This window comes from Osmia lignaria, chromosome 4 (assembly GCF_051020975.1).
Source record: "Osmia lignaria lignaria isolate PbOS001 chromosome 4, iyOsmLign1, whole genome shotgun sequence".
Lineage (NCBI taxonomy): Eukaryota > Metazoa > Arthropoda > Insecta > Hymenoptera > Megachilidae > Osmia > Osmia lignaria.
The window spans coordinates 1,111,924-1,184,012 of NC_135035.1; the positions used below are offsets into that span (position 1 = coordinate 1,111,924).

General features: G+C 30.7%; 1 protein-coding gene across 1 annotated transcript; it reads right to left on the bottom strand.

Moving 5' to 3' along the window:
• Window positions 1-33,753: 33,753 nt before the first annotated feature.
• On the bottom strand, window positions 33,754-37,725 carry LOC143305272 (uncharacterized). The gene has a single exon (XM_076688141.1). It carries the CDS (start codon window positions 37,723-37,725, stop codon window positions 33,754-33,756), a length of 3,972 nt encoding a protein of 1,323 aa, XP_076544256.1.
• Between the last annotated feature and the right edge of the window lie 34,364 nt (window positions 37,726-72,089).

Genomic DNA, 72,089 nt, shown 5'->3' on the forward strand with positions numbered 1-72,089 from the left:
TACATTTAATAACAATATCATTAGTACTATATCTACATTAGATATAATGTAATATACTGATCCCTGCCCACAGTTCAATGTAACTATATTTAATAACAATATCATTAGTACTATATCCACATCATATATAATGTAATATACTGATTCCTCCCCACAGATCAATGTACATTTTATAATAACATCATTCATACCATGTCTACATTGGATGTAATGTAATAATCTGATCCCTTCCCACAGATCAATGTACATATAATAACAATATCATTATTACTATAACTACACTAGATATAATGTAATATACTGATTCCTTCCCTCAGATCAATGTACATTTAATATCGATATCATTATTACTATTTCTACATTAGATATAATGTAATATACTGATCCCTTCCCACAGATCAAGGTATCTACATTTAACAACAATATCATTATTACTATATCTACACTAGATATAATGCAATATACGGATTCCTTCCCACAGATCAATGTACATTTAACAACAACATCATTCATACTATATCTACATTGGATATAATGTAATATACTGATCCCTGCCCACAGTTCAATGTACCTATATTTAATAATAATATCATTAGTACTATATCCACATTACACATAATGTAATATACTGATTCCCTCCCACAGAACAATGTACATTTAATAACACCATCATTCATACTATATCTACACGAGGTATAATGTAATATAGCGATTACGTCCCACAGATCAATGTACCTACATTTAATAACAATATCCTTAGTACTATATCCACATTACACATAATGTAATATACTGATTCATTCCCACAGATCGATATACCTTTTATAACAATATCATTAGCACTATATCTACATTCGATATAACGTAATATGCAGATTCATTCCCACAGATATGTATATATAATAACCATATCATTAGTACCATACCTACATTCGATATAATGTAATATACCGATGGATTCCCACAGATCAATGTACATTTAATAACCATATCATTAGTACCATATCTACATTAGATATGTAATGTACATTTAATAACAATATCATTATTACTATATCTACATTAGGTATAATGTCATATACTGATCCCTGCCCACAGATCAATGTGCCTACATTTAATAACAATATCATTATTACTATATCTACATTAGATATAATGTAATATCCTGATCCCTGCCCACCGGTCAATGTACATGTAATAGCAACATCGTTCATACTATATCCACATTAGGTATAATGTAATATAGTGATTACGTCCCACAGATCAATGTACCTACATTTAATAACAATATCCTTAGTACTATATCCACATTACACATAATGTAATATACTGATTCCTTCCCACAGATCAATGTACATTTAACAACAACATCATTCATACTATACCTACAATGGATATAATGTAATATACTGATCCCTTCCCACAGATCAAGGTATCTACATTTAACAACAATATCATTATTACTATATCTACACTAGATATAATGCAATATACGGATTCCTTCCCACAGATCAATGTACATTTAACAACAACATCATTCATACTATATCTACATTGGATATAATGTAATATACTGATCCCTGCCCACAGTTCAATGTACCTATATTTAATAATAATATCATTAGTACTATATCCACATTACACATAATGTAATATACTGATTCCCTCCCACAGAACAATGTACATTTAATAACACCATCATTCATACTATATCTACACGAGGTATAATGTAATATAGCGATTACGTCCCACAGATCAATGTACCTACATTTAATAACAATATCCTTAGTACTATATCCACATTACACATAATGTAATATACTGATTCATTCCCACAGATCGATATACCTTTAATAACAATATCATTAGCACTATATCTACATTCGATATAACGTAATATGCAGATTCATTCCCACAGATATGTATATATAATAACCATATCATTAGTACCATACCTACATTCGATATAATGTAATATACCGATGGATTCCCACAGATCAATGTACATTTAATAACCATATCATTAGTACCATATCTACATTAGATATGTAATGTACATTTAATAACAATATCATTATTACTATATCTACATTAGGTATAATGTCATATACTGATCCCTGCCCACAGATCAATGTACCTACATTTAATAACAATATCATTAGTACTACGTCCACATTACATATAATGTAGTATACTGATTCCTTCTCACAGATCAGTGTAGATTTAATAACAACATCCTTCATACTATATCAACACTAGGTATAATGTAATATACTGATCCCTTCCCACAGACCAAGGTGCCTACATTTAGTAACAATATCATTATTACTATATCTACATTAGATATAATGTAATATCCTGATCCCTGCCCACCGGTCAATGTACATGTAATAACAACATCGTTCATACTATATCCACATTAGGTATAATGTAATATAGTGATTACGTCCCACAGATCAATGTACCTACATTTAATAACAATATCCTTAGTACTATATCCACATTACACATAATGTAATATACTGATTCCTTCCCACAGATCAATGTACATTTAACAACAACATCATTCATACTATACCTACAATGGATATAATGTAATATACTGATCCCTTCCCACAGATCAATGTACCTACATTTGATAACAATATCCTTAGTACTATATCCACATTACACATAATGTAATATACTGATTCCTTCCCACAGAACAATGTACATTTAATAACACCATCATTCATACTATATCTACACGAGGTACAATGTAATATAGTGATTACGTCCCACAGATCAATGTACCTACATTTAATAACAATATCCTTAGTACTATATCCACATTACACATAATGCAATATACTGATTCATTCCCACAGATCAATATACCTTTAATAACCATATCATTAGTACTATATCTACATTCGATATATTGTAATATAGTGATTCATTCCCACAGATCAATGTGCCTTTAATAACAATATCATTAGCACTACATCTACATCCGATATAATGTAATATAGTGATCCATTCCCACAGACCAATGCACCTTTAATAACAATATCATTAGCACTATATCTACATTCGATATAACGTAATATACAGATTCATTCCCACAGATATGTATATATAATAACCATATCATTAGTACCATACCTACATTCGATATAATGTAATATACTGATGGATTCCCACAAATCAATGCACCTTTCATAACAATATCATTAGCACTATATCTACATTCGACATAATGTAATATACTGATTCATTCCCACTGATCAATGTACATTTAATAACAACATCATTAGTAGTATATCTACATTACATACGTAATGTACAGTTAATAACAATATTATTATCACCATATCTACATTAGATATAATGTAATATACTGATTGATCCCCAAAGATCAATGTACATTTCATAACAATATCATTAGTACTAAATCTACATTCGATATAATGTAATATACTGATTCATTCCCACAGATCAATATATTTAATAACCATATCAGTAGTACTATATCTACATTCGATATAATGAAATATACTGATTCATTCCCACAGATCAATGTATGTTTAATAACAATATCATTAGCACTATATCTACATTCGATATAATGTAATATACTGATTCATTCCCACAGATCAATGTACATTTAATAACCATATCATTAGTACCATATCTACATTAGATATGTAATGTACATTTAATAACAATATCATTATTACTATATCTACATTAGGTATAATGTCATATACAGATTCATTCCCACAGATCAATATACCTTTAATAACCATATCATTAGTACTATATCTACATTAGATATAATGCAATATACTGATTCATTCCCGCAGATCAATGTGCCTTTAATAACAATATCATTAGCACTATATCTACATTCGATATAATGTAATATACTGATTCATTCCCACAGACCAATGCACCATTAATAACAATATCATTAGCACTATATCTACATTCGATATAACGTAATATACTGATTCATTCCCACAGATATGTACACATAATAACCATATCATAAGTACCATACCTACATTCGATATAATGTAATATACTGATGGATTGCCACAGATCAATGCACCTTTCATAACAATATCATTAGCACTATATCTACATTCGATATAATTTCATATACAGATTCATTCCCACTGATCAATGTACATTTAATAACAATATCATTAGTAGTATATCTACGTTACATACGTAATGTACAATTAATAACAATATCGTTATTACCATATCTACATTAGATATAATGTAATATACTGATTCATTCCCACAGATCAATATACCTTTAATAACCATATCATTAGTACTATATCTACATTCGATATATTGTAATATAGTGATTCATTCCCACAGATCAATGTGCCTTTAATAACAATATCATTAGCACTACATCTACATTCGATATAATGTAATATAGTGATCCATTCCCACAGACCAATGCACCTTTAATAACAATATCATTAGCACTATATCTACATTCGATATAACGTAATATGCAGATTCATTCCCACAGATATGTATATATAATAACCATATCATTAGTACCATACCTACATTCGATATAATGTAATATACCGATGGATTCCCACAGATCAATGTACATTTAATAACCATATCATTAGTACCATATCTACATTAGATATGTAATGTACATTTAATAACAATATCATTATTACTATATCTACATAAGGTATAATGTCATATACTGATCCCTGCCAACAGATCAATGTACCTACATTTAATAACAATATCATTAGTACTACGTCCACATTACATATAATGTAGTATACTGATTCCGTCCCACAGATCAGTGTAGATTTAATAACAACATCCTTCATACTATATCAACACTAGGTATAATGTAATATACTGATCCCTTCCCACAGATCAATGTACCTACATTTAATAACAATATCCTTAGTACTATATCCACATTACACATAATGTAATATACTGATTCCTTCCCACAGAACAATGTACATTTAATAACACCATCATTCATACTATATCTACACGAGGTATAATGTAATATAGTGATTACGTCCCACAGATCAATGTACCTACATTTAATAACAATATCCTTAGTACTATATCCACATTACACATAATGTAATATACTGATTCATTCCCACAGATCAATATACCTTTAATAACCATATCATTAGTACTATATCTACATTCGATATATTGTAATATAGTGATTCATTCCCACAGATCAATGTGCCTTTAATAACAATATCATTAGCACTACATCTGCATTCGATATAACGTAATATAGTGATCCATTCCCACAGACCAATGCACCTTTAATAACAATATCATTAGCACTATATCTACATTCGATATAACGTAATATGCAGATTCATTCCCACAGATATGTATATATAATAACCATATCATTAGTACCATACCTACATTCGATATAATGTAATATACCGATGGATTCCCACAGATCAATGTACATTTAATAACCATATCATTAGTACCATATCTACATTAGATATGTAATGTACATTTAATAACAATATCATTATTACTATATCTACATTAGGTATAATGTCATATACTGATCCCTGCCCACAGATCAATGTACCTACATTTAATAACAATATCATTAGTACTACGTCCACATTACATATAATGTAGTATACTGATTCCTTCTCACAGATCAGTGTAGATTTAATAACAACATCCTTCATACTATATCAACACTAGGTATAATGTAATATACTGATCCCTTCCCACAGACCAAGGTGCCTACATTTAATAACAATATCATTAGTACTATATCCACATCATATATAATGTAATATACTGATTCCTTCCCACAGATCAACGTAGATTTAATAACAACATCATTCATACAATATCAACACTAGGTATAATGTAATATAGTGATTCCTCCCCACAGATCAATGTACATTTTATAACAACATCATTCATACTATATCTACATTGGATATAATGTAATATACTGATCCCTTCCCATACGTCAATGTACATATAATAGTAAAATCGTTATTACTATATCTACATTAGGTATAATGTAATATACTGATCCCTGCTCACAGATCAATGTACCTATATTTAATAACAATATCCTTAGTACTATATCCACATTACACATAATGTAATATACTGATTCCTTCCCACAGATCAACGTACATTTAATATCGATATCATTATTACTATATCTACATTAGATAAAATGTAATATACTGATCCCTTCCCACAGACCAAGGTGCCTACATTTAGTAACAATATCATTATTACTATATCTACATTAGATATAATGTAATATACTGATCCCTGCCCACCGGTCATTGTACATTTAATAACAACATCGTTCATACTATATCCACATTAGGTATAATGTAATATAGTGATTACGTCCCACAGATCAATGTGTACTACATTTAATAACAATATCCTTAGTACTATATCCACATTACACATAATGTAATATACTGATTCCTTCCCACAGATCAATGTACATTTAACAACAACATCATTCATACTATATCTACAATGGATATAATGTAATATACTGATCCCTCCCCACAGATCAATGTACCTACATTTAATAACAATATCCTTAGTACTATATCCACATTACACATAATGTAATATACTGATTCCTTCCCACAGAACGATGTACATTTAATAACACCATCATTCATACCATATCTACACGAGGTATAATGTAATATAGTGATTACATCCCACAGATCAATGTACATATAACAACAACATCATTCATACTATATCTACATTGGATATAATGTAATATACTGATCCCTTCCCACAGGTCAATGTACATATAATAGCATAATCGTTATTACTATATCTACATTAGGTATAATGTAATGTATTAACTACATCCTGCAGATCATTGTACATTTAATAACATCATTCATGCTATAGCTAAATTGGATATAATGTAATATACTCACCCCTTCCCACAGATCAAGGTACCTACATTTAATAACAATATCATTATTACTACATCTACATTAGATATAAAGTAATATACTGATCCCTGCCCACAGTTCAATGTACCTATATTTAATAATAATATCATTAGTACTATATCCACAACATATATAATGTAATATACTGATTCCTTCCCACAGATCAATGTACATTAACAACAACATCATTCATGCTATAGCTAAATTGGATATAATGTAATATACTGATCCCTGCTCACAGATCAATGTACCTACATTTAATAACAATATCATTAGTACCATATCCACATTAGATATAATGTAATATACTGATCCCTGCCCACAGTTCAATGTAACTATATTCAATAACAATATCATTAGTACTATATCCACATCATATATAATGTAATATACTGATTCCTTCCCACAGATCAATGTACATATAATAGCAATATCGTTATTACTATATCAACATCAGATATGTAATATACATTTAAAAACAAATCATTATTACTATATCAACGTCGGTTATAACGAAATGTACTGATTCCTTCCCAAGGATCAATGTACATATAATCGCAATATCATTATTAGTTACTATATCTACATCGGTTGTAACGCAATATACTGATCCCTTCGCACAGATCAAGGTACCTACATTTAATAACAATATCATTATTACTACATCTACAGTAGATATAATGTAATATACTGATCCCTGCCCACAGATCAATGTACCTACATTTAATAACAATATCATTAGTACTACGTCCACATTACATATAATGTAGTATACTGATTCCTTCTCACAGATCAGTGTAGATTGGATAACAACATCCTTGATACTATATCAACACTAGGTATAATGTAATATACTGATCCCTTCCCACAGACCAAGGTGCCTACATTTAGTAACAATATCATTATTACTATATCTACATTAGATATAATGTAATATACTGATCCCTGCCCACCGGTCAATGTACATTTAATAACAACATCGTTCATACTATATCCACATTAGGTATAATGTAATATAGTGATTACGTCCCACAGATCAATGTAACTACATTTAATAACAATATCCTTAGTACTATATCCACATTACACATAATGTAATATACTGATTCCTTCCAACAGATCAATGTACATTTAACAACAACATCATTCATACTATATCTACAATGGATATAATGTAATATACTGATCCCTTCCCACAGATCAATGTACCTACATTTAATAACAATATCCTTAGTACTATATCCACATTACACATAATGTAATATACTGATTCCTTCCCACAGAACAATGTACATTTAATAACACCATCATTCATACTATATCTACGTTGGATATAATGTAATATACTGATCCCTGCCCATAGTTCAATGTACCTATATTTAATAACAATATCATTAGTACTATATCCACATCACATATAATGTAATATACTGATTCCTTCTCACAGATCAATGTACATTTAATAACAACATTATTCATGCTATATCTACACTAGGTATAATGTAACATAGTGATTACATCCCACAGATCAATGTACATTCAATAACAACATCATTCATACTATAACTACATTGGATATAATGTAATATACTGATCCCTTCCCACAGATCAAGGTATCTACATTTAATAACAATATCATTATTACTATATCTACACTAGATATAATGCAATATACGGATTCCTTCCCACAGATCAATGTAACTATATTTAATAACAATATCATTAGTACTATATCCACATCATATATAATGTAATATACTGATTCCTCCCCACAGATCAATGTACATTTAACAACAGCATCATTCATACTATGTCTACATTGGATATAATGTAATATACTGACCCCTTCCCACAGATCAATGTACATTTAACAACAACATCATTCATACTATATCTACATTGGATATAATGTAATATACTTATCCCTTCAAACAGATCAATGTTCATATAATAACAATATCATTATTTCTATAACTACATTAGATATAATGTAATATACTGATCCCTTTCCACAGATCAAGGTATGTACATTTAACAACAATATCATTATTACTATACCTACACTAGATATAATGCAATATACGGATTCCTTCCCACAGATCAATGTAGATTTAATAACAACATCATTCATACTACATCTGCATTGGATATAATGTAATATACTGATCCCTTCCCACAGGTCAATGTACATACAATAGCAAAATCGTTATTACTATATCTACATTAGGTATAATGTAATGTATTTACTACATCCAACAGATCATTGTACATTTAATAACATCATTCATGCTATAGCTAAATTGGATATAATGTAATATACTCACCCCTTCCCACAGATCAAGGTACCCACATTTAATAACAATATCATTATTACTACATCTACATTAGATATAAAGTAATATACTAATCCCTGCCCACAGTTCAATGTACCTATATTTAATAATAATATCATTAGTACTACATCCACATCATATATAATGTAATATACTGATTCCTTCCCACAGATCAACGTAGATTTAATAACAACATCATTCATACTATATCAACACTAGGTATAATGTAATATAGTGATTACATCCCACAGATCAAGGTACATTTAATAACAACATCATTCATACTATATCTACATTGGATATAATGTATTATACTGATCCCTTCCCGCAGACTAATGTACATATAATAGCAAAATCGTTATTTCTATATCTACATTAGGTATAATGTAATGTAGTGACTACATCCCAGAGCTCATTTTACATTTAATAAAAACATCATTCATGGTATAGCTAAATTGGATATAATGTAATATACTGATCCATTCTCACAGATCAAGGTACCTACATTTAATAACAATGTCATTATTACTACATCTACATTAGATATAAACTAATATACTGATCCCTGCCCACAGTTCAATGTACCTATACTTAATAACAATATCATTAGTACTATATCCACATCATATATAATGTAATATACTGATTCCTTCCCACAGATCAATGTACATTAACAACAACATCATTCATGCTATAGCTAAATTGGATATAATGTAATATACTGATCCCTGCCCACCGGTCAATGTACATTTAATAACAACATCGTTCATACTATATCCACATTAGGTATAATGTAATATAGTGATTACGTCCCACAGATCAATGTACCTACATTTAATAACAATATCCTTAGTACTATACCCACATTACACATAATGTAACATACTGATTCCTTCCCACAGATCAATGTACATTTAACAACAACACCATTCATACTATAACTACATTGGATATAATGTAATATACTGATCCCTTCCCACAGATCAAGGTATCTACATTTAATAACAACATCATTATTACTATATCTACACTAGATATAATGCAATATACGGATTCCTTCCCACAGATCAATGTACATTTAATAACAGCATCATTCATACTATATCTGCATTGGATATAATGTAATATACTGATCCCTGCCCACCGGTCAATGTACATTTAATAACAACATCGTTCATACTATATCCACATTAGGTATAATGTAACATAGTGATTACGTCCCACAGATCAATGTACCTACATTTAATAACAATATCCGTAGTACTATATCCACATTACACATAATGTAATATACTGATTCCTTCCCACAGATCAATGTACATTGAACAACAACATCATTCATACTATATCTACAATGGATATAATGTAATATACTGATCCCTTCCCACAGATCAATGTACCTACATTTAATAACAATATCCTTAGTACTGTATCCACATTACACATAATGTAATATACTGATTCCTTCCCACAGATCAATGTACATTTAATAACAACATTATTCATACTATATCTACACTAGGGATAATGTAACATAGTGATTACATCCCGCAGATCAATGTACACTTAATAACAACATCATTCATACTATAACTACATTGGATATGATGTAATATACTGATCCCTTCCCACAGATTAAGGTATCTACATTTAATAACAATATCATTATTACTATATCTACACTAGATATGATGCAATATACGGATTCCTTCCCACAGATCAATGTACATTTAATAACAACATCATTCATACTATATCTGCATTGGATATAATGTAATATACTGATCCCTTCCCACAGGTCAATGTACATACAATAGCAAAATCGTTATTACTATATCTACATTAGGTATAATGTAATGTATTTACTACATCCTACAGATCATTGTACATTTAATAACATCATTCATGCTATAGCTAAATTGGATATAATGTAATATACTCACCCCTTCCCACAGATCAAGGTACCTACATTTAATAACAATATCATTATTACTACATCTACATTAGATATAAAGTAATATACTGATCCCTGCCCACAGTTCAATGTACCTATATTTAATAATAATATCATTAGTACTATATCCACATCATATATAATGTAATATACTGATTTCTTCCCACAGATCAATGTACATTAACAACAACATCATTCATGCTATAGCTAAATTGGATATAATGTAATATACTGATCCCTGCCCACAGTTCAATGTAACTATATTTAATAACAATATCATTAGTACTATATCCACACCATATATAATGTAATATACTGATTCCTTCCCACAGATCAATGTACATATAATAACAATATCATTATTACTATAACTACACTAGATATAATGTAATATACTGATTCCTTCCCTCAGATCAATGTACATTTAATATCGATATCATTATTACTATTTCTACATTAGATATAATGTAATATACTGATCCCTTCCCACAGATCAATGTACCTACATTTAATAACAATACCATTAGTACTACGTCCACATTACATATAATGTAGTATACTGATTCCTTCTCTCAGATCAGTGTAGATTTAATAACAACATCCTTCATACTATATCAACACTAGGTATAATGTAATATACTGATCCCTTCCCACAGACCAAGGTGCCTACATTTAGTAACAATATCATTATTACTACATCTACATTAGATATAAAGTAATATACTGATCCCTGCCCACAGTTCAATGTACCTATATTTAATAATAATATCATTAGTACTATATCCACATCATATATAATGTAATATACTGATTCCTTCCCACAGATCAATGTACATTAACAACAACATCATTCATGCTATAGCTAAATTGGATATAATGTAATATACTGATCCCTGCCCACCGGTCAATGTACATTTAATAACAACATCGTTCATACTATATCCACATTAGGTATAATGTAACATAGTGATTACGTCCCACAGATCAATGTACCTACATTTAATAATAATATCATTAGTACTATATCCACATTACACATAATGTAATATACTGATTCCCTCCCACAGAACAATGTACATTTAATAACACCATCATTCATACTATATCTACACGAGGTATAATGTAATATAGCGATTACGTCCCACAGATCAATGTACCTACATTTAATAACAATATCCTTAGTACTATATCCACATTACACATAATGTAATATACTGATTCATTCCCACAGATCGATATACCTTTTATAACAATATCATTAGCACTATATCTACATTCGATATAACGTAATATGCAGATTCATTCCCACAGATATGTATATATAATAACCATATCATTAGTACCATACCTACATTCGATATAATGTAATATACCGATGGATTCCCACAGATCAATGTACATTTAATAACCATATCATTAGTACCATATCTACATTAGATATGTAATGTACATTTAATAACAATATCATTATTACTATATCTACATTAGGTATAATGTCATATACTGATCCCTGCCCACAGATCAATGTGCCTACATTTAATAACAATATCATTATTACTATATCTACATTAGATATAATGTAATATCCTGATCCCTGCCCACCGGTCAATGTACATGTAATAGCAACATCGTTCATACTATATCCACATTAGGTATAATGTAATATAGTGATTACGTCCCACAGATCAATGTACCTACATTTAATAACAATATCCTTAGTACTATATCCACATTACACATAATGTAATATACTGATTCCTTCCCACAGATCAATGTACATTTAACAACAACATCATTCATACTATACCTACAATGGATATAATGTAATATACTGATCCCTTCCCACAGATCAAGGTATCTACATTTAACAACAATATCATTATTACTATATCTACACTAGATATAATGCAATATACGGATTCCTTCCCACAGATCAATGTACATTTAACAACAACATCATTCATACTATATCTACATTGGATATAATGTAATATACTGATCCCTGCCCACAGTTCAATGTACCTATATTTAATAATAATATCATTAGTACTATATCCACATTACACATAATGTAATATACTGATTCCCTCCCACAGAACAATGTACATTTAATAACACCATCATTCATACTATATCTACACGAGGTATAATGTAATATAGCGATTACGTCCCACAGATCAATGTACCTACATTTAATAACAATATCCTTAGTACTATATCCACATTACACATAATGTAATATACTGATTCATTCCCACAGATCGATATACCTTTAATAACAATATCATTAGCACTATATCTACATTCGATATAACGTAATATGCAGATTCATTCCCACAGATATGTATATATAATAACCATATCATTAGTACCATACCTACATTCGATATAATGTAATATACCGATGGATTCCCACAGATCAATGTACATTTAATAACCATATCATTAGTACCATATCTACATTAGATATGTAATGTACATTTAATAACAATATCATTATTACTATATCTACATTAGGTATAATGTCATATACTGATCCCTGCCCACAGATCAATGTACCTACATTTAATAACAATATCATTAGTACTACGTCCACATTACATATAATGTAGTATACTGATTCCTTCTCACAGATCAGTGTAGATTTAATAACAACATCCTTCATACTATATCAACACTAGGTATAATGTAATATACTGATCCCTTCCCACAGACCAAGGTGCCTACATTTAGTAACAATATCATTATTACTATATCTACATTAGATATAATGTAATATCCTGATCCCTGCCCACCGGTCAATGTACATGTAATAACAACATCGTTCATACTATATCCACATTAGGTATAATGTAATATAGTGATTACGTCCCACAGATCAATGTACCTACATTTAATAACAATATCCTTAGTACTATATCCACATTACACATAATGTAATATACTGATTCCTTCCCACAGATCAATGTACATTTAACAACAACATCATTCATACTATACCTACAATGGATATAATGTAATATACTGATCCCTTCCCACAGATCAATGTACCTACATTTGATAACAATATCCTTAGTACTATATCCACATTACACATAATGTAATATACTGATTCCTTCCCACAGAACAATGTACATTTAATAACACCATCATTCATACTATATCTACACGAGGTACAATGTAATATAGTGATTACGTCCCACAGATCAATGTACCTACATTTAATAACAATATCCTTAGTACTATATCCACATTACACATAATGCAATATACTGATTCATTCCCACAGATCAATATACCTTTAATAACCATATCATTAGTACTATATCTACATTCGATATATTGTAATATAGTGATTCATTCCCACAGATCAATGTGCCTTTAATAACAATATCATTAGCACTACATCTACATCCGATATAATGTAATATAGTGATCCATTCCCACAGACCAATGCACCTTTAATAACAATATCATTAGCACTATATCTACATTCGATATAACGTAATATACAGATTCATTCCCACAGATATGTATATATAATAACCATATCATTAGTACCATACCTACATTCGATATAATGTAATATACTGATGGATTCCCACAAATCAATGCACCTTTCATAACAATATCATTAGCACTATATCTACATTCGACATAATGTAATATACTGATTCATTCCCACTGATCAATGTACATTTAATAACAACATCATTAGTAGTATATCTACATTACATACGTAATGTACAGTTAATAACAATATTATTATCACCATATCTACATTAGATATAATGTAATATACTGATTGATCCCCAAAGATCAATGTACATTTCATAACAATATCATTAGTACTAAATCTACATTCGATATAATGTAATATACTGATTCATTCCCACAGATCAATATATTTAATAACCATATCAGTAGTACTATATCTACATTCGATATAATGAAATATACTGATTCATTCCCACAGATCAATGTATGTTTAATAACAATATCATTAGCACTATATCTACATTCGATATAATGTAATATACTGATTCATTCCCACAGATCAATGTACATTTAATAACCATATCATTAGTACCATATCTACATTAGATATGTAATGTACATTTAATAACAATATCATTATTACTATATCTACATTAGGTATAATGTCATATACAGATTCATTCCCACAGATCAATATACCTTTAATAACCATATCATTAGTACTATATCTACATTAGATATAATGCAATATACTGATTCATTCCCGCAGATCAATGTGCCTTTAATAACAATATCATTAGCACTATATCTACATTCGATATAATGTAATATACTGATTCATTCCCACAGACCAATGCACCATTAATAACAATATCATTAGCACTATATCTACATTCGATATAACGTAATATACTGATTCATTCCCACAGATATGTACACATAATAACCATATCATAAGTACCATACCTACATTCGATATAATGTAATATACTGATGGATTGCCACAGATCAATGCACCTTTCATAACAATATCATTAGCACTATATCTACATTCGATATAATTTCATATACAGATTCATTCCCACTGATCAATGTACATTTAATAACAATATCATTAGTAGTATATCTACGTTACATACGTAATGTACAATTAATAACAATATCGTTATTACCATATCTACATTAGATATAATGTAATATACTGATTCATTCCCACAGATCAATATACCTTTAATAACCATATCATTAGTACTATATCTACATTCGATATATTGTAATATAGTGATTCATTCCCACAGATCAATGTGCCTTTAATAACAATATCATTAGCACTACATCTACATTCGATATAATGTAATATAGTGATCCATTCCCACAGACCAATGCACCTTTAATAACAATATCATTAGCACTATATCTACATTCGATATAACGTAATATGCAGATTCATTCCCACAGATATGTATATATAATAACCATATCATTAGTACCATACCTACATTCGATATAATGTAATATACCGATGGATTCCCACAGATCAATGTACATTTAATAACCATATCATTAGTACCATATCTACATTAGATATGTAATGTACATTTAATAACAATATCATTATTACTATATCTACATAAGGTATAATGTCATATACTGATCCCTGCCAACAGATCAATGTACCTACATTTAATAACAATATCATTAGTACTACGTCCACATTACATATAATGTAGTATACTGATTCCGTCCCACAGATCAGTGTAGATTTAATAACAACATCCTTCATACTATATCAACACTAGGTATAATGTAATATACTGATCCCTTCCCACAGATCAATGTACCTACATTTAATAACAATATCCTTAGTACTATATCCACATTACACATAATGTAATATACTGATTCCTTCCCACAGAACAATGTACATTTAATAACACCATCATTCATACTATATCTACACGAGGTATAATGTAATATAGTGATTACGTCCCACAGATCAATGTACCTACATTTAATAACAATATCCTTAGTACTATATCCACATTACACATAATGTAATATACTGATTCATTCCCACAGATCAATATACCTTTAATAACCATATCATTAGTACTATATCTACATTCGATATATTGTAATATAGTGATTCATTCCCACAGATCAATGTGCCTTTAATAACAATATCATTAGCACTACATCTGCATTCGATATAACGTAATATAGTGATCCATTCCCACAGACCAATGCACCTTTAATAACAATATCATTAGCACTATATCTACATTCGATATAACGTAATATGCAGATTCATTCCCACAGATATGTATATATAATAACCATATCATTAGTACCATACCTACATTCGATATAATGTAATATACCGATGGATTCCCACAGATCAATGTACATTTAATAACCATATCATTAGTACCATATCTACATTAGATATGTAATGTACATTTAATAACAATATCATTATTACTATATCTACATTAGGTATAATGTCATATACTGATCCCTGCCCACAGATCAATGTACCTACATTTAATAACAATATCATTAGTACTACGTCCACATTACATATAATGTAGTATACTGATTCCTTCTCACAGATCAGTGTAGATTTAATAACAACATCCTTCATACTATATCAACACTAGGTATAATGTAATATACTGATCCCTTCCCACAGACCAAGGTGCCTACATTTAATAACAATATCATTAGTACTATATCCACATCATATATAATGTAATATACTGATTCCTTCCCACAGATCAACGTAGATTTAATAACAACATCATTCATACAATATCAACACTAGGTATAATGTAATATAGTGATTCCTCCCCACAGATCAATGTACATTTTATAACAACATCATTCATACTATATCTACATTGGATATAATGTAATATACTGATCCCTTCCCATACGTCAATGTACATATAATAGTAAAATCGTTATTACTATATCTACATTAGGTATAATGTAATATACTGATCCCTGCTCACAGATCAATGTACCTATATTTAATAACAATATCCTTAGTACTATATCCACATTACACATAATGTAATATACTGATTCCTTCCCACAGATCAACGTACATTTAATATCGATATCATTATTACTATATCTACATTAGATAAAATGTAATATACTGATCCCTTCCCACAGACCAAGGTGCCTACATTTAGTAACAATATCATTATTACTATATCTACATTAGATATAATGTAATATACTGATCCCTGCCCACCGGTCATTGTACATTTAATAACAACATCGTTCATACTATATCCACATTAGGTATAATGTAATATAGTGATTACGTCCCACAGATCAATGTGTACTACATTTAATAACAATATCCTTAGTACTATATCCACATTACACATAATGTAATATACTGATTCCTTCCCACAGATCAATGTACATTTAACAACAACATCATTCATACTATATCTACAATGGATATAATGTAATATACTGATCCCTCCCCACAGATCAATGTACCTACATTTAATAACAATATCCTTAGTACTATATCCACATTACACATAATGTAATATACTGATTCCTTCCCACAGAACGATGTACATTTAATAACACCATCATTCATACCATATCTACACGAGGTATAATGTAATATAGTGATTACATCCCACAGATCAATGTACATATAACAACAACATCATTCATACTATATCTACATTGGATATAATGTAATATACTGATCCCTTCCCACAGGTCAATGTACATATAATAGCATAATCGTTATTACTATATCTACATTAGGTATAATGTAATGTATTAACTACATCCTGCAGATCATTGTACATTTAATAACATCATTCATGCTATAGCTAAATTGGATATAATGTAATATACTCACCCCTTCCCACAGATCAAGGTACCTACATTTAATAACAATATCATTATTACTACATCTACATTAGATATAAAGTAATATACTGATCCCTGCCCACAGTTCAATGTACCTATATTTAATAATAATATCATTAGTACTATATCCACAACATATATAATGTAATATACTGATTCCTTCCCACAGATCAATGTACATTAACAACAACATCATTCATGCTATAGCTAAATTGGATATAATGTAATATACTGATCCCTGCTCACAGATCAATGTACCTACATTTAATAACAATATCATTAGTACCATATCCACATTAGATATAATGTAATATACTGATCCCTGCCCACAGTTCAATGTAACTATATTCAATAACAATATCATTAGTACTATATCCACATCATATATAATGTAATATACTGATTCCTTCCCACAGATCAATGTACATATAATAGCAATATCGTTATTACTATATCAACATCAGATATGTAATATACATTTAAAAACAAATCATTATTACTATATCAACGTCGGTTATAACGAAATGTACTGATTCCTTCCCAAGGATCAATGTACATATAATCGCAATATCATTATTAGTTACTATATCTACATCGGTTGTAACGCAATATACTGATCCCTTCGCACAGATCAAGGTACCTACATTTAATAACAATATCATTATTACTACATCTACAGTAGATATAATGTAATATACTGATCCCTGCCCACAGATCAATGTACCTACATTTAATAACAATATCATTAGTACTACGTCCACATTACATATAATGTAGTATACTGATTCCTTCTCACAGATCAGTGTAGATTGGATAACAACATCCTTGATACTATATCAACACTAGGTATAATGTAATATACTGATCCCTTCCCACAGACCAAGGTGCCTACATTTAGTAACAATATCATTATTACTATATCTACATTAGATATAATGTAATATACTGATCCCTGCCCACCGGTCAATGTACATTTAATAACAACATCGTTCATACTATATCCACATTAGGTATAATGTAATATAGTGATTACGTCCCACAGATCAATGTAACTACATTTAATAACAATATCCTTAGTACTATATCCACATTACACATAATGTAATATACTGATTCCTTCCAACAGATCAATGTACATTTAACAACAACATCATTCATACTATATCTACAATGGATATAATGTAATATACTGATCCCTTCCCACAGATCAATGTACCTACATTTAATAACAATATCCTTAGTACTATATCCACATTACACATAATGTAATATACTGATTCCTTCCCACAGAACAATGTACATTTAATAACACCATCATTCATACTATATCTACGTTGGATATAATGTAATATACTGATCCCTGCCCATAGTTCAATGTACCTATATTTAATAACAATATCATTAGTACTATATCCACATCACATATAATGTAATATACTGATTCCTTCTCACAGATCAATGTACATTTAATAACAACATTATTCATGCTATATCTACACTAGGTATAATGTAACATAGTGATTACATCCCACAGATCAATGTACATTCAATAACAACATCATTCATACTATAACTACATTGGATATAATGTAATATACTGATCCCTTCCCACAGATCAAGGTATCTACATTTAATAACAATATCATTATTACTATATCTACACTAGATATAATGCAATATACGGATTCCTTCCCACAGATCAATGTAACTATATTTAATAACAATATCATTAGTACTATATCCACATCATATATAATGTAATATACTGATTCCTCCCCACAGATCAATGTACATTTAACAACAGCATCATTCATACTATGTCTACATTGGATATAATGTAATATACTGACCCCTTCCCACAGATCAATGTACATTTAACAACAACATCATTCATACTATATCTACATTGGATATAATGTAATATACTTATCCCTTCAAACAGATCAATGTTCATATAATAACAATATCATTATTTCTATAACTACATTAGATATAATGTAATATACTGATCCCTTTCCACAGATCAAGGTATGTACATTTAACAACAATATCATTATTACTATACCTACACTAGATATAATGCAATATACGGATTCCTTCCCACAGATCAATGTAGATTTAATAACAACATCATTCATACTACATCTGCATTGGATATAATGTAATATACTGATCCCTTCCCACAGGTCAATGTACATACAATAGCAAAATCGTTATTACTATATCTACATTAGGTATAATGTAATGTATTTACTACATCCAACAGATCATTGTACATTTAATAACATCATTCATGCTATAGCTAAATTGGATATAATGTAATATACTCACCCCTTCCCACAGATCAAGGTACCCACATTTAATAACAATATCATTATTACTACATCTACATTAGATATAAAGTAATATACTAATCCCTGCCCACAGTTCAATGTACCTATATTTAATAATAATATCATTAGTACTACATCCACATCATATATAATGTAATATACTGATTCCTTCCCACAGATCAACGTAGATTTAATAACAACATCATTCATACTATATCAACACTAGGTATAATGTAATATAGTGATTACATCCCACAGATCAAGGTACATTTAATAACAACATCATTCATACTATATCTACATTGGATATAATGTATTATACTGATCCCTTCCCGCAGACTAATGTACATATAATAGCAAAATCGTTATTTCTATATCTACATTAGGTATAATGTAATGTAGTGACTACATCCCAGAGCTCATTTTACATTTAATAAAAACATCATTCATGGTATAGCTAAATTGGATATAATGTAATATACTGATCCATTCTCACAGATCAAGGTACCTACATTTAATAACAATGTCATTATTACTACATCTACATTAGATATAAACTAATATACTGATCCCTGCCCACAGTTCAATGTACCTATACTTAATAACAATATCATTAGTACTATATCCACATCATATATAATGTAATATACTGATTCCTTCCCACAGATCAATGTACATTAACAACAACATCATTCATGCTATAGCTAAATTGGATATAATGTAATATACTGATCCCTGCCCACCGGTCAATGTACATTTAATAACAACATCGTTCATACTATATCCACATTAGGTATAATGTAATATAGTGATTACGTCCCACAGATCAATGTACCTACATTTAATAACAATATCCTTAGTACTATACCCACATTACACATAATGTAACATACTGATTCCTTCCCACAGATCAATGTACATTTAACAACAACACCATTCATACTATAACTACATTGGATATAATGTAATATACTGATCCCTTCCCACAGATCAAGGTATCTACATTTAATAACAACATCATTATTACTATATCTACACTAGATATAATGCAATATACGGATTCCTTCCCACAGATCAATGTACATTTAATAACAGCATCATTCATACTATATCTGCATTGGATATAATGTAATATACTGATCCCTGCCCACCGGTCAATGTACATTTAATAACAACATCGTTCATACTATATCCACATTAGGTATAATGTAACATAGTGATTACGTCCCACAGATCAATGTACCTACATTTAATAACAATATCCGTAGTACTATATCCACATTACACATAATGTAATATACTGATTCCTTCCCACAGATCAATGTACATTGAACAACAACATCATTCATACTATATCTACAATGGATATAATGTAATATACTGATCCCTTCCCACAGATCAATGTACCTACATTTAATAACAATATCCTTAGTACTGTATCCACATTACACATAATGTAATATACTGATTCCTTCCCACAGATCAATGTACATTTAATAACAACATTATTCATACTATATCTACACTAGGGATAATGTAACATAGTGATTACATCCCGCAGATCAATGTACACTTAATAACAACATCATTCATACTATAACTACATTGGATATGATGTAATATACTGATCCCTTCCCACAGATTAAGGTATCTACATTTAATAACAATATCATTATTACTATATCTACACTAGATATGATGCAATATACGGATTCCTTCCCACAGATCAATGTACATTTAATAACAACATCATTCATACTATATCTGCATTGGATATAATGTAATATACTGATCCCTTCCCACAGGTCAATGTACATACAATAGCAAAATCGTTATTACTATATCTACATTAGGTATAATGTAATGTATTTACTACATCCTACAGATCATTGTACATTTAATAACATCATTCATGCTATAGCTAAATTGGATATAATGTAATATACTCACCCCTTCCCACAGATCAAGGTACCTACATTTAATAACAATATCATTATTACTACATCTACATTAGATATAAAGTAATATACTGATCCCTGCCCACAGTTCAATGTACCTATATTTAATAATAATATCATTAGTACTATATCCACATCATATATAATGTAATATACTGATTTCTTCCCACAGATCAATGTACATTAACAACAACATCATTCATGCTATAGCTAAATTGGATATAATGTAATATACTGATCCCTGCCCACAGTTCAATGTAACTATATTTAATAACAATATCATTAGTACTATATCCACACCATATATAATGTAATATACTGATTCCTTCCCACAGATCAATGTACATATAATAACAATATCATTATTACTATAACTACACTAGATATAATGTAATATACTGATTCCTTCCCTCAGATCAATGTACATTTAATATCGATATCATTATTACTATTTCTACATTAGATATAATGTAATATACTGATCCCTTCCCACAGATCAATGTACCTACATTTAATAACAATACCATTAGTACTACGTCCACATTACATATAATGTAGTATACTGATTCCTTCTCTCAGATCAGTGTAGATTTAATAACAACATCCTTCATACTATATCAACACTAGGTATAATGTAATATACTGATCCCTTCCCACAGACCAAGGTGCCTACATTTAGTAACAATATCATTATTACTACATCTACATTAGATATAAAGTAATATACTGATCCCTGCCCACAGTTCAATGTACCTATATTTAATAATAATATCATTAGTACTATATCCACATCATATATAATGTAATATACTGATTCCTTCCCACAGATCAATGTACATTAACAACAACATCATTCATGCTATAGCTAAATTGGATATAATGTAATATACTGATCCCTGCCCACCGGTCAATGTACATTTAATAACAACATCGTTCATACTATATCCACATTAGGTATAATGTAACATAGTGATTACGTCCCACAGATCAATGTACCTACATTTAATAACAATATCCGTAGTACTATATCCACATTACACATAATGTAATATACTGATTCCTTCCCACAGATCAATGTACATTGAACAACAACATCATTCATACTATATCTACAATGGATATAATGTAATATACTGATCCCTTCCCACAGATCAATGTACCTACATTTAATAACAATATCCTTAGTACTGTATCCACATTACACATAATGTAATATACTGATTCCTTCCCACAGATCAATGTACATTTAATAACAACATTATTCATACTATATCTACACCAGGGATAATGTAACATAGTGATTACATCCCGCAGATCAATGTACACTTAATAACAACATCATTCATACTATAACTACATTGGATATAATGTAATATACTGATCCCTTCCCACAGATTAAGGTATCTACATTTAATAACAATATCATTATTACTATATTTACACTAGATATGATGCAATATACGGATTCCTTCCCACAGATCAATGTACATTTAATAACAACATCATTCATACTATATCTGCATTGGATATAATGTAATATACTGATCCCTTCCCACAGGTCAATGTACATACAATAGCAAAATCGTTATTACTATATCTACATTAGGTATAATGTAATGTATTTACTACATCCTACAGATCATTGTACATTTAATAACATCATTCATGCTATAGCTAAATTGGATATAATGTAATATACTCACCCCTTCCCACAGATCAAGGTACCTACATTTAATAACAATATCATTATTACTACATCTACATTAGATATAAAGTAATATACTTATCCCTGCCCACAGTTCAATGTACCTATATTTAATAATAATATCATTAGTACTATATCCACATCATATATAATGTAATATACTGATTCCTTCCCACAGATCAATGTACATTAACAACAACATCATTCATGCTATAGCTAAATTGGATATAATGTAATATACTGATCCCTGCCCACAGATCAATGTACCTACATTTAATAACAATATCATTAGTACTATATCTACATTAGATATAATGTAATATACTGATCCCTGCCCACAGTTCAATGTAACTATATTTAATAACAATATCATTAGTACTATATCCACATCATATATAATGTAATATACTGATTCCTTCCCACAGATCAATGTACATTTAACAACCGCATCATTCATACTATGTCTACATTGGATATAATGTAATATACTGTTCCCTTCCCACAGATCAATGTACATATAATAACAATATCATTATTACTATAACTACACTAGATATAATGTAATATACTGATTCCTTCCCTCAGATCAATGTACATTTAATATCGATATCATTATTACTATTTCTACATTAGATATAATGTAATATACTGATCCCTTCCCACAGATCAATGTACCTACATTTAATAACAATACCATTAGTACTACGTCCACATTACATATAATGTAGTATACTGATTCCTTCTCTCAGATCAGTGTAGATTTAATAACAACATCCTTCATACTATATCAACACTAGGTATAATGTAATATACTGATCCCTTCCCACAGACCAAGGTGCCTACATTTAGTAACAATATCATTATTACTATATCTACATTAGATATAATGTAATATCCTGATCCCTGCCCACCGGTCAATGTACATTTAATAACAACATCGTTCATACTATATCCACATTAGGTATAATGTAATATAGTGATTACGTCCCACAGATCAATGTACCTACATTTAATAACATTATCATTAATACTATATCTACATGAGACATAATGATATATACTAATCCCTGCCCACAGATCAATGTATATTTAATAGCGATATCATTATTACTATATCTACATTAGATATAATGTTATATACTGATCCCTGCCCACAGTTCAATGTTCCTATACTTAATAACAATATCATTAGTACTATATCCACATCATATATAATGTAATATACTGATTCCTTCCCACAGATCAACGTAGATTTAATAACAACATCATTCATACAATATCAACACTAGGTATAATGTAATATAGTGATTACATCCCACAGATCAAGGTACATTTTATAACAACATCGTTCATACTATATCTACGGTGGATATAATGTAATATACTGATCCCTTCCCACAGACCAAGGTGCCTACATTTAGTAACAATATCATTCATACTATATCAACACTAGGTATAATGTAATATAGTGATTACATCCCACAGATCAAGGTACATTTTATAACAACATCGTTCATACTATATCTACATTGGATATAATGTAATATAATGATCCCTTCCCACAGACCAAGGTGCCTACATTTAGTAACAATATCATTATTACTATAACTACATTAGATATAATGTTATATACTGATCCCTGCCCACCGGTCAATGTACATTTAATAACAACATCGTTCATACTATATCCACATTAGGTATAATGTAATATAGTGATTACGTCCCACAGATCAATGTACCTACATTTAATAACAATATCCTTAGTACTATATCCACATTACACATAATGTAATATACTGATTCCTTCCCACAGATCAATGTACATTTAACAACGACATCATTCGTACTATATCTACATTGGATATAATGTAATATACTGATCCCTTCCCACAGATCAATGTACCTAAATTTGATAACAATATCCTTAGTACTATATCCACATCACACATAATGTAATATACTGATTCCTTCCCACAGAACAATGTACATTTAATGACCCCATCATTCATACTATATCTACACGAGGTATAATGTAATATAGTGATTACATCCCCCAGATCAATGTACATATAACAACAACATCATTCATACTATATCTACATTGGATATAATGTAATATACTGATCCCTTCCCACAGGTCAATGTACATATAATAGTATAATTGTTATTACTATATCTACATTAGGTATAATGTAATGTATTTACTACATCCTACAGATCATTGTACATTTAATAACATCATTCATGCTATAGCTAAATTGGCTATAATGTAATATACTCACCCCTTCCCACAGATCAAGGTACCTACATTTAATAACAATATCATTATTACTACATCTACATTAGATATAAAGTAATATACTGATCCCTGCCCACAGTTCAATGTACCTATATTTAATAATAATATCATTAGTACTATATCCACATCATATATAATGTAATATACTGATTCCTTCCCACAGATCAATGTACATTAACAACAACATCATTCATGCTATAGCTAAATTGGATATAATGTAATATACTGATCCCTGCCCACCGGTCAATGTACATTTAATAACAACATCGTTCATACTATATCCACATTAGGTATAATGTAATATAGTGATTACGTCCCACAGATCAATGTACCTACATTTAATAACAATATCCTTAGTACTATACCCACATTACACATAATGTAATATACTGATTCCTTCCCACAGATCAATGTACATTTAACAACAACATCATTCATACTATATCTACAATGGATATAATGTAATATACTGATCCCTGCCCATAGTTCAATGTACCTATATTTAATAACAATATCATTAGTACTATATCCACATCACATATAATGTAATATACTGATTCCTTCCCACAGATCAATGTACATTTAATAACAACATTATTCATACTATATCTACACTAGGTATAATGTAACATAGTGATTACATCCCACAGATCAATGTACACTTAAAAACAACATCATTCATACTATAACTACATTGGATATAATGTAATATACTGATCCCTTCCCACAGATCAAGGTATCTACATTTAATAACAACATCATTATTACTATATCTACACTAGATATAATGCAATATACGGATTCCTTCCCACAGATCAATGTACATTTAATAACAACATCATTCATACTATATCTGCATTGGATATAATGTAATATACTGATCCCTTCCCACAGGTCAATGTACATACAATAGCAAAATCGTTATTACTATATCTACATTAGGTATAATGTAATGTATTTACTACATCCTACAGATCATTGTACATTTAATAAGATCATTCATGCTATAGCTAAATTGGATATAATGTAATATACTCACCCCTTCCCACAGATCAAGGTACCTACATTTAATAACAATATCATTATTACTACATCTACATTAGATATAATGCAATATACGGATTCCTTCCCACAGATCAATGTACATTTAATAACAACATCATTCATACTATAACTACATTGGATATAATGTAATATACTGATCCCTCCCCACAGATCAACGTACATTTTATAACAACATCATTCATACTATATCTACATTGGATATAATGTAATATACTGATCCCTTCCCATACGTCAATGTACATATAATAGCAAAATCGTTATTACTATATCTACATTAGGTATAATGTAATATACTGATCCCTGCCCACAGATCAATGTACCTACATTTAATAACAATATCCTTAGTACTGTATCCACATTACACATAATGTAATATACTGATTCCTTCCCACAGATCAATGTACATTTAATAACAACATTATTCATACTATATCTACACCAGGGATAATGTAACATAGTGATTACATCCCGCAGATCAATGTACACTTAATAACAACATCATTCATACTATAACTACATTGGATATAATGTAATATACTGATCCCTTCCCACAGATTAAGGTATCTACATTTAATAACAATATCATTATTACTATATTTACACTAGATATGATGCAATATACGGATTCCTTCCCACAGATCAATGTACATTTAATAACAACATCATTCATACTATATCTGCATTGGATATAATGTAATATACTGATCCCTTCCCACAGGTCAATGTACATACAATAGCAAAATCGTTATTACTATATCTACATTAGGTATAATGTAATGTATTTACTACATCCTACAGATCATTGTACATTTAATAACATCATTCATGCTATAGCTAAATTGGATATAATGTAATATACTCACCCCTTCCCACAGATCAAGGTACCTACATTTAATAACAATATCATTATTACTACATCTACATTAGATATAAAGTAATATACTTATCCCTGCCCACAGTTCAATTTACCTATATTTAATAATAATATCATTAGTACTATATCCACATCATATATAATGTAATATACTGATTCCTTCCCACAGATCAATGTACATTAACAACAACATCATTCATGCTATAGCTAAATTGGATATAATGTAATATACTGATCCCTGCCCACAGATCAATGTACCCACATTTAATAACAATATCATTAGTACTATGTCTACATTAGATATAATGTAATATACTGATCCCTGCCCACAGTTCAATGTAACTATATTTAATAACAATATCATTAGTACTATATCCACATCATATATAATGTAATATACTGATTCCTTCCCACAGATCAATGTACATTTAACAACCGCATCATTCATACTATGTCTACATTGGATATAATGTAATATACTGTTCCCTTCCCACAGATCAATGTACATATAATAACAATATCATTATTACTATAACTACACTAGATATAATGTAATATACTGATTCCTTCCCTCAGATCAATGTACATTTAATATCGATATCATTATTACTATTTCTACATTAGATATAATGTAATATACTGATCCCTTCCCACAGATCAATGTACCTACATTTAATAACAATACCATTAGTACTACGTCCACATTACATATAATGTAGTATACTGATTCCTTCTCTCAGATCAGTGTAGATTTAATAACAACATCCTTCATACTATATCAACACTAGGTATAATGTAATATACTGATCCCTTCCCACAGACCAAGGTGCCTACATTTAGTAACAATATCATTATTACTATATCTACATTAGATATAATGTAATATACTGATCCCTGCCCACCGGTCAATGTACATTTAATAACAACATCGTTCATACTATATCCACATTAGGTATAATGTAATATAGTGATTACGTCCCACAGATCAATGTACCTACATTTAATAACAATATCCTTAGTACTATATCCACATTACACATAATGTAATATACTGATTCCTTCCCACAGATCAATGTACATTTAACGACGACATCATTCGTACTATATCTACATTGGATATAATGTAATACACTGATCCCTTCCCACAGGTCAATGTACCTATATTTAATAACAATATCATTAGTACTATATCCACATCACATATAATGTAATATACTGATCCCTTCCCACAGATCAATGTACCTACATTTAATAACAATATCCTTAGTACTATATCCACATCACACATAATGTAATATACTGATTCCTTCCCACAGAACAATGTACATTTAATAACCCCATCATTCATACTATATCTACACGAGGTATAATGTAATATAGTGATTACATCCCCCAGATCAATGTACATATAACAACAACATCATTCATACTATATCTACATTGGATATAATGTAATACACTGATCCCTTCCCACAGGTCAATGTACATATAATAGTATAATTGTTATTACTATATCTACATTAGGTATAATGTAATGTATTTACTACATCCTACAGATCATTGTACATTTAATAACATCATTCATGCTATAGCTAAATTGGCTATAATGTAATATACTCACCCCTTCCCACAGATCAAGGTACCTACATTTAATAACAATATCATTATTACTACATCTACATTAGATATAAAGTAATATACTGATCCCTGCCCACAGTTCAATGTACCTATATTTAATAATAATATCATTAGTACTATATCCACATCATATATAATGTAATATACTGATTCCTTCCCACAGATCAATGTACATTAACAACAACATCATTCATGCTATAGCTAAATTGGATATAATGTAATATACTGATCCCTGCCCACCGGTCAATGTACATTTAATAACAACATCGTTCATACTATATCCACATTAGGTATAATGTAATATAGTGATTACGTCCCACAGATCAATGTACCTACATTTAATAACAATATCCTTAGTACTATACCCACATTACACATAATGTAATATACTGATTCCTTCCCACAGATCAATGTACATTTAACAACAACATCATTCATACTATATCTACAATGGATATAATGTAATATACTGATCCCTGCCCATAGTTCAATGTACCTATATTTAATAACAATATCATTAGTACTATATCCACATCACATATAATGTAATATACTGATTCCTTCCCACAGATCAATGTACATTTAATAACAACATTATTCATACTATATCTACACTAGGTATAATGTAACATAGTGATTACATCCCACAGATCAATGTACACTTAAAAACAACATCATTCATACTATAACTACATTGGATATAATGTAATATACTGATCCCTTCCCACAGATCAAGGTATCTACATTTAATAACAACATCATTATTACTATATCTACACTAGATATAATGCAATATACGGATTCCTTCCCACAGATCAATGTACATTTAATAACAACATCATTCATACTATATCTGCATTGGATATAATGTAATGTACTGATCCCTTCCCACAGGTCAATGTACATACAATAGCAAAATCGTTATTACTATATCTACATTAGGTATAATGTAATGTATTTACTACATCCTACAGATCATTGTACATTTAATAACATCATTCATGCTATAGCTAAATTGGATATAATGTAATATACTCACCCCTTCCCACAGATCAAGGTAGCTACATTTAATAACATTATCATTAATACTATATCTACATGAGATATAATGTTATATACTAATCCCTGCCCACAGATCAATGTATATTTAATAGCGATATCATTATTACTATATCTACATTAGATATAATGTTATATACTGATCCCTGCCCACAGTTCAATGTACCTATACTTAATAACAATATCATTAGTACTATATCCACATCATATATAATGTAATATACCGATTCCTTCCCACAGATCAACGTAGATTTAATAACATCATTCATACTATATCAACACTAGGTATAATGTAATATAGTGATTACATCCCACAGATCAAGGTACATTTAATAACAACATCATTCATACTATATCTACATTGGATATAATGTATTATACTGGTCCCTTCCCACAGATCAAGGTGCCTACATTTAATAACAACATCATTCATACTATATCTTCATTGGATATAATGTAATATACTGATCCCTTCCCACAGGTCAATGTACATACAATAGCAAAATCGTTATTACTATATCTACATTAGGTATAATGTAATGTATTTACTACATCCTACAGATCATTGTACATTTAATAAGATCATTCATGCTATAGCTAAATTGGATATAATGTAATATACTCACCCCTTCCCACAGATCAAGGTACCTACATTTAATAACAATATCATTATTACTACATCTACTTTAGATATAATGCAATATACGGATTCCTTCCCACAGATCAATGTACATTTAATAACAACATCATTCATACTATAACTACATTGGATATAATGTAATGTACTGATCCCTCCCCACAGATCAAGTACATTTTATAACAACATCATTCATACTATATCTACATTGGATATAATGTAATATACTGATCCCTTCCCATACGTCAATGTACATATAATAGCAAAATCGTTATTACTATTTCTACATTAGATATAATGTAATATACTGATCCCTTCCCACAGATCAATGTACCTACATTTAATAACAATACCATTAGTACTACGTCCACATTACATATAATGTAGTATACTGATTCCTTCTCTCAGATCAGTGTAGATTTAGTAACAACATCCTTCATACTATATCAACACTAGGTATAATGTAATATACTGATCCCTTCCCACAGACCAAGGTGCCTACATTTAGTAACAATATCATTATTACTATATCTACATTAGATATAATGTAATATACTGATCCCTGCCCACCGGTCAATGTACATTTAATAACAACATCGTTCATACTATATCCACATTAGGTATAATGTAATATAGTGATTACGTCCCACAGATCAATGTACCTACATTTAATAACAATATCCTTAGTACTATATCCACATTACACATAATGTAATATACTGATTCCTTCCCACAGATCAATGTACATTTAACAACGACATCATTCGTACTATATCTACATTGGATATAATGTAATATACTTATCCCTTCCCACAGGTCAATGTACATATAATAGTATAATTGTTATTACTATATCTACATTAGGTATAATGTAATGTTGTTCAAAAGTCGGCGTTCGAGTTTGAGATTGTACGAGACCGGTTCGGTTGTAGGATCGGCAGTGAGACGGGAAAATTATGTACTTGAGTTTGCACAAAAAACAATGTATTTACAGACACTCAGTATGTACACTATTTACAGAAAATTGTGCGTTGCACGAGGGTACAATGATCGTTGATCGAGCTATTCGCACACGCGTCGCGGTGGATTCGAGATTGTGCTTGCGCTGTATAGGACCACGTGTTAGCGTAGCACGTGGCACCACGTAATTATATTAATCACGTGGATTTGCGTACGTCAAAGCTAATCGCGAGCTCGCGGTGGCCGTTGGCACTTCACACGCGGTTAACTTGCAGTACTAGATTCTGAGATTGAGCTTGAGAAATTTGCCTTTCGAGAAAACTGTGTTCGCACGTGTTGGTAGTATGCTAACCAGAACAATAATGGCCGATCAACCGGCTTCGTCGCAGCAAGAACCGTTGGCTTCTTTTTGCTGACGTAACGCTCCCTGATTGGTCGGCGTGACCGGCATCCAAGGTGGCTGCCGGTCGCGCTGCTAAGTGCTGCCGCGGTCCGCGTGCAGGCGGTAGAAATTACATTTTCGAACATTCCGCCCGCCATCAGCAGCTCGTAGAAGATGGTGATGAATCCTGATCCTCTACTGGTAGTAGAGCCAACTTTGCAATTGGCCGAGTTAGAGTTGAGGTGGCCGTCTTGATCGTGACGACCCTCGTCAGTCCATCTGGTCCAGGGTGAACTGCGAGCACTCGAGCAAGAGGCCACTTGCATGGTGGGAAGCGCTCGTCTGTAAGCAGCACCAGAGATCCAACGTGGATGTTGTTGGAAGGGTGATGCCACTTAGAGATTGATTGCATCCGTTGGAGATGTTGAGTTGACCAGCGCTTCCAGAATTGTTGTAATTTTTGTTGTATGAGATGCCACCTGGCTCTCGGTGAGATGTTGGCCTGTTCAACAGATGGCTCAGGCAGCGTTGAGATTGCTCTTCCGATTAGGAAATGAGCTGGTGTTAGCACTGAGAGATCGTCAGGGTCGTCCGTGAGAGGCTCCAGTGGTCGTGAATTAAGCGTTGCTTCAATCTGATTTAGAAGAGTATAGTATTCTTCAAAGGTGAGTAAAGTGTCACTCACCGTGCGTCTGAGATGGTATTTGACAGACTTGACCACTGCCTCCCACTTTCCTCCCATGTGCGGTGCAGCAGGTGGATTGAAACTCCAAGTTGTATGGTCGTCGACGAACAGCTTGGCCAATCGTTGATTGTCTTGAGTGCCCTCGACGAACATTGATTTCAATGCTGAATCTGCTCCGATGAAGTTTGTTCCGCAGTCGGAGTAGATTGTATGTGGAATGCCTCTTCTTGCAGCGAACCGTCGGTACGTGGCAACGAATCCATCCGTTGAATAGTCGGTAACCATTTCCAGATGAACAGCAGACGTTGTCATGCAAACGAAAACACAGATCCAGCCCTTTTGTGTTTTCGCACCTCGCCCCTTCCACGTCTTGAGTGCGATGGGACCGGCGTAGTCTACGCCGGTGTGTGAGAATGGGTGTGAGGGTGTAACCCGAGAGAGAGGTAGTTGGCCCATCAGTTGATGGGCACGGATCCCCCTCTGCCGAGCACACACAACACACCGCAGAATGTGAGATTTGACTGGAGCTCGTCCACCGATGATCCAGTAAGTCTGTCTGATGTGAGCGAGTGTGAGTTGTGTCCCTCCATGAAGCGTTGCTTTGTGGGAGTGATCTACAATCAATTCGGACAGACGTGAGTGACGTGGAAGGATTGCAGGGTGTTTACCTTCATAGGTTAACTGAGCGTTGCTGAGTCTTCCTCCAACTCGAATAACCCCTTGATCGTCGATGAAGGCCGTGAGTCGATTGAAGGCGTGGGACGATGGTAACGTTTGGTTGTTGACCATCATCTTGAGCTCGTGTGAGAAGTATGCTGATTGTGTGGCCTTGATCCAGAAGATTTTGGCCCTTTCCAAATCAGCTGGTGTGTTCGAGAGCCTCGTTGAAGCAGTTGTCCTTCTCAGTTTGGAGATGAACCTGTAACAAACTGAGGTAACATGAAAAAGTTTTTGCAAAGATGAATATTTGTGAATCAAGTCCCAGTGATAATCGATTTTTTGGCACGTTAACACGTGAGAGATTCCTGGGCGACACTCCTGCAGGCAAGTGTCGTCAGATGCGTTGCGTTGTACAGGCCATGATTCTTGAGATTGTAAAAGCCACGGTGGTCCCCTCCACCATAGCTCGTGTTGTTCAAGCTGAGTTGTAGTCAATCCTCTTGAAGCGCAATCAGCAGGATTTGATGTGCCAGGAACGTGCACCCAAGTTGCAGTTTGCGTTAGTTCTTGAATTTGTGTTACACGATTCCTGACGTAATCTTTCCATCGTGATGCGTGAGATTTGATCCATGTAAGTGTTACTTGAGAATCCGTCCACAGGTGAATTGTAGCAATGTTGAGTTTGAGATTAGCTTGAACGTATTTCAGTAATTTTGCAAGTATCAGCGCAGCTGTGAGCTCGAGTCGGGGAATTGTAAGCCTTTTGAGAGGTGCGACCTTTGTCTTGGAGCACACCAGTGACGTCACCTTGTGATCTGTGGACGGCGAAAAAACAGTAATGTAAATTACTGCTGCCATGGCGAGTTGTGAAGCGTCAGAGAAGCCATGTAATTCCACTGTAGAATTGTTGTAGGTGTTGAACCACCTTGGTATTGAGAGTCTGGCCAGACTTGTGAGATCTTCTCTGATCGCAATCCATCGTATAGTAACATGGGATGGCAGTGGATCATCCCATTTGAGATTGAGAAGCCATAATTCTTGCAGGAGTACCTTCGCTCGAATAATGACTGGTGACAAAAGGCCAAGCGGATCAAATATCTGTGCTACTTCAGATAATACAAGGCGTTTTGTAAAATTGAGATTGTGGTGAGATTTAGTAGTGAATGTGAAACTATCGTTGACAGTGTTCCATCGCAATCCGAGTATTTTGGTATTGCAGTCGTCTAGTGAGATTGATGTACCTTGAGAATTATTGCAAGGCACGATGGTTTCAAGCAGAGAGGCTTCGTTTGAGTGCCACTTTGCAAGAGGGAAACCGCCTGCGTTGCACAAGTCAGTTAATTGTGAAGCAATTTCAATTAACGAATCAAGAGAATCTGCACCACCAAATATGTCGTCGACATACCTTGCATATTTGATTGATGGTACTGCCAGTGGGTAGCGTTGACCTTCGTCCTCTGCAGGTTGCAACAGGGCTCTGACAGCTAGAAATGGTGCAGCTTTGGTACCGTAGGTGACTGTTGTCAGTGTGTATGGGACTTCATTTGATTCCTCATCTATCCAGAGTATCCGTTGGAGATTCCAATCGTCTTCATGTACTCGTACTTGACGATACATCTTTGTGATGTCCGTGGCGAATATGCATTTGTGATGGCGAATCCACAGCAAAACGTCGTTGATGTTGAGCAGGAGATTCGCACCAGTGTGCATGATGTCGTTGACAGAAAGTCCAGTTGTTGTTGGACTTGAGCCATTGAAGACGACCCGCAGCTTTGTTGTTTCACTGCCAGGCTTGAAAACTCCGTGATGTGGAAGATAGTAAATTGAAGAGTCGTTGGGCGAGATTGAAGAAGCCTTCTTCATGTGACCGAGGTCCTCGTACTCCATCATGAATCGCTGATATTGCTCACGGTACTCAGGATTTCGAGTGAGCTTGCTGAGCGTGCGTCGCAGGCAGGAGCGAGCTGTGCTGTAAGAGGTACCCAAGACTTTAGTATTTGTTTTGAGAGGAATACGCACCACGTATCGCCCAGTAGAATCACGGCTGTGCGTTGCACGAAAGTGATCTTCACACTCTTGTTCGTCCGGTGTGAGTTGAGATGTGTTTTCCGTTGGAAGCTCCTCTTGAATCCAGAATTTCGTCAGCAGTTCTCTCAGAGCAGCGTCGCTGTCTTGAGGGATTGATGCATTAAATGATGAATAAGCACGAGCTTGACGCCTCCTTGCTGGTCCAATAACGAGCCATCCGAATATTGAGAGCTGGGCGACTGGCATTGATGGCGAACCTTTAATTACATTTGATTTTATAATTCGTCCATAATTGTCGGCACCGATGATGACGTCGATGGGTCGTGGTTTGTAAAACTCAGGATCTGCCAACTTGAGACGATTGAGATGTGGCCAGTCTTGGTGGGGTGCCTCAGAAGACGGCAAAATTGTGGTTAGAGTGCGTAACACATGAGTTTGTATTGAGATCGATGAGGTATTGTAAAGAGATTGTAAATGTAGTGATACAATACCTCGAGTTTGTGTTGATTTCTTGCCACCAATGCCAGTGATGGAGATTGAAGATTGAGTGCGTTGAAGTCCTAGCTGTTCGACGAGATCTTCAGAAACGAAACTGAGCTCCGATCCGGAGTCGACGAGCAGCCTTGCGTTGTAGGTCGTGGATGAGGTGATGACTTGTGCATGTGCTGTTGCTAACAGCGTTAGCTCGGCTTGCGTCGCAAGCGAGCTTGATCGTTGATCGTTTGTGTTGGCGGTTGTACTGGATCGTTGACCCATTGAAATCGTGCTTGAGTGCTTGACGACTGCACCTACACTTTATTGTGTTTGTGTTGAAGAGGACGACGTTGTCGGATTCTCTTGTGTTGCCGCAGGCTTGGCTGTGGTCTGTGGCTGCGTTGCAGCCAGGTGTAGAATTGTGTGATGAGGCCGTCCACACTGTTTGCAACGGTGTTCAGACTTGCAATTCGCAGTGGTGTGACGGCCGCAACAATTTCTGCACAGAGACAGTTTGTCCACTAGACTTCGTCTTTCTGGTACAGGCATCGACCTGAACTTTGTGCATGACACAATGAAGTGGTCGGCCTGACAACAGTCGCACGGATAGGCGTGTGCGGCTGCTCTTGTGGTGGTGTTAGCCTGTGACGTTGTCAAGGCAGGTCGTTGACCTGTTGGTTTCGCCTTTGCCTGAGGTTGAGCAGGCTGATTTTTGGCCGTTGGCGTTTCAACCCTTTCTAGAGCCCGTGCCTTGGTCGTGAGGAACGCCTCCAGTTGCTCTGGCTTCGGAAATTCTTCAGAGTTTCCTAGGCTGGTTTCCCAAGCCTCTCGCGTAGTCTTGTCAAGACTACGAGAGATGTGATGGATGAGTGTGCAATTCCACAACTCGTCGGTTGAAGCAAGAGCGCGCAACGAGGTGTTGAAATCGCGCAAATTGGCCGCCACGTTGTGGAGAACCATTGCGCTCTTCTGTTGCACTGGTGGTGTCGCACAGAGCTTGTCAAGCAGAGATTGTACTATGATCCTCTTGTTCTCAAAGCGTTGCTTTAAATTCTTCCAAGCAATTGGGAAGGATTCTCCTATCGCCGGCAGATTGGAGATGGCGCGTAGCGACTCCCCTTGGAGGCTTGACCTCAAGTAATGCAGCCTCTCCACATCAGATAATCGGTGATTATCGATGATTATCGATTTGAAAAGCTCGCAAAACGCAGGCCACGCTTCATAGCGACCCGCGAAAGTGGGAAGCGTCAACTCAGGGAGTTTCGACGGCCTTTGTCGTGATGGTGATGCTGCACGCGCTGCGTGCAGCCTTGCGAATGCGGCCCGAAACTTGCACAGACGTCGTCTGATTTCGATGACCACGCTCATCTCGAGGTCGTAGCAATTGTCGCTGACATATGGATGGGAGTTCTGACCCGAAGGCCAGGTAACTTCAAGGTAGGAATGCTCCTTTTGGAACGCCTTGTGTATTTCATCGACCTGCTTGTCGATGAAGTCGATCTCGTCGAGAGAAGTTTCATCCATCATTTCCGGCATCTTGTCCATTAATTTGCGGAGGCCTTCGACTCTACTCATTTGCGTCTTGGCCTTCATGGACAGCTCCGTTGACAAGCCGGCAGGAGATGAGGCGCGTGTTACGCGTTTTTCCACCGTCGGTGGAGGTGCTTCTGCCGGTAGTACCGTTGGCACTGTCAGCGTTGCTGATGTCACCGGCGTGGGTGACGTCGGTCTTGAGGCCGACTTGGCTTCCTGTGGCGTCGCCTTGGGAACTTTGTCACCTTTCTCACTCATTCTAGTCACTGAGTTCGAGATTTCACTAACAACGTTGTTGCCGAGCACAACCCGTCACTGCCGATCCGGCTCGAAGGACCAAAAAAATGTTCAAAAGTCGGCGTTCGAGTTTGAGATTGTACGAGACCGGTTCGGTTGTAGGATCGGCAGTGAGACGGGAAAATTATGTACTTGAGTTTGCACAAAAAACAATGTATTTACAGACACTCAGTATGTACACTATTTACAGAAAATTGTGCGTTGCACGAGGGTACAATGATCGTTGATCGAGCTATTCGCACACGCGTCGCGGTGGATTCGAGATTGTGCTTGCGCTGTATAGGACCACGTGTTAGCGTAGCACGTGGCACCACGTAATTATATTAATCACGTGGATTTGCGTACGTCAAAGCTAATCGCGAGCTCGCGGTGGCCGTTGGCACTTCACACGCGGTTAACTTGCAGTACTAGATTCTGAGATTGAGCTTGAGAAATTTGCCTTTCGAGAAAACTGTGTTCGCACGTGTTGGTAGTATGCTAACCAGAACAATAATGGCCGATCAACCGGCTTCGTCGCAGCAAGAACCGTTGGCTTCTTTTTGCTGACGTAACGCTCCCTGATTGGTCGGCGTGACCGGCATCCAAGGTGGCTGCCGGTCGCGCTGCTAAGTGCTGCCGCGGTCCGCGTGCAGGCGGTAGAAATTACATTTTCGAACAAATGTATTTACTACATCCTACAGATCATTGTACATTTAATAACATCATTCATGCTATAGCTAAATTGGCTATAATGTAATATACTCACCCCTTCCCACAGATCAAGGTACCTACATTTAATAACAATATCATTATTACTACATCTACATTAGATATAAAGTAATATACTGATCCCTGCCCACAGTTCAATGTACCTATATTTAATAATAATATCATTAGTACTATATCCACATCATATATAATGTAATATACTGATTCCTTCCCACAGATCAATGTACATTAACAACAACATCATTCATGCTATAGCTAAATTGGATATAATGTAATATACTGATCCCTGCCCACCGGTCAATGTACATTTAATAACAACATCGTTCATACTATATCCACATTAGGTATAATGTAATATAGTGATTACCTCCCACAGATCAATGTACCTACATTTAATAACAATATCCTTAGTACTATACCCACATTACACATAATGTAATATACTGATTCCTTCCCACAGATCAATGTACATTTAACAACAACATCATTCATACTATATCTACAATGGATATAATGTAATATACTGATCCCTGCCCATAGTTCAATGTACCTATATTTAATAACAATATCCTTAGTACTATATCCACATTACACATAATGTAATATACTGATTCCTTCCCACAGAACAATGTACATTTAATAACACCATCATTCATACTATATCTACACGAGGTATAATGTAATATAGTGATTACATCCCACAGATCAATGTACATATAACAACAACATCATTCATACTATATCTACATTGGATATAATGTAATATACTGATCCCTTCCCACAGGTCAATGTACATATAATAGTATAATTGTTATTACTATATCTACATTAGGTATAATGTAATGTATTTACTACATCCTACAGATCATTGTACATTTAATAACATCATTCATGCTATAGCTAAATTGGCTATAATGTAATATACTCACCCCTTCCCACAGAACAAGGTACCTACATTTAATAACAATATCATTATTACTACATCTACATTAGATATAAAGTAATATACTGATCCCTGCCCACAGTTCAATGTACCTATATTTTATAATAATATCATTAGTACTATATCCACATCATATATAATGTAATATACTGATTCCTTCCCACAGATCAATGTACATTAACAACAACATCATTCATGCTATAGCTAAATTGGATATAATGTAATATACTGATCCCTGCCCACCGGTCAATGTACATTTAATAACAACATCGTTCATACTATATCCACATTAGGTATAATGTAATATAGTGATTACGTCCCACAGATCAATGTACCTACATTTAATAACAATATCCTTAGTACTATACCCACATTACACATAATGTAATATACTGATTCCTTCCCACAGATCAATGTACATTTAACAACAACATCATTCATACTATATCTACAATGGATATAATGTAATATACTGATCCCTGCCCATAGTTCAATGTACCTATATTTAATAACAATATCCTTAGTACTATATCCACATTACACATAATGTAATATACTGATTCCTTCCCACAGAACAATGTACATTTAATAACACCATCATTCATACTATATCTACACGAGGTATAATGTAATATAGTGATTACATCCCACAGATCAATGTACATATAACAACAACATCATTCATACTATATCTACATTGGATATAATGTAATATACTTATCCCTTCCCACAGGTCAATGTACATATAATAGCATAATCGTTATTACTATATCTACATTAGGTTTAATGTAATGTATTAACTACATCCTACAGATCATTGTACATTTAATATCATCATTCATGCTATAGCTAAATTGGATATAATGTAATATACTGATTCCTTCCCACAGATCAATGTACATTTAATAACAACACTATTCATACTATATCTACACTAGGTATAATGTAACGTGGTGATTACATCCCACAGATCAATGTACATTTAATAATATCATTCATACTATAACTACATTGGATATAATGTAATATACTGATCCCTTCCCACAGATCAAGGTATCTACATTAAATAACAACATCATTATTACTATATCTACACTAGATATAATGCAATATACGGATTCCTTCCCACAGATCAATGTACATTTAATAACAACATCATTCATACTATATCTGCATTGGATATAATGTAATATACTGATCCCTGCCCACCGGTCAATGTACATTTAATAACAACATCGTTCATACTATATCCACATTAGGTATAATGTAACATAGTGATTACGTCCCACAGATCAATGTACCTACATTTAATAACAATATCCGTAGTACTATATCCACATTACACATAATGTAATATACTGATTCCTTCCCACAGATCAATGTACATTGAACAACAACATCATTCATACTATATCTACAATGGATATAATGTAATATACTGATTGCTTCCCACAGATCAATGTACATTTAATAACAACATTATTCATACTATATCTACACTAGGGATAATGTAATATAGTGATTACATCACGCAGATCAATGTACACTTAATAACAACATCATTCATACTATAACTACATTGGATATAATGTAATATACTGATCCCTTCCCACAGATTAAGGTATCTACATTTAATAACAATATCATTATTACTATATCTACACTAGATATGATGCAATATACGGATTCCTTCCCACAGATCAACGTACATTTAATAACAACATCATTCATACTATATCTGCATTGGATATAATGTAATATACTGATCCCTTCCCACAGGTCAATGTACATATAATAGTATAATTGTTATTACTATATCTACATTAGGTATAATGTAATGTATTTACTACATCCTACAGATCATTGTACATTTAATAACATCATTCATGCTATAGCTAAATTGGCTATAATGTAATATACTCACCCCTTCCCACAGATCAAGGTACCTACATTTAATAACAATACCATTAGTACTACGTCCACATTACATATAATGTAGTATACTGATTCCTTCTCTCAGATCAATGTACATTAACAACAACATCATTCATGCTATAGCTAAATTGGATATAATGTAATATACTGATCCCTGCCCACCGGTCAATGTACATTTAATAACAACATCGTTCATACTATATCCACATTAGGTATAATGTAATATAGTGATTACGTCCCACAGATCAATGTACCTACATTTAATAACAATATCCTTAGTACTATACCCACATTACACATAATGTAATATACTGATTCCTTCCCACAGATCAATGTACATATAATAGCAACATCGTTATTACTATATCTGCATAAGGTATAATGTAATCTAGTGACTACATCCCACAGATCATTGTACGTTAAATAACACCATCATTCATGCTATAGCTAAATTGGATATAAAGTAATATACTGATCCCTTCCCACAGACCAAGGTGCCTACATTTAGTAACAATATCATTATTACGATATCTACATTAGATATAATGTAATATACTGATCCCTGCCCACCGGTCAATGTACATTTAATAACAACATCATTCATACTATATCTACACGAGGTATAATGTAATATAGTGATTACGTCCCACAGATCAATGTACATATAACAACAACATCATTCATACTATATCTACATTGGATACAATGTAATATACTGATCCCTTCCCACAGGTCAATGTACATACAATAGCAAAATCGTTATTACTATATCTACATTAGGTATAATGTAATGTATTCACTACATCCTACAGATCATTGTACATTTAATAACATCATTCATGCTATAGCTAAGTTGGATATAATGTAATATACTGATCCTTTCCCACAGATCAAGGTAGCTACATTTAATAACATTATCATTAATACTATATCTACATGAGATATAATGTTATATACTAACCCCTGCCCACAGATCAATGTATATTTAATAGCGATATCACTATTACTATATCTGCATTAGATATAATGTTATGTACTGATCCCTGCCCACAGTTAAATGTTCCTATACTTAATAACAATATCATTAGAACTATATCCACATCATAAATAATGTAATATACTGATTCCTTCCCACAGATCAACGTAGATTTAATAACAACATCATTCATACTATATCAATACTAGGTATAATGTAATATAGTGATTACATCCCAGAGATCAAGGTACATTTAATAACAACATCATTCATACTATATCTACATTGGATACAATGTAATATACTGATCCCTTCCCAAACGTCAATGTACATATAATAGCAAAATCGTAATTACTATATCTACACTAGGTATAATGTGATGTAGTGACTACATCCCACAGCTCGTTTTACATTTAATAAAAACATCATTCATGGTATAGCTAAATTGGATATAATGTTATATACTGATCCATTCCCACAGATCAAGGTACCTACATTTAATAACAATATCATTATTACTACATCTACATTAGATATAAAGTAATATACTGATCCCTGCCCACAGTTCAATGTACCCATATTTAATAATAATATCATTAGTACTATATCCACATCATATATAATGTAATATACTGATTCCTTCCCACAGATCAATGTACATTAACAACAACATCATTCATGCTATAGCTAAATTGGATATAATGTAATATACTGATCCCTTCCCACAGATCAATGTACCTACATTTAATAACAATATCCTTAGTACTATATCCACATTACACATAATGTAATATACTGATTCCTTCCCACAGAACAATGTACATTTAATAACACCATCATTCATACTATATCTACACGAGGTATAATGTAATATAGTGATTACATCCCACAGATCAATGTACATATAACAACAACATCATTCATACTATATCCACATTGGATATAATGTAATATACTTATCCCTTCCCACAGGTCAATGTACATATAATAGCATAATCGTTATTACTATATCTACATTAGGTATAATGTAATGTATTAACTACATCCTACAGATCATTGTACATTTAATATCATCATTCATGCTATAGCTAAATTGGATATAATGTAATATACTGATCCCTTCCCACAGATCAAGGTATCTACATTTAATAACAATATCATTATTACTATATCTGCACTAGATGTAATGCAATATACGGATTCCTTCCCACAGATCAATGTACATTTAATAACAACATCATTCATACTATAACTACATTGGATATAATGTAATATACTGATCCCTTCCCACAGATCAATGTACCTACATTTAATAACAATACCATTAGTACTACGTCCACAATACATATAATGTAGTATACTGATTCCTTCTCTCAGATCAGTGTAGATTTAGTAACAACATCCTTCATACTATATCAACACTAGGTATAATGTAATATACTGATCCCTTCCCACAGACCAAGGTGCCTACATTTAGTAACAATATCATTATTACTATATCTACATTAGATATAATGTAATATACTGATCCCTGCCCACCGGTCAATGTACATTTAATAACAACATCGTTCATACTATATCCACATTAGGTATAATGTAATATAGTGATTACGTCCCACAGATCAATGTACCTACATTTAATAACAATATCCTTAGTACTATATCCACATTACACATAATGTAATATACTGATTCCTTCCCACAGATCAATGGATATAATGTAATATACTGATCCCTTCCCACAGACCAAGGTGCCTACATTTAGTAACAATATCATTATTACGATATCTACATTAGATATAATGTAATATACTGATCCCTGCCCACCGGTCAATGTACATTTAATAACAACATCATTCATACTATATCTACACGAGGTATAATGTAATATAGTGATTACGTCCCACAGATCAATGTACATATAACAACAACATCATTCATACTATATCTACATTGGATACAATGTAATATACTGATCCCTTCCCACAGGTCAATGTACATACAATAGCAAAATCGTTATTACTATATCTACATTAGGTATAATGTAATGTATTCACTACATCCTACAGATCATTGTACATTTAATAACATCATTCATGCTATAGCTAAGTTGGATATAATGTAATATACTGATCCTTTCCCACAGATCAAGGTAGCTACATTTAATAACATTATCATTAATACTATATCTACATGAGATATAATGTTATATACTAACCCCTGCCCACAGATCAATGTATATTTAATAGCGATATCACTATTACTATATCTGCATTAGATATAATGTTATGTACTGATCCCTGCCCACAGTTAAATGTACCTATACTTAATAACAATATCATTAGAACTATATCCACATCATAAATAATGTAATATACTGATTCCTTCCCACAGATCAACGTAGATTTAATAACAACATCATTCATACTATATCAATACTAGGTATAATGTAATATAGTGATTACATCCCAGAGATCAAGGTACATTTAATAACAACATCATTCATACTATATCTACATTGGATACAATGTAATATACTGATCCCTTCCCAAACGTCAATGTACATATAATAGCAAAATCGTAATTACTATATCTACACTAGGTATAATGTGATGTAGTGACTACATCCCACAGCTCGTTTTACATTTAATAAAAACATCATTCATGGTATAGCTAAATTGGATATAATGTTATATACTGATCCATTCCCACAGATCAAGGTACCTACATTTAATAACAATATCATTATTACTACATCTACATTAGATATAAAGTAATATACTGATCCCTGCCCACAGTTCAATGTACCCATATTTAATAATAATATCATTAGTACTATATCCACATCATATATAATGTAATATACTGATTCCTTCCCACAGATCAATGTACATTAACAACAACATCATTCATGCTATAGCTAAATTGGATATAATGTAATATACTGATCCCTTCCCACAGATCAATGTACCTACATTTAATAACAATATCCTTAGTACTATATCCACATTACACATAATGTAATATACTGATTCCTTCCCACAGAACAATGTACATTTAATAACACCATCATTCATACTATATCTACACGAGGTATAATGTAATATAGTGATTACATCCCACAGATCAATGTACATATAACAACAACATCATTCATACTATATCCACATTGGATATAATGTAATATACTTATCCCTTCCCACAGGTCAATGTACATATAATAGCATAATCGTTATTACTATATCTACATTAGGTATAATGTAATGTATTAACTACATCCTACAGATCATTGTACATTTAATATCATCATTCATGCTATAGCTAAATTGGATATAATGTAATATACTGATCCCTTCCCACAGATCAAGGTATCTACATTTAATAACAATATCATTATTACTATATCTGCACTAGATATAATGCAATATACGGATTCCTTCCCACAGATCAATGTACATTTAATAACAACATCATTCATACTATAACTACATTGGATATAATGTAATATACTGATCCCTTCCCACAGATCAATGTACCTACATTTAATAACAATACCATTAGTACTACGTCCACAATACATATAATGTAGTATACTGATTCCTTCTCACAGATCAGTGTAGATTTAGTAACAACATCCTTCATACTATATCAACACTAGGTATAATGTAATATACTGATCCCTTCCCACAGACCAAGGTGCCTACATTTAGTAACAATATCATTATTACTATATCTACATTAGATATAATGTAATATACTGATCCCTGCCCACCGGTCAATGTACATTTAATAACAACATCGTTCATACTATATCCACATTAGGTATAATGTAATATAGTGATTACGTCCCACAGATCAATGTACCTACATTTAATAACAATATCCTTAGTACTATATCCACATTACACATAATGTAATATACTGATTCCTTCCCACAGATCAATGTACATTTAACAACGACATCATTCGTACTATATCTACATTGGATATAATGTAATATACTGATCCCTTCCCACAGATCAATGTACCTACATTTAATAACAATATCCTTAGTACTATATCCACATCACACATAATGTAATATACTGATTCCTTCCCACAGAACAATGTACATTTAATGACCCCATCATTCATACTATATCTACACGAGGTATAATGTAATATAGTGATTACATCCCCCAGATCAATGTACATATAACAACAACATCATTCATACTATATCTACATTGGATATAATGTAATATACTGATCCCTTCCCACAGGTCAATGTACATATAATAGTATAATTGTTATTACTATATCTACATTAGGTATAATGTAATGTATTTACTACATCCTACAGATCATTGTACATTTAATAACATCATTCATGCTATAGCTAAATTGGCTATAATGTAATATACTCACCCCTTCCCACAGATCAAGGTACCAACATTTAATAACAATATCATTATTACTACATCTACATTAGATATAAAGTAATATACTGATCCCTGCCCACAGTTCAATGTACCTATATTTAATAATAATATCATTAGTACTATATCCACATCATATATAATGTAATATACTGATTCCTTCCCACAGATCAATGTACATTAACAACAACATCATTCATGCTATAGCTAAATTGGATATAATGTAATATACTGATCCCTGCCCACCGGTCAATGTACATTTAATAACAACATCGTTCATACTATATCCACATTAGGTATAATGTAATATAGTGATTACGTCCCACAGATCAATGTACCTACATTTAATAACAATATCCTTAGTACTATACCCACATTACACATAATGTAATATACTGATTCCTTCCCACAGATCAATGTACATTTAACAACAACATCATTCATACTATATCTACAATGGATATAATGTAATATACTGATCCCTGCCCATAGTTCAATGTACCTATATTTAATAACAATATCCTTAGTACTATATCCACATTACACATAATGTAATATACTGATTCCTTCCCACAGAACAATGTACATTTAATAACACCATCATTCATACTATATCTACACGAGGTATAATGTAATATAGTGATTACATCCCACAGATCAATGTACATATAACAACAACATCATTCATACTATATCCACATTGGATATAATGTAATATACTTATCCCTTCCCACAGGTCAATGTACATATAATAGCATAATCGTTATTACTATATCTACATTAGGTATAATGTAATGTATTAACTACATCCTACAGATCATTGTACATTTAATATCATCATTCATGCTATAGCTAAATTGGATATAATGTAATATACTGATCCCTTCCCACAGATCAAGGTATCTACATTTAATAACAATATCATTATTACTATATCTGCACTAGATATAATGCAATATACGGATTCCTTCCCACAGATCAATGTACATTTAATAACAACATCATTCATACTATAACTACATTGGATATAATGTAATATACTGATCCCTTCCCACAGATCAATGTACCTACATTTAATAACAATACCATTAGTACTACGTCCACAATACATATAATGTAGTATACTGATTCCTTCTCACAGATCAGTGTAGATTTAGTAACAACATCCTTCATACTATATCAACACTAGGTATAATGTAATATACTGATCCCTTCCCACAGACCAAGGTGCCTACATTTAGTAACAATATCATTATTACTATATCTACATTAGATATAATGTAATATACTGATCCCTGCCCACCGGTCAATGTACATTTAATAACAACATCGTTCATACTATATCCACATTAGGTATAATGTAATATAGTGATTACGTCCCACAGATCAATGTACCTACATTTAATAACAATATCCTTAGTACTATATCCACATTACACATAATGTAATATACTGATTCCTTCCCACAGATCAATGTACATTTAACAACGACATCATTCGTACTATATCTACATTGGATATAATGTAATATACTGATCCCTTCCCACAGATCAATGTACCTACATTTAATAACAATATCCTTAGTACTATATCCACATCACACATAATGTAATATACTGATTCCTTCCCACAGAACAATGTACATTTAATGACCCCATCATTCATACTATATCTACACGAGGTATAATGTAATATAGTGATTACATCCCCCAGATCAATGTACATATAACAACAACATCATTCATACTATATCTACATTGGATATAATGTAATATACTGATCCCTTCCCACAGGTCAATGTACATATAATAGTATAATTGTTATTACTATATCTACATTAGGTATAATGTAATGTATTTACTACATCCTACAGATCATTGTACATTTAATAACATCATTCATGCTATAGCTAAATTGGCTATAATGTAATATACTCACCCCTTCCCACAGATCAAGGTACCAACATTTAATAACAATATCATTATTACTACATCTACATTAGATATAAAGTAATATACTGATCCCTGCCCACAGTTCAATGTACCTATATTTAATAATAATATCATTAGTACTATATCCACATCATATATAATGTAATATACTGATTCCTTCCCACAGATCAATGTACATTAACAACAACATCATTCATGCTATAGCTAAATTGGATATAATGTAATATACTGATCCCTGCCCACCGGTCAATGTACATTTAATAACAACATCGTTCATACTATATCCACATTAGGTATAATGTAATATAGTGATTACGTCCCACAGATCAATGTACCTACATTTAATAACAATATCCTTAGTACTATACCCACATTACACATAATGTAATATACTGATTCCTTCCCACAGATCAATGTACATTTAACAACAACATCATTCATACTATATCTACAATGGATATAATGTAATATACTGATCCCTGCCCATAGTTCAATGTACCTATATTTAATAACAATATCCTTAGTACTATATCCACATTACACATAATGTAATATACTGATTCCTTCCCACAGAACAATGTACATTTAATAACACCATCATTCATACTATATCTACACGAGGTATAATGTAATATAGTGATTACATCCCACAGATCAATGTACACTTAAAAACAACATCATTCATACTATAACTACATTGGATATAATGTAATATACTGATCCCTTCCCACAGATCAATGTACATATAATAGCAACATCGTTATTACTATATCTGCATAAGGTATAATGTAATCTAGTGACTACATCCCACAGATCATTGTACGTTAAATAACACCATCATTCATGCTATAGCTAAATTGGATATAAAGAAATATACTGATCCCTTCCCACAGACCAAGGTGCCTACATTTAGTAACAATATCATTATTACGATATCTACATTAGATATAATGTAATATACTGATCCCTGCCCTCCAGTCAATGTACATTTAATAACAACATCATTCATACTATATCTACACGAGGTATAATGTAATATAGTGATTACGTCCCACAGATCAATGTACATATAACAACAACATCATTCATACTATATCTACATTGGATATAATGTAATATACTGATCCCTGCCCACAGATCAATGTACCTACATTTAATAACAATATCATTAGTACTATATCTACATTAGATATAATGTAATATACTGATCCCTGCCCACAGTTCAATGTAACTATATTCAATAACAATATCATTAGTACTATATCCACATAATATATAATGTAATATACTGATTCCCTCCCACAGATCAATGTACATATAATAGCAATATCGTTATTACTATATCAACGTCAGATATGTAATATACATTTAAAAACAAATCATTATTACTATATCTACGTCGGTTATAACGAAATGTACTGATTCCTTCCCAAGGATCAATGTACATATAATCGCAATATCATTATTAGTTACTATATCTACATCGGTTGTAACGCAATATACTGATTCCTTCCCACAGACCAATGTACATTTAATAGCAATATCATTAGTACTATATCTACATTAGATATAATTTAATATACTGATCCCTTCGCACAGATCAAGGTACCTACATTTAATAACAATATCATTATTACTACATCTACATTAGATATAAAGTAATATACTGATCCCTGCCCACAGTTCAATGTACATATAATAGCATTATCGTTATTACTATATCTACATTAGGTATAATGTAATGTATCAACTACATACTACAGATCATTGTACATTTAATAACATCATTCATGCTATAGCTAAATTGGATATAATGTAATATACTGATCCTTTCCCACAGATCAAGGTAGCTACATTTAATAACCTTATCATTAATACTATATCTACATGAGATATAATGTTACATACTAATCCCTGCCCACAGTTCAATGTACCTATACTTAATAACAATATCATTAGTACTATATCCACATCATATATAATGTAATATACCGATTCCTTCCCACAGATCAACGTAGATTTAATAACACCATCATTCATGCTATAGCTAAATTGGATATAATGTAATATACTGATCCCTTCCCACAGATCAAGGTATCTACACTTAATAACAATATCATTATTACTATATCTACACTAGATATAATGCTATGTACGGATTCCTTCCCACAGATCAATGCACATTTAATAACAACATCATTCATACTATATCTGCATTGGATATAATGTAATATACTGATCCCTTCCCACAGGTCAATGCACATACAATAGCAAAATCGTTATTGCTATATCTACATTAGGTATAATGTAATGTATTTACTTCATCCTACAAATCATTGTACATTTAATAACATCATTCATGCTATAGCTAAATTGGATATAATGTAATATACTCACCCCTTCCCACAGATCAAGGTACCTACATTTAATAACAATATCATTATTACTACATCTACATTAGATATAAAGTAATATACTGATCCCTGCCCACAGTTCAATGTACCTATATTTAATAACAATATCATTAGTACTATATCCACATCATATATAATGTAACATACTGATTCCCTCCCACAGATCAATGTACATATAATAGCAATATCGTTATCACTATATCAACATCAGATATGTAATATACATTTAAAAACAAATCATTATTACTATATCTACGTCGGTTATAACGAAATGTACTGATTCCTTCCCAAGGATCAATGTACATATAATCGCAATATCATTATTAGTTACTATATCTGCATCGGTTGTAACGCAATATACTGATTCCTTCCCACAGATCAATGTACATTTAATAGCACTATCATTAGTACTATATCTACATTAGATATAATGTAATATACTGATCCCTTCGCACAGATCAAGGTACCTACATTTAATAACAATATCATTATTACTATATCTACAGTAGATATAATGTAATATACTGATCCCTGCCCATAGATCAATGTACCTACATTTAATAACAATATCATTAGTACTACGTCCACATTACACATAATGTAGTATACTGATTCCTTCTCACAGATCAGTGTAGATTTAATAACAACATCCTTCATACTATATCAACACTAGGTATAATGTAATATACTGATCCCTTCCCACAGACCAAGGTGCCTACATTTAGTAACAATATCATTATTACTATATCTACATTAGATATAATGTAATATACTGATCCCTGCCCACCGGTCATTGTACATTTAATAACAACATCGTTCATACTATATCCACGTTAGGTATAATGTAATATAGTGATTACGTCCCACAGATCAATGTAACTACATTTAATAACAATATCCTTAGTACTATATCCACATTACACATAATGTAATATACTGATCCTTCCCACAGATCAATGGATATAATGTAATATACTGATCCCTTCCCACAGATCAATGTACCTACATTTAATAACAATATCCTTAGTACTATATCCACATTACACATAATGTAATATACCGATTCCTTCCCACAGAACAATGTACATTTAATAACACCATCATTCATACCATATCTACACGAGGTATAATGTAATATAGTGATTACATCCCACAGATCAATGTACATATAACAACAACATCATTCATACTATATCTGCATTGGATATAATGTAATATACTGATCCCTTCCCACAGGTCAATGTACATACAATAGCAAAATCGTTATTGCTATATCTACATTAGGTATAATGTAATGTATTTACTACATCCTACAGATCATTGTACATTTAATAACATCATTCATGCTATAGCTAAATTGGATATAATGTAATATACTCACCCCTTCCCACAGATCAAGGTACTACATTTAATAACAATATCATTATTACTACATCTACATTAGATATAAAGTAATATACTGATCCCTGCCCACAGTTCAATGTACCTATATTTAATAATAATATCATTAGTACTATATCCACATCATATATAATGTAATATACTGATTCCTTCCCACAGATCAATGTACATTAACAACAACATCATTCATGCTATAGCTAAATTGGATATAATGTAATATACTGATCCCTGCCCACAGATCAATGTACCTACATTTAATAACAATATCATTAGTACTATATCTACATTAGATATAATGTAATATACTGATCCCTGCCCACAGTTCAATGTAACTATATTCAATAACAATATCATTAGTACTATATCCACATAATATATAATGTAATATACTGATTCCCTCCCACAGATCAATGTACATATAATAGCAATATCGTTATTACTATATCAACATCAGATATGTAATATACATTTAAAAACAAATCATTATTACTATATCTACGTCGGTTATAACGAAATGTACTGATTCCTTCCCAAGGATCAATGTACATATAATCGCAATATCATTATTAGTTACTATATCTACATCGGTTGTAACGCAATATACTGATTCCTTCCCACAGACCAATGTACATTTAATAGCAATATCATTAGTACTATATCTACATTAGATATAATGTAATATACTGATCCCTTCGCACAGATCAAGGTACCTACATTTAATAACAATATCCTTAGTACTATATCCACATTACACATAATGTAATATACTGATTCCTTCCCACAGAACAATGTACATTTAATAACACCATCATTCATACTATATCTACACGAGGTATAATGTAATATAGTGATTACGTACCACAGATCAATGTACCTACATTTAATAACAATATCCTTAGTACTATATCCACATTACACATAATGCAATATACTGATTCATTCCCACAGATCAATATACCTTTAATAACCATATCATTAGTACTATATCTACATTCGATATATTGTAATATAGTGATTCATTCCCACAGATCAATGTGCCTTTAATAACAATATCATTAGCACTACATCTACATTCGATATAATGTAATATAGTGATCCATTCCCACAGACCAATGCACCTTTAATAACAATATCATTAGCACTATATCTACATTCGATATAACGTAATCTGCAGATTCATTCCCACAGATATGTATATATAATAACCATATCATTAGTACCATACCTACATTCGATATAATGTAATATACTGATGGATTCCCACAAATCAATGCACCTTTCATAACAATATCATTAGCACTATATCTACATTCGACATAATGTAATATACTGATTCATTCCCACTGATCAATGTACATTTGATAACAACATCATTAGTAGTATATCTACATTACATACGTAATGTACAGTTAATAACAATATTATTATCACCATATCTACATTAGATATAATGTAATATACTGATTGATCCCCAAAGATCAATGTACATTTCATAACAATATCATTAGTACTAAATCTACATTCGATATAATGTAATATACTCATTCATTCCCACAGATCAATATATTTAATAACCATATCAGTAGTACTATATCTACATTCGATATAATGAAATATACTGATTCATTCCCACAGATCAATGTATCTTTAATAACAATATCATTAGCACTATATCTACATTCGATATAATGTAATATACTGATTCATTCCCGCAGATCAATGTGCCTTTAATAACAATATCATTAGCACTATATCTACATTCGATATAATGTAATATACTGATTCATTCCCACAGACCAATGCACCATTAATAACAATATCATTAGCACTATATCTACATTCGATATAACGTAATATACTGATTCATTCCCACAGATATGTACATATAATAACCATATCATAAGTACCATACCTACATTCGACATAATGTAATATACTGATTCATTCCGAAAGATCAATGTACATTTAATAACTATATCATTAGTACTATATCTACATTCGATATGATGTAATACACTGATTCATTCCCACAGATCAGTGTACATTTAATACCAATATCATTAGTATTATATCCACATTAGATATGTAATGTTCATTTAATGACAATATCATTATTACTATATCTACAATAGATATAATGTAATATACTGATTCATTCCCACAGATCAGTGTACATTTAGTACCAACATCATTAGTACTATACCTACATTAGATATGTAATGTTCATTTAATAACAATATCATTATTACCATATCTACATTAGATATAATGTAATATACTGATTCCTTCCCACAGATCAATGTACATTTATTAACAATATCATTGGTACTATATCTACATTCGATATAATGTAATATACTGATTCATTCCCACAGATCAATGTACATTTAATAGTGATATCATTATTACTATATCTACATTACATCAAATGTAATGTACTGATTTCTTCCCACAGATCAAGGTACCTATGTTTAGTGACAACATCATTAGTACTATATCTACATTTGATATAATGTAATATACTGATTCATTCCCACAGATCAATGTACATTTAATAACAATATCATTAGTACTATATCTACATTAGATATGTAATGTTCATTTAATAACAATATCATTATTACCATATCTTCATTACATATTATGTAATATACTGATTCCTTCCCACAGATCAATGTACATTTAATCACAATATCATTATTACTATATCTACAGTAGATATATTGTCATATTCAGATTCATTCCCACAGATCGAAGTACATTTATTCACAATATCATTATACTATATCTACATTAGATATGTAATGTACATTTAATAGCAATATCATTATTACCATATCTACATTGGATATTATGTAATATACTGATTCCTTCCCACAGATCAATGTACATTTGATGACAATATCATTAGTACTATATCCACATTCGATATAATGTAATATACTTATTCGCTCCCAAAGATCAATGTACATTTAATAACTATATCATTATTACCATATCTACATTAGATATTATGTAATATACTGATTATTTCCCACAGATCAATGTACATTTAGTAACAATATCATTAGTACTATATCTACATTCGATATAATGTGATATACTTATTCGTTCCCACAGATCAATGTACATTTAATAACAATATCATTAGTACTATATCTACATTAGATATGTAATGTTCATTTAATAACAATATCATTATTACCAGATCTACATTAGATATTATGTAATATACAGATTCCTTCCCACAGATCAATGTACATTTATTACCAATATCGTTAGTACTATATCTACATTAGTTATGTAATGTTCATTTTATAACAATATCATTATTACCATATCTACATTAGACATTATGTAATATACTGATTCCCTCCCAAAGATCAATGTACATTTAATAACTATATCATTATTACCATATCTACATTAGATATTATGTAATATACTGATTCCTTCCCACAGATCAATGTACATTTGATAACAATATCATTAGTACTATATCTACATTCGATATAATGTAATATACTTATTCGCTCACACAGAGCAATGTACATATAATACCAATATCATTCGTCCAATATCTACATTAGATATGTAATGTACATTTAATAACAATATCATTATTACCATATCTACATTAGATATATTGTAATATACTGATTCATTCCCGCAGATCAATGTGCCTTTAATAACAATATCATTAGCACTATATCTACATTCGATATAATGTAATATACTGATTCATTCCCACAGACCAATGCACCATTAATAACAATATCATTAGCACTATATCTACATTCGATATAACGTAATATACTGATTCATTCCCACAGATATGTACATATAATAACCATATCATAAGTACCATACCTACATTCGATATAATGTAATATACTGATGGATTGCCACAGATCAATGCACCTTTCATAACAATATCATTAGCACTATATCTACATTCGATATAATGTAATATAGTGATCAATTCCCACAGACCAATGCACCTTTAATAACAATATCATTAGCACTATATCTACATTCGATATAACGTAATCTGCAGATTCATTCCCACAGATATGTATATATAATAACCATATCATTAGTACCATACCTACATTCGATATAATGTAATATACTGATGGATTCCCACAAATCAATGCACCTTTCATAACAATATCATTAGCACTATATCTACATTCGACATAATGTAATATACTGATTCATTGCCACTGATCAATGTACATTTAATAACAACATAATTAGTAGTATATCTACATTACATACGTAATGTACAGTTAATAACAATATTATTATCACCATATCTACATTAGATATAATGTAATATACTGATTGATCCCCAAAGATCAATGTACATTTCATAACAATATCATTAGTACTAAATCTACATTCGATATAATGTAATATACTCATTCATTCCCACAGATCAATATATTTAATAACCATATCAGTAGTACTATATCTACATTCGATATAATGAAATATACTGATTCATTCCCACAGATCAATGTATCTTTAATAACAATATCATTAGCACTATATCTACATTCGATATAATGTAATATACTGATTCATTCCCGCAGATCAATGTGCCTTTAATAACAATATCATTAGCACTATATCTACATTCGATATAATGTAATATACTGATTCATTCCCACAGACCAATGCACCATTAATAACAATATCATTAGCACTATATCTACATTCGATATAACGTAATATACTGATTCATTCCCACAGATATGTACATATAATAACCATATCATAAGTACCATACCTACATTCGATATAATGTAATATACTGATGGATTGCCACAGATCAATGCACCTTTCATAACAATATCATTAGCACTATATCTACATTCGATATAATTTCATATACAGATTCCTTCCCACAGATCAATGTACATTTGATAACAATATCATTAGTACTATATCTACATCCGATATAATGTTATATACTGATTCATTCCCACAGAACAATGTACATTTAATACCAATATCATTAGTACTATACCTACATTATATATGTAATGTAGATTTAATAACAATATCATTATTGCCATATCTACATTAGATAGAGTGCAATATACGGATACGTTCCCACAGATCAATGTTCATTTAATAACAATATCATTGATATTATGTCTACATTCCATATGTAGTGTACATTTAACAACAAAATCGTTATTACCATATCTACATACGATAAAGTGTAATATACTGATTCCTTCCCACAGATCAATGGACATTTAATAACAATATCATTAGTACTATACCAACATTAAATATGTAACGTAGATTTAATAACAATATCATTATTACCATGTCTACATTAGATATAATGTAATATACTGATTCCTTCCCACAGATCAATGTACATTTAATAACAGTATCATTATTTCTATATCTACACTAGATATAATGTCATATACAGATTCATTCCAACAGATCAATTTACATTTAATCACAATATCGTTAGTACTATATCTACATTAAGTATGAAATGTAGATTTAATAACAATATGTTTATTACCATATCTACATTAGATATAATGTAATATGCTGATTCCTTCCCATAGATCAATGTACATTTCATACCAATATCATTAGTACTATATCTACATTAAATATGTAATGTACAATTAATAACAATATTATTATTATCATATCAACATTAGATATAATGTAATATACTGATTACTACCGACAGATCAATGTAAATTTAATAACAATATCATTAACACATATCTACATTCGATATAACGTAATATACTGATTCATTCCCGCAGATCAATGTACATTTAATAACAATAACATTATTACTATATGTACAATATATATAATGTCATGTACAGATTCATTCAAACAGATCAATGTACATTTAATCACAATATCATTAGTACTATATCTACATTCGATATAATGTAATATACTGATTCATTCCCACAGATCAATGTACATTTAACGACAATATCATATTTACTATTTGTACAGTAGATATAATGTCATATTCAGATTCATTCCCGCAGATCAAAGTACATTTAATAACAATATCATTAGTACTACATCTACATTCGATATAATGTAATATACTGATTCCTTCCCACAGATCAATGTACATTTGATAGCAATATCATTATTACTACATCCACATTAGATATGTAATGTACATTTAATATGAATATCATTGGTACTATATCTACATTCGATATAATGTAATATACTGATACCTTCCCACAGATCAATGTACATTTAATACCAATATCATTGGTACCATATCTACATTCGATACAATGTAACATAATGATTCATTCCCACAGATCAATCTACATTTAATAACAATATCATTATTACCATCTCTACATTAGATATAATGTCATTTACAGATTCATTCCCACAGATCAATGCACATTTAATACCAATATCATTAGTACTATATCTACGTTAGATATGTAATGTACAATTAATAGCAATATTATTATTACCATATCTACATTAGATATAATGTAATATACTGATTCATTCCCATAGATCAATGTACATTTAATAACAATATCATTAGTACTATACCTACATTAAATATGTAATGTAGATTTAATAACAATATCATTATTACTATATCTACAATAGATATAATGTCCTGTACAGATTCATTCCAACAGATCAATGTATATTTAATCACAATATCATTAGTACTATATCTACATTCGATATAATGTAATCTACTTATTCGTTCCCACAGATCAATGTACATATAATACCAATATCATTAGTACTATATCTACATTAGATATCTACATTAGATATGTAATGTAGAATTAATAACAATATTATGATTACTATATCTAAATTTCATATAATGTAATATACTGATTCATTCCCACAGATCAAAGTACATTTAATAACAATATCATTAGTACTATATCTACATTAGATATAATGTAATATACTGACACCTTCCCACAGATAAATGTACATTTTAATAACAACATCAATCATACTATATCTACATCGGTTATAACGTAATATACTGCTTCCTTCGCACAGATCAATGTACATGTAAGAACAATATCATTAGTACAATATCTACATTACATATAATGTAATATACTGATTCCTTCTCACAGATCAATGTACATTTAATAACAATATCATTATTACCATATCTACATTAGATATAATGTAATATACTGATTCATTCCCACAGATCAATGTACATTATTAACAATATCATTATTACCATATCTACATTAGATATTATGCAATATACTGATTCCTTCCCACAGATCAATGTACATTTGATAATAATATCATTAGTACTATATCAGCATTCGATATAATGTAATATACTGATTCATTCCCACAGATCAATGTACATTTAATAACAATGTCATTAGTACTATTCCTACATTAGATATGTAATGTTCATTTAATAACAATATCATTATTACCATATCTACATTAGATATAATGTAATATACTGATTCCTTCCCACAGATCAATGTACATTTATTAACAATATCATTGGTACTATATCTACATTCGATATAATGTAATATACTGATTCATTCCCACAGATCAATGTACATTTAATAGTGATATCATTATTACTATATCTACATTACATCAAATGTAATGTACTGATTTCTTCCCACAGATCAAGGTACCTATGTTTAGTGACAACATCATTAGTACTATATCTACATTTGATATAATGTAATATACTGATTCATTCCCACAGATCAATGTACATTTAATAACAATATCATTAGTACTATATCTACATTAGATATGTAATGTTCATTTAATAACAATATCATTATTACCATATCTTCATTACATATTATGTAATATACTGATTCCTTCCCACAGATCAATGTACATTTAATCACAATATCATTATTACTATATCTACAGTAGATATATTGTCATATTCAGATTCATTCCCACAGATCGAAGTACATTTATTCACAATATCATTATACTATATCTACATTAGATATGTAATGTACATTTAATAGCAATATCATTATTACCATATCTACATTGGATATTATGTAATATACTGATTCCTTCCCACAGATCAATGTACATTTGATGACAATATCATTAGTACTATATCCACATTCGATATAATGTAATATACTTATTCGCTCCCAAAGATCAATGTACATTTAATAACTATATCATTATTACCATATCTACATTAGATATTATGTAATATACTGATTATTTCCCACAGATCAATGTACATTTAGTAACAATATCATTAGTACTATATCTACATTCGATATAATGTGATATACTTATTCGTTCCCACAGATCAATGTACATTTAATAACAATATCATTAGTACTATATCTACATTAGATATGTAATGTTCATTTAATAACAATATCATTATTACCAGATCTACATTAGATATTATGTAATATACAGATTCCTTCCCACAGATCAATGTACATTTATTACCAATATCATTAGTACTATATCTACATTAGTTATGTAATGTTCATTTTATAACAATATCATTATTACCATATCTACATTAGACATTATGTAATATACTGATTCCCTCCCAAAGATCAATGTACATTTAATAACTATATCATTATTACCATATCTACATTAGATATTATGTAATATACTGATTCCTTCCCACAGATCAATGTACATTTGATAACAATATCATTAGTACTATATCTACATTCGATATAATGTAATATACTTATTCGCTCACACAGAGCAATGTACATATAATACCAATATCATTCGTCCAATATCTACATTAGATATGTAATGTACATTTAATAACAATATCATTATTACCATATCTACATTAGATATATTGTAATATACTGATTCATTCCCACAGATCAATGTACATTTAATCACAATATCATTATTACTATATCTACAGTAGATATAATGTCATATTCAGATTCATTCCCACAGATCAAAGTACATTTAATCACAATATCATAAGTACTGTATCTACATTAGATATGCAATGTTCATTTAGTAACAATATCATTATTACCATATCTACATTAGATATTATGTAATATACTGATTCCTTCCCACAGATCAATGTACATTTGATAATAATATCATTAGTACTATATCAGCATTCGATATAATGTAATATACTGATTCATTCCCACAGATCAATGTACATTTAATAACAATGTCATTAGTACTATTCCTACATTAGATATGTAATGTACATTTAATAACAATATCATTATTACCATATCCACATTAGATATAATGTAATATACTGCTTCCTTCCCACAGATCAATGTACATTTAATAAAAATATCATCGGTACTATATCTACATTCGACATAATGTAATATACTGATTCATTCCGAAAGATCAATGTACATTTAATAACTATATCATTAGTACTATATCTACATTCGATATGATGTAATACACTGATTCATTCCCACAGATCAGTGTACATTTAATACCAATATCATTAGTATTATATCCACATTAGATATGTAATGTTCATTTAATGACAATATCATTATTACTATATCTACATTAAATCAAATGTAATGTACTGATTTCTTCCCACAGATCAAGATACCTATGTTTAGTGACAACATCATTAGTACTATATCTACATTCGATATAATGTAATATACTGATTCATTCTCACAGATCAATGTACATTTAATAACAATATCATTAGTACTATATCTACATTAGATATGTAATGTTCATTTAATAACAATATCATTATTACCATATCTTCATTACATATTATGTAATATATTGATTCCTTCCCACAGATCAATGTACATTTAATCACAATATCATTATTACTATATCTACAGTAGATATATTGTCATATTCAGATTCATTCCCACAGATCGAAGTACATTTATTCACAATATCATTATACTATATCTACATTAGATATGTAATGTACATGTAATAGCAATATCATTATTACCATATCTACATTGGATATTATGTAATATACTGATTCCTTCCCACAGATCAATGTACATTTGATAGCAATATCATTATTACTACATCCACATTAGATATGTAATGTACATTTAATATGAATATCATTGGTACTATATCTACATTCGATATAATGTATTATACCGATTCCTTCCCATAGATCAATGTACATTTAATAACAATATCATTATTACCATATCTACATTAGATATTATGTAATATACTGATTCCTTCCCACAGATCAATGTACATTTAATACCAATATCATTAGTACTATATCTACATTAGATATGTAATGTACAATTAATAACAATATTATTATTACCATATCTACATTAGATATAATGTAATATACTGATTCCTTCCCACAGATCAATGTACATTTAATAACAACATCATTCATACTCTCTCTACATCGGATATAATGTGATATACTGATTACTTCCCACAGATCAATGTACATTTAATAGCGATATCATTATTACTATATCTACATTACATCAAATGTAATGTACTGATTTCTTCCCACAGATCAAGATACCTATGTTTAGTGACATCATCATTAGTACTATATCTACATTCGATATAATGTAATATACTGATTCATTCGAACAGGTCAATGTACATTTAATAAGAATATCATTGGTACTATATCTACATTCGATATAATGTAATATATTGATTCATTCCCACAGATCAATGTACATTTAGTAACAATATCATTAGTACTATATCTACATTAGATATGTAATGTTCATTTAATAACAATATCATTATTACCAGATCTACATTAGATATTATGTAATATACAGATTCCTTCCCACAGATCAATGTACATTTATTACCAATATCATTAGTACTATATCTACATTAGTTATGTAATGTTCATTTTATAACAATATCATTATTACCATATCTACATTAGACATTATGTAATATACTGATTCCCTCCCAAAGATCAATGTACATTTAATAACTATATCATTATTACCATATCTACATTAGATATTATGTAATATACTGATTCCTTCCCACAGATCAATGTACATTTGATAACAATATCATTAGTACTATATCTACATTCGATATAATGTAATATACTTATTCGCTCACACAGAGCAATGTACATATAATACCAATATCATTCGTCCAATATCTACATTAGATATGTAATGTACATTTAATAACAATATCATTATTACCATATCTACATTAGATATATTGTAATATACTGATTCATTCCCACAGATCAATGTACATTTAATCACAATATCATTATTACTATATCTACAGTAGATATAATGTCATATTCAGATTCATTCCCACAGATCAAAGTACATTTCATCACAATATCATAAGTACTATATCTACATTAGATATGCAATGTTCATTTAGTAACAATATCATTATTACCATATCTACATTAGATATTATGTAATATACTGATTCCTTCCCACAGATCAATGTACATTTGATAATAATATCATTAGTACTATATCAGCATTCGATATAATGTAATATACTGATTCATTCCCACAGATCAATGTACATTTAATAACAATGTCATTAGTACTATTCCTACATTAGATATGTAATGTACATTTAATAACAATATCATTATTACCATATCCACATTAGATATAATGTAATATACTGCTTCCTTCCCACAGATCAATGTACATTTAATAAAAATATCATCGGTACTATATCTACATTCGACATAATGTAATATACTGATTCATTCCGAAAGATCAATGTACATTTAATAACTATATCATTAGTACTATATCTACATTCGATATGATGTAATACACTGATTCATTCCCACAGATCAGTGTACATTTAATACCAATATCATTAGTATTATATCCACATTAGATATGTAATGTTCATTTAATGACAATATCATTATTACTATATCTACATTAAATCAAATGTAATGTACTGATTTCTTCCCACAGATCAAGATACCTATGTTTAGTGACAACATCATTAGTACTATATCTACATTCGATATAATGTAATATACTGATTCATTCTCACAGATCAATGTACATTTAATAACAATATCATTAGTACTATATCTACATTAGATATGTAATGTTCATTTAATAACAATATCATTATTACCATATCTTCATTACATATTATGTAATATATTGATTCCTTCCCACAGATCAATGTACATTTAATCACAATATCATTATTACTATATCTACAGTAGATATATTGTCATATTCAGATTCATTCCCACAGATCGAAGTACATTTATTCACAATATCATTATACTATATCTACATTAGATATGTAATGTACATGTAATAGCAATATCATTATTACCATATCTACATTGGATATTATGTAATATACTGATTCCTTCCCACAGATCAATGTACATTTGATAGCAATATCATTATTACTACATCCACATTAGATATGTAATGTACATTTAATATGAATATCATTGGTACTATATCTACATTCGATATAATGTATTATACCGATTCCTTCCCATAGATCAATGTACATTTAATAACAATATCATTATTACCATATCTACATTAGATATTATGTAATATACTGATTCCTTCCCACAGATCAATGTACATTTAATACCAATATCATTAGTACTATATCTACATTAGATATGTAATGTACAATTAATAACAATATTATTATTACCATATCTACATTAGATATAATGTAATATACTGATTCCTTCCCACAGATCAATGTACATTTAATAACAACATCATTCATACTCTCTCTACATCGGATATAATGTGATATACTGATTACTTCCCACAGATCAATGTACATTTAATAGCGATATCATTATTACTATATCTACATTACATCAAATGTAATGTACTGATTTCTTCCCACAGATCAAGATACCTATGTTTAGTGACATCATCATTAGTACTATATCTACATTCGATATAATGTAATATACTGATTCATTCGAACAGGTCAATGTACATTTAATAAGAATATCATTGGTACTATATCTACATTCGATATAATGTAATATATTGATTCATTCCCACAGATCAATGTACATTTAGTAACAATATCATTAGTACTATATCTACATTAGATATGTAATGTTCATTTAATAACAATATCATTATTACCAGATCTACATTAGATATTATGTAATATACAGATTCCTTCCCACAGATCAATGTACATTTATTACCAATATCATTAGTACTATATCTACATTAGTTATGTAATGTTCATTTTATAACAATATCATTATTACCATATCTACATTAGACATTATGTAATATACTGATTCCCTCCCAAAGATCAATGTACATTTAATAACTATATCATTATTACCATATCTACATTAGATATTATGTAATATACTGATTCCTTCCCACAGATCAATGTACATTTGATAACAATATCATTAGTACTATATCTACATTCGATATAATGTAATATACTTATTCGCTCACACAGAGCAATGTACATATAATACCAATATCATTCGTCCAATATCTACATTAGATATGTAATGTACATTTAATAACAATATCATTATTACCATATCTACATTAGATATATTGTAATATACTGATTCATTCCCACAGATCAATGTACATTTAATCACAATATCATTATTACTATATCTACAGTAGATATAATGTCATATTCAGATTCATTCCCACAGATCAAAGTACATTTCATCACAATATCATAAGTACTATATCTACATTAGATATGCAATGTTCATTTAGTAACAATATCATTATTACCATATCTACATTAGATATTATGTAATATACTGATTCCTTCCCACAGATCAATGTACATTTGATAATAATATCATTAGTACTATATCAGCATTCGATATAATGTAATATACTGATTCATTCCCACAGATCAATGTACATTTAATAACAATGTCATTAGTACTATTCCTACATTAGATATGTAATGTACATTTAATAACAATATCATTATTACCATATCCACATTAGATATAATGTAATATACTGCTTCCTTCCCACAGATCAATGTACATTTAATAAAAATATCATCGGTACTATATCTACATTCGACATAATGTAATATACTGATTCATTCCGAAAGATCAATGTACATTTAATAACTATATCATTAGTACTATATCTACATTCGATATGATGTAATACACTGATTCATTCCCACAGATCAGTGTACATTTAATACCAATATCATTAGTATTATATCCACATTAGATATGTAATGTTCATTTAATGACAATATCATTATTACTATATCTACATTACATCAAATGTAATGTACTGATTTCTTCCCACAGATCAAGATACCTATGTTTAGTGACAACATCATTAGTACTATATCTACATTCGATATAATGTAATATACTGATTCATTCTCACAGATCAAAGTACATTTCATCACAATATCATTAGTACTATATCTACATTAGATATGCAATGTTCATTTAGTAACAATATCATTATTACCATATCTACATTAGATATTATGTAATATACTGATTCCTTCCCACAGATCAATGTACATTTGATAACAATATCATTAGTACTATATCTACATTCGATATAATGTAATATACTTATTCGCTCACACAGAGCAATGTACATATAATACCAATATCATTCGTCCAATATCTACATTAGATATGTAATGTACATTTAATAACAATATCATTATTACCATATCTACATTAGATATATTGTAATATACTGATTCATTCCCACAGATCAATGTACATTTAATCACAATATCATTATTACTATATCTACAGTAGATATAATGTCATATTCAGATTCATTCCCACAGATCAAAGTACATTTCATCACAATATCATAAGTACTATATCTACATTAGATATGCAATGTTCATTTAGTAACAATATCATTATTACCATATCTACATTAGATATTATGTAATATACTGATTCCTTCCCACAGATCAATGTACATTTGATAATAATATCATTAGTACTATATCAGCATTCGATATAATGTAATATACTGATTCATTCCCACAGATCAATGTACATTTAATAACAATGTCATTAGTACTATTCCTACATTAGATATGTAATGTACATTTAATAACAATATCATTATTACCATATCCACATTAGATATAATGTAATATACTGCTTCCTTCCCACAGATCAATGTACATTTAATAAAAATATCATCGGTACTATATCTACATTCGACATAATGTAATATACTGATTCATTCCGAAAGATCAATGTACATTTAATAACTATATCATTAGTACTATATCTACATTCGATATGATGTAATACACTGATTCATTCCCACAGATCAGTGTACATTTAATACCAATATCATTAGTATTATATCCACATTAGATATGTAATGTTCATTTAATGACAATATCATTATTACTATATCTACATTACATCAAATGTAATGTACTGATTTCTTCCCACAGATCAAGATACCTATGTTTAGTGACAACATCATTAGTACTATATCTACATTCGATATAATGTAATATACTGATTCATTCTCACAGATCAATGTACATTTAATAACAATATCATTAGTACTATATCTACATTAGATATGTAATGTTCATTTAATAACAATATCATTATTACCATATCTTCATTACATATTATGTAATATATTGATTCCTTCCCACAGATCAATGTACATTTAATCACAATATCATTATTACTATATCTACAGTAGATATATTGTCATATTCAGATTCATTCCCACAGATCGAAGTACATTTATTCACAATATCATTATACTATATCTACATTAGATATGTAATGTACATGTAATAGCAATATCATTATTACCATATCTACATTGGATATTATGTAATATACTGATTCCTTCCCGCAGATCAATGTACATTTGATAGCAATATCATTATTACTACATCCACATTAGATATGTAATGTACATTTAATATGAATATCATTGGTACTATATCTACATTCGATATAATGTATTATACCGATTCCTTCCCATAGATCAATGTACATTTAATAACAATATCATTATTACCATATCTACATTAGATATTATGTAATATACTGATTCCTTCCCACAGATCAATGTACATTTAATACCAATATCATTAGTTTTATATCTACATTAGATATGTAATGTACAATTAATAACAATATTATTATTACCATATCTACATTAGATATAATGTAATATACTGATTCCTTCCCACAGATCAATGTACATTTAATAACAACATCATTCATACTCTCTCTACATCGGATATAATCTGATATACTGATTACTTCCCACAGATCAATGTTCATTTAATAGCGATATCATTATTACTATATCTACATTACATCAAATGTAATGTACTGATTTCTTCCCACAGATCAAGATACCTATGTTTAGTGACATCATCATTAGTACTATATCTACATTCGATATAATGTAATATACTGATTCATTCGAACAGGTCAATGTACATTTAATAAGAATATCATTGGTACTATATCTACATTCGATATAATGTAATATATTGATTCATTCCCACAGATCAATGTACATTTAGTAACAATATCATTAGTACTATATCTACATTCGATATAATGTAATATACTGATACCTTCCCACAGATCAATGTACATTTCATAACTATATCATTGGTACCACATCTACATTCGATACAATGTAACATAATGATTCATTCCCACAGATCAATCTACATTTAATAACAATATCATTATTACCATCTCTACATTAGATATGATGTCATTTACAGATTCATTCCCACAGATCAATGTACATTTAATACCAATATCATTAGTACTATATCTACGTTAGATATGTAATGTACAATTAATAGCAATATTATTATTACCATATCTACATTAGATATAATGTAATATACTGATTCATTCCCATAGATCAATGTACATTTAATAACAATATCATTAGTACTATACCTACATTAAATATGTAATGTAGATTTAATAACAATATCATTATTACTATATCTACAATAGATATAATGTCCTGTACAGATTCATTCCAACAGATCAATGTACATTTAATCACAATATCATTAGTACTATATCTACATTCGATATAATGTAATCTACTTATTCGTTCCCACAGATCAATGTACATATAATACCAATATCATTAGTACTATATCTACATTAGATATCTACATTAGATATGTAATGTAGAATTAATAACAATATTATGATTACTATATCTAAATTTCATATAATGTAATATACTGATTCATTCCCACAGATCAAAGTACATTTAATAACAATATCATTATTACCATATCTACATTAGATATAATGTAATATACTGATTCATTCCCACAGATCAATGTACATTATTAACAATATCATTATTACCATATCTACATTAGATATTATGCAATATGCTGATTCCTTCCCACAGATCAATGTACATTTTAATAACAATATCATTAGTAGTATATGTACATTCGATATAATGTAATATACTGACTCATTCCCACAGATCAATGTACATTTAATTACAATATCATTATAACTATATCTACATTAGATATAATGTGATATACTGATTCATTCCCACTGATCAATGTACATTATTAACAATATCATTATTACCATATCTACATTACATATAATGTCATATACTGATTGCTACCCACAGATCAATGTACATTTAATAACAATATCATTAGCACCATTTGTACATTCCATATAATGTGATATACTGATTCATTCCCACAGATCAATGTACATTTAATAACAATATCATTGGTACTATATCTACATTCGATATAACGTAATATACTGATTCATTCCCACAGATATGTACATATAATAACCATATCATAAGTACCATACCTACATTCGATATAATGTAATATACTGATGGATTGCCACAGATCAATGCACCTTTCATAACAATATCATTAGCACTATATCTACATTCGATATAATGTAATATAGTGATCAATTCCCACAGACCAATGCACCTTTAATAACAATATCATTAGCACTATATCTACATTCGATATAACGTAATCTGCAGATTCATT

Coding starts and splice junctions, on each gene's coding strand:
- LOC143305272 (XM_076688141.1), bottom strand. CDS start 37,725: ATGGGTCAACGATCCAGTACAACCGCCAACACAAACGATCAACGATCA.